This window comes from Budorcas taxicolor, chromosome 21, assembly GCF_023091745.1.
Source record: "Budorcas taxicolor isolate Tak-1 chromosome 21, Takin1.1, whole genome shotgun sequence".
Taxonomy (NCBI): domain Eukaryota; kingdom Metazoa; phylum Chordata; class Mammalia; order Artiodactyla; family Bovidae; genus Budorcas; species Budorcas taxicolor.
Window position 1 is genome coordinate 22,333,973 of NC_068930.1, and position 70,387 is coordinate 22,404,359.

The 70,387-nt window shown below is 50.1% G+C and overlaps 1 protein-coding gene and 1 pseudogene across 1 annotated transcript; one reads left to right on the top strand and one right to left on the bottom strand.

The window, feature by feature from the left end:
* Positions 1-8,021: 8,021 nt before the first annotated feature.
* LOC128066990 (liprin-alpha-1-like) lies at positions 8,022-29,803 on the top strand. The gene is made up of 16 exons (XM_052660116.1): positions 8,022-8,138; positions 9,233-9,334; positions 9,805-9,975; positions 10,534-10,549; positions 10,938-10,986; positions 11,698-11,800; positions 12,022-12,225; positions 14,126-14,272; positions 15,666-15,782; positions 16,990-17,103; positions 20,848-21,071; positions 22,851-23,082; positions 25,139-25,168; positions 27,795-27,937; positions 28,785-28,957; positions 29,775-29,803. Exons 1-16 carry the CDS (start codon positions 8,022-8,024, stop codon positions 29,801-29,803), a joined length of 1,971 nt encoding a protein of 656 aa, XP_052516076.1.
* A 19,159-nt stretch (positions 29,804-48,962) lies between these two features.
* On the bottom strand, positions 48,963-51,753 carry LOC128066588 (elongation factor 2-like; annotated as a pseudogene).
* Between the last annotated feature and the right edge of the window lie 18,634 nt (positions 51,754-70,387).

Genomic DNA, 70,387 nt, shown 5'->3' on the forward strand with positions numbered 1-70,387 from the left:
AGAGGGACCTCCCCTGGAGCCTCTGGAGGGAGCTGAGCCCTGCCCGCACCTTGATCACAGGTTTCTGACTCCAGAACTGGGGGCGAATGAGTTTGTGTTAAAGCTGTCCAGTCTGTGGCCAGTGGCTGCAGCCACCCCTGGACACTGAGAGTGAACTTGCCGGCTCCAAGGTGAGAACAGTGGCAGGACCGGCCCCTGCCCCCCACACACAGACACACAACCTTGTCGTGAGGTTAAATGAGTTAATACGCACAGATGCCTGAATCAGGGACTGACATTTGGACCTCCGCCCCCTTCACCTCTTCCTCCTCGTCGTCATCACTGTCATTGTTAGGGGCCCTCATCCACTCATTCAGTGGACCCACAGTGCTCCTGCACAGCCCTGATGTGAGCAGCAAGGCCAACGAGCTGGGAGGCTCCGCACAGGACTCACCCTGCCTGCTGGGGCCACACGGACAAGGCCTGTGCCGTGACACGGAGGCCCCGGGAGAGGCTGGATCCTCTGGTCGTGGGAGTCACGGGGGCCTCAGCATCAGAAGTGGAGGGGTGAGCCGGGTTAATCCAGGGGGGTGCAGCCCTTCATTCAAAGTGGGGGAAGAACGCCATGTGTCACCCTGTGTCCGGGAGGCTGCCCTTGCCCTGGTGGGCTGCGGGCACAGCCTTGGATGACCAGGAGTCTGCATCTCAGTAGGGGCCGAGGCTGGCGCTGAGTGAATCTCCAGTGAGGTTTTTTCCTTAAAAACCATCCTAAGTGACTTTGGCTCCATTGCTTTTTGCCAAAAACCCAGAATGATCCCAAGATCTTTGTACATTCCAAGGGTGGTGACTGGGTGTGGAGCCCAGCACAGGCCCGAGTCAGTCCTGCCCTGCGTCCCACACCATCCCCCTTCCATGGCCTGGCTTTCTTCTGCCAGGACCTTCAGAATGGTGGAAAGGCAAGTGTGGCCTCAAGCTGGGGGCCCCAGCGTGGGCTCCTAGCCCCTGGGGGTCCCCTTGGGACATCTGGGGGACCAGAGTCCCCACTGCCGTCGGGCAGCTCTGTCTCGGGAATGTCAAGTTTCTTTGCTTTTCTGTGTGATGCAGCACCCAGGGGTGATCGGGAAGTCTGCTGGTGTTACACGCTCCTGCCTTAAGTGGGGAAACATTCTTGCTGCATTGACGCTGCTCACTCAATGCTGGGAATCTGTTAAACACAAATGGCAAGGGGAACAGAGGAAAACAGAAAAAGAAAAATGGAGAGTGGCTTGGTTGCTTCAGGTCTCACCTGTGATTAAGAGAGTGTACAGCCTGCACATGAACCCGAGTTCCCACACCTGCCAGCTATAAGGTGCCAGGCCCTGATTTTAGAACCCTAGCTTCACTAAGCAGTCAGTGACAGAGACAGTTTTTGTTATTTCAGGTTTACACTGTGATGACTTGATGCCCATAGACATCATGGAATGATTGCTCAACATACACATCACCTCACACAGTGAACTCTGTGTGTGTGTGTGTGTGTGTGTGTGTGTGTGTGTGTATCTTTAATGTTCCTACAATCCATGGAGAAGGCAATGGCAACTGACTCCAGTACTCTTGCCGGGAAACTCCCATGGACGGAGGAGCCTGGTGGGCTGCACTCCATGGGATGGCTAAGAGTGTGACAGGACTGATCGACTTCCCTTTCACTTTTCACTTTCATGCATTGGAGATGGAAATGGCATCCCACTCCAGTGTTCTTGCCTGGAGAATCCCAGGGACAGGGGAGCCTGGTGGGCTGCCGTCTGTGGGGTCACACAGAGTCGGACACGACTGAAGTGACTTAGCAGCAGTAGCAGTATGCTAGTCTTCGAAAACAAGGTGGAGAGTGTTCCTTGTTTACCCTGAGAGTTCCTGTGAGATTGCTGTTTTCTTCCCTAGATTTTTGGAAGCATTGATTGACAAAACCAGTTGGTTTCATTGTGGGGAGGCTTTTAATTTCAGATTTAGTTTTTTTCATGCAAATAACATTTTCTGATTTTGTATGTCTTCCTGGGTATATTTAGGTAAGGCATTTCCCCTTTGCTAGGCCCATAGACTCTCCTATGAGTAAGGGAACTGTGGTTCACACTATCTTTCTTTTCTATAAGATGTGTTGTGCCCCGTTTTAAAGATCCTTGATACTGGTGATTTGTGCTGTGTCTCTTTCTCTAACCAGTCTCCCTAGGGGTTTATCAGGTTTATCGGGCCTTTCAAAGAGCCGACGTCCGGCTTGTTTAAACAATTCCCTGTTTGCCCTGTGTTCCCTCATTTCCTGCTCCTTTTCTCCCATCCACCTTGTGCTCCACTCGCTGTGGTTTCTGTCTGGATTTTTGGGAGGAGGCTCAGCTGATTTCGGCCTTCCTTCTTTTCCAGTATACGTGTTTAAGGCTTTAGGTTAGCATCTAAACACAGTTGGCTGGGTCCCACAAGTTTGAATAAGCCAAATTTTCATTATCTTGTATGTAAAAGTATTTTCTAATTTACATTGTGCTTTTTAAAATTATTATTCATGAAAGTCTACAAGAAGTCTGTGATTTATCTTCCCAATGTTTGGGGAGGTTTTTCTGGCGACCCTTTTTTGATCTCTGTTAATTCCATGAAGAGCCCCGTCTCGGTCTTTAGGGGCTACTGTTATGAATACCGTAGACCAGCTGATAAACAACAGAAAGTTGCTTCTTATAGTACCGGAGCCTGGGAAGTCCCAAGATCACCAGCAGGTGCCGCGTCTGGTGAGGCCTGTTTCCTGGTTCCTAGACTGCCTGCTTCTTCTCCCTGTCCTGGCAGCACGGGAGCCCATTCCCTCCTGACCTGAGCTCTCCCAGAGTCCCTGCCTCCTGGTATCATCACCACGTGCAGGGTGAAGTTTGAGGGCACATAAGCCATCAGCCCATTGCAATCTGTAAGTATACCCTGCATTATTTCAGTCCTCTGAAATAATGTGAGCTTTCCTAAGGGCTCAATATATATTCATTTTGTTATATGTTCCTTGGGCTCTTGAAAATAATATCTATCAGTGGGAATGCAGTGTTACGTGCGTATCAGTTAGATCAGAGTTGTCAATCATAATTCAGATTTCGGTAGCCACGTTGAGTAAAGCAGAAGTAGGTGAAGTTACCTGTAATATATTTTATTTTAACATTCCCAAAATATTGTCATTTCAGTGTGTAATCAACCTGATAAAACCTAATGAAATATTTTACATTCGTTTTCTCATGCTAAGTCTTTAAAATCCAGTGTGTGTTTCAGGCTTGCAGCACATCTCATTGTAGAGCCAGCCGCATTTCAGGTACTTCGTGGCTGCAGGTGACGACGTCCCAGGGAGCCCAGTTCCCCGAGAGATGTGTCTTTAACGTCTCCCACTGCCATTGTGAACTTGGCTGTGACTGCTCTTCTATTTCTGTCCGTTTGTATGTATTGATGTTTTGAGGTTATGTTATCAGGGACATTCAGATTTAGAATCCTCATCGTCTTGGCAGACTGGACTTGCGTGAGCAGGAGATGCTCCTCTTTATCGCTAGTGATGCTTCTTACCTTAGGCTCTCTCTGACAGTGATCTTGCCGCGTCAGGTTTCTGCCCTTGTTCACCTGGGCATCTTTGACTCTCACCTGTCTGTGGTCTTCCATCTTAACATGTGCCTCTGGGAACAGTGTGTGGCTCTAATCTTAATCAGGGTGACGCTTTTATCTTTTAATGAGGACATTTGCTCTGTTTATAACTTTGATGTTTCCGTCTGTAGATACCGTGTTGCTGTGTGTTTTCTGTTTGTCCCACCTGTTCCGTGTTCTTTTCTCTTGCCTTCTTTTAGAAGGATGAGGTGTTTCTCTAGTTCTGTGCTCCTCTGCCAGGTTGGTGGGTGCACATTCGCAGACACAGCCTGTGTTTTACATTGAAGTCTAACTTAGTACTTTTACTGCCTCCCTGACACGACTGTTTCCTCCTTGTCACTGTTATCCTTTAAAATTTTAGATATATTGTCGGCGTTATCATCACTGTAGCATTAATATTTACCCTGACAGTTACCTCATTGTTGGTCTTTACTTGTTTTTTATATTTCAGTCAGAGACGACTTTTCTTTCTCCCAAAGCACTGCCTTAATATTTTTTTAGTCATGTCTGTGGTTGATGAATTGTCTCATTTCCATTTGCCCTACAAGTCTTTATTTTGCTTGCACTTTCGAAGAGTGTTTTTGTTGGGTATCGAATTCCAGGTTGGTGGTTATTTGTTTTTCAGCATTTTACAGATGCCAGTCCATTATCTTCTGACTTCCTTTTACTTGAAAAGTCAGCTCTCAGTGTTGCTGTGCCATTAAAAGCCACAGCTTTTTTCCTCTGAGAGCTTGAACATTTTCTTCTTGCCTTAGGCACCTGCAGAGCTGCTGAAACCAATGTGTGGTTTTCATTTTTGAGTCAATGCTCTGATTCTTGAACCAACTCTTGCCACTGTCCCTGTCAGTCAGTTCAGTTGCTGAATGTCTGACCCACTGTGACCCCATGGACTGCAGCCCGCCAGGCTTCTCTGTCCATCACCGATTCCCGGAGCTTGCTCAAACTCATGTCCATCGAGTCGGTGATGCCATCCAAGCATCTCATCCTCTGTCTTCCCCTTCTCCTCCTGCCTTCAGTCTTCCCCAGCATCAGGTTCTTTTCCAAAGAGGCAGTTCTTCGCATCAGGCGGCCAAAGTATTGGAGCTTCAGCATCAGTCTTTCCAATGAATATTCAGGACTGATTTGCTTTAGGATTGACTGGTTGGATCTCCTTGCAGTCCACGGGGCTCTCAAGAGTCTTTTCCAACACCACAGGTCAGAAGCATCGATTCTTTGGCGTTCAGCCTTCTTCGTGCGCCAGCTCTCACATCCATACATGACTACTGGAAAAACCATAGCTTTGACTGAATGAACCTTTGTCAGCAAAGGAATGTCTCTGCTTTTTAATGTGCTGTCTAGGTTTGTCATAGCTTTCCTTCCAAGGAGCAAGCGTCTTTTCATTTCACCGTCTGCAGTTATTTTGGAGCCCAAGAAAATAAAGACTGTCACTGTTTCCGTTGTTTCCCCATTTATTTGCCATGAAGTGATGGGGCCGGCTGCCATGATCTTCATTGTTTGAATGTTGAGTTTTATGCCAGCCTTTTCACTCTCCTCTTTCACTTTCATTAAGAGGCTCTTTAGTTTCAGGCCCTGGAGGCATTTCTTATTCCCCTGACTGTCTTTTCTCCACCATGAGGGGCCCCATTTATAGTTTTTCACAATGTAGTTGAACAACGGGTTCCTTCGCTATATTCTATACTTTTTTCCCTCATATATATATTTTTTAACCGATCTATTCCTCAGTTCACTGATCCTCTCTTCAGCTACATCCAACTTGATGTGAAGCCCAGAGCCTGAGTTCTTCAATTCAGTCACTGTTATTTGAAAGTTCTAGAATCGGTTTTGAGTCTCAGAAAGTTTTCCTTTTGTCAAGTATATTTTTGAACTGGTGAAGTTTGCATCTGATTCCTCTAGCATACCTCTGATATGCTGATACACATCAGATACCTCTGGATCTGTTTCCGTTCTTTTTCTCTTGGTCTTATTTGTTGTTACACCCGTATTTGCTTTTTTGGTTGCATGGTGGACATTATCTATGGAAACCCCTAGAGTTTCTGGTGATGCTGTCTTCTCCAGAGGTTCCTCTGATGTAGACCTCTAGTGAGGACAGAGCTGTCTGTTCACTCAGGGTCTGAGTGACCTGAGGCTGGGGTGTCTTTGTAAGCTGAGTCTCAGCAGCCTTCACCCACCTTCCCCCCCTGACCCCAGGGAGGAGCCCTCCAGCATCTCCATCTGGAAGCTTGGGGTGCCTCCCATGGCCCCCTCCCTTCTCGGCCGGTCCTGAAGCCCACCGTCTGTCTCCCGAGCACCACAAGGTGATTGATACTCAGTGCTCAGCCGGTTTGGGCAGAGTGCTGGGTATGTTTTCTGTGCCTCCCGTTTCTTGGGGAGCTTAGTCTCTACCATCCGGACTGACTTGTCAGGCCTGTGGTTGGATTTTTGTCTTCCCAGCCCAAGGAAGTGTCCAGAGCTGTTAGCCAGTCCCCTCTGCTTGACTTTTTCCCTGCCTTTTCTTCCCAGAGTCAGCTTTGTTCTGATGCCCCGAGGGAAGGAGCGGCCCTCTCAGTCTCCAGCTCCCTCACTGGGCTTTTGTTTGAAATCTTGGATTGTGGCTGCCTAAGGACCTCTTTTGAAAAGTATTTAGCTTCTCTAGCTCTTGGTAGGCTGACCCACAAGCTGCTTGCTTCTATAACTGGTAGTGGGGAAGCCCCGGGTGTCTTCTCTCATCTGAAGCCACATGTAAAATTCACAGTAATTATATTGATCATCTTTGGTACTGGGGTAAACAAGAACCAGGGGCCCTTGCTCATTACCCACGGTTGTGTTTCTGATCAGAATCCCCTGCTTGCCTGGGCTGTTTCAGTGCCCCTTGAACTTGGGAAGAAGGTGGGGCAAGCGGCCCATGCGGCCTGGGGACAGAGGAGCCAGTCTGCCCTCTTCCCTTGCCCCTGCCGGCCCAGGGCAGGCCTTGTGATGACAGGCGGCTGGCAGTGGAGGACAAGGCTGAGGAGGAAGGGGCTGCGTGAACTGTATTCTGTGATGTGGTCAGGTGCGGGTTTTCTTTTTCAGTGTGAAAAAATGACTGCTTTGACTCTTCTCTCCAGTTTCACTTGAAGGTTGAAAATGAAGATTTTATCCTTAAAGTTGAGCACAGTGATTTTACAGTCTTTTTGAAAGCAACAGTTGAGGTTTTCGAATGACATCTCAGAGAACTCTCGCAGATAAAGCGAAAAAAAGAGAATGTGTTCAGGGTGAACTGCGGGCGGGAGCCCAAACCGTACTCTGTATATTGCAGAGTCTGTAACTGCTGAGATGGGTGGATATGGGGCCTCAAGCCCCCGGGGGACGGAGGTCCTCAAGTGACAGCAGAGGCCCCGGCTGAGCCAGGAGCCGTATGGCCTGTGCCCTGGCGAGTGGAGAGCCGCGAGGCTGGGAGTGGGGCCAGGAGAGGGGGTGGGAGACTCGGGCGTGGAGGGAGGGGCAGCACCTGGCGGGGTCTGGGAGGCGCTGGCTGTCGCGGCTCAAGGCAGGGACACCCCTGAACCTCCACCGTGCAGCCCCCACGGGGCAGAGTTGTCTGGCAGCCCAGGGTCAAAGTGAAGAGGGCGAGTTCGCAGCAGATTGACCGAAGCCCTGTACCCACTGTGAATTCATTTTAAGTGCCTAGAGCGAGGTTGGTCAAGCCCTTGCTGAGCTCGAGTGAGGGAGTCAGTCAGGGAGGACGGAGCTCAGGGTGAGCGAGGGGCAGCTAGTGCGGTGAGTCCTTGTCACCCGGGTGGGTTCCGGGGACACCCTTGAGTTCAGTGGTGCCCTTTCAGTAGCCTCCCTGGAGGCTTGTTTGGGTGCTAGAGGAAGCAGAAGCCCACTTAGAAGACGTGCTCATTCCTAGTGGTGGTGGTTTCTGAAGCAGTTGCTACTATTTGGTTCGACTGTGAACCAGTATCCTTGCAGGGTCATGTTTGGTGGTGGGCCTGAGCTGTGGGGCACAGCCTTCCTTCTCCTGCACCCCACACTCATCTGTCATCTTTTGGGCAGCCCCTCCCCCCTGTCTGCACCCTTGATGGTGGGCCTGAGCCCAGCCCCCCTGTTACCATGGAGCCCCTTATGACCCAGTGGGTTCCAGGTGCCAGGCTCCTGGGAGACGTGCTGGAGGCAGAGCCTTCGTGCCATTTCTTCTAGAGACAGCAGCGCTGATGGTCGTGGTGTGAGAGCGGTGGTCCTAGTGTGAGAGCAGTGTGTCTGAGAGTGGTGTGTGAGAGTGTCGTGTGTGAGAGTAGTGTGTGAGAGTGGTGTGTGAGAGCAGTGTGTGTGAGAGCGGTGGTCGTAGTGTGAATAGTGGTGGTCGTAGTGTGAGATCGGTGGTGATCGCTCGGGTGCTGAGGTATCTAGCCGTGAAACAGCAGTTGCCCCTGAGTGGGGGGCTGCCCCCATCCGCGAGGATGGGTCGCAGGAGGGCCCGCCTGTGGGCGCTTTTCCAGTGCTGCATCCCCAAGGCAAAGGCCAAGACAAGGAAGAACTTGGCCTCGGCCCAAGTCCTGGAAGCAGAGCGGCCTGAGGTGAGAGCAGCCGGGGGCTGGGCCCGTCGGATTGGCCTTCACGCGGCGAAGCGTTGGAGCTGTGTTTCATTTTGTTAGCATGGCTGTGGGCCCTGCCGGCCAGGGCGTTTTGGCCTTCTGGGCAAGATCGACCCCAGCAGGTTGACCTTGTAAGTGGTTGTGCAGGGGCTGCGTGGAGGACGGGCGGGGGCCCCACAAGAAGGGAAACACTGTCTGGAGGAGTCACTGGGGCACGTGGATTGAGCTATAGAGTCAGTCCTTGAAGCAGAAAGGCTAAGCCCCTGAACGTCTCCCATCTTACAAAGCACAGAACAGTGTGTCCAGTATCTTAATGACGGGTACCTGCTGCTTATGTGTAGAACATACACCCTCATAGCTTCACATGTCTACTACATGCCTCTTAACAAGTGTTGGGCAGTGTTCTAGGCGCTGAATACTCAGTATGTAGTAGGGGATATGTAGCCCAGGATTTTTTTATTTGTGTAAAGAAAACTAGAAGAATGAAAGACTCCATGTGGTTCAGTTTGAGCAAGTTCACCACGTGGACGGCACCGCGTGCGTGAAAATTGTGATAAAATACATAAAACATGACTTTAACATTTTCTCCAGTTTATTGAATGACTGGGTGACTTCAGTGGAGTCAGGCTAACAGATGGCCTTGGGGTGCCATCAGCCTTTTTCCCAGAGGAACACTCCAAAGCCTGATGGCCTTGTAGATCTTACCTTTCTTCCTCACTCTTCCCAGCGGTTCTAGGTCACTTGTCTGTGTGTCGTTTAAGAATCTCTTTATCCACTTTGTTGTTAGGTTTATGTTTAGGGAAGTTTCTCAGACGTCCCTGGGTCTTGAGAAGACAGGCTTGGATTCCGGGTTCTCCCCTGCCGCATGCCTGCCAGGTCGAGGTGGAGGCTGAAGGCCGGTCTGAGTTGTGGTGGTCTGTGTGGTCCTGGGGTCAGTGGACCCCCTCTTCTCTGGAGGGGCAGGGAGACCCTTTGTGTGGAGCCTGGAGAGACTTGACAGGGTCAGTCTTGAGAGTCTCGCTCTCTTTTTAATTTGTGTTTGCATTTAGTTACTTACTCATTTCACTGTTTTCTAGGAGTTGGCAACATCTACGGAAGAACTCAATATATGCCGGGAACAGCTTCTTGCAAGAGAAGAAGAAATAGCTCTGCTGAAAGCAGAGAGGAATAACATCATGGTCAGTAGGGGAATTCTCACATGTTGACATTTGCCCCGCGGGGTCACCGCTGGGCTCCGTGTTGCTGTCTTTAAACTCTGTCTGGTTTTCAAGTCATTTTTCACATCTTCCCACTGAGCAGACCAGGGTGGATCAGTTTGGAGTTCTCATACTTTGCTTCAAATTTATGATGAGAGCTACTATAATTTTCGTACATTTGAGGGGGGAGTTCTCTTAACCTACAATTTTGTCCATGCTACAGTTTGTGTGGGGTCTTAGTTCCCTGACCAGGGATTAAAACCCATGACCCCTGCAGAAGTGTGGAGTCTTAACTGCTGGGCCACTGGGGAAGTCCACTCTAACTTTAGACTGAAGTGGCGGGATTCCGACTTGCCTTAGCATGTTTCCGGCTGTAGCATGAGGCTGAGAGGGGTTGTCGGCCCTGAATTCAAGCATGAGGTTGACGGTGCTCCTTTGGCCCTGCCCTGCAGCTGCTGCTGGAGCACCTGGAGTGCCTGGTTTCCCAGTATATACCGTCCCTCCAGACGACGGCGGGCAAGTGGCAGGCGCAGTCCCCAGAGGGCATGACCAGCGAGCTGGAGGTGCTCCAGGCGCTGAAGTCACTCTTTGAGCACCACAAGGCCCTGGACAAGAAGGTACCAGCCACCCGGCCATCCTGGATTTGTACACTTGCAGCCTTGTTAGGTGGACGATGCACGTATTTATGTAACTAGTTGACTTTTGAGCTTCTTGAATTCTTGTAAATACTTTTCTTCTGTAAGAAGTCAGAGTTTTATATGGTTAAAAAGTGTTGCCTGCATACATGCTCAGTCATGTCCGAGTCTTTGCGACCCTGTGGACTGTAGCCCACCATGCTTCTCTTTTCTTGGGACTTCCCAGGCAAGAATACTGGAGTGGGTGGCCATCTTCTACTCCAGGGGATCTTCCCGACCCAAGGATTGAACCTGCCCTCTTGCATTGGCAGGTGGATTCTTTACCATTGGTCCACCTGGGAAGCCGCCAGTTAAAAAGTATTAGTTGGTATAAATGTCTCAAGATTTATTATATTCTGTATATCAATTTGCAATTAAAAACTAAGTAATAGAATTATTTTAGGAAACAGTTTTTTTCCTCTCAAACTTAGAATTTAAAGCTGTTAATAAGCAGATTTTTTGATGTTAAGATCAATGAGATACATTAAATGTATTCTGTTATAGTAGCCGCGTATTAGGGTGAGTATACAATGGCAACCCACTCCAGTACTCCTGCCTGGAAAATCCCATGGGTAGCCGCGTATTAGGGTGAGTATACAATGGCAACCCACTCCAGTACTCCTGCCTGGAAAATCCCATGGGTGGAGGAGCCTGGTAGGCTTCCGTCCATGGGGTCGCGAAGAGTCGGACACTGCTGAGCGACTTCACTTTCACTTGTCCCTTTCATGCACTGGAGAAGGAAATGGCAACCCACTCCACTGTTCTTGCCTGGAGAATCCCAGGGACAGGGAAGCCTGGTGGGCTGCCATCTATGGGGTCGCACAGAGTCAGACACGACTGGAGCGACTTAGCAGCAGCAGCATACACTAAGAAGTGCACTCACGTATATACACACATCAACACACGAGGAGCACTTGAAAGGTGTAGTTTGTTAGAAGAATTAGGTGCCACACATAACAAGGTAAGTTGGATCATTCATCGTGTAATTTCAGTTAGTTCAGTTCAGTTCAGTTCAGTTCAGTCACTCAGTCGTGTCCGACTCTTTGCGACCCCATGAATCGCAGCACGCCAGGCCTCCCTGTGCATCACCATCTCCCGGCGTTCACTCAAACTCACGTCCATCGAGTCGGTGATGCCATCCAGCCATCTCATCCTCGGTCGTCCCCTTCTCCTCCTGCCCCCAATCCCTCCCAGCATCAGTCTTTTCCAATGAGTCAACTCTTCGCATGAGGTGGCCAGAGTACTGGAGTTTCAGCTTTCACATCATTCCTTCCAAAGAAATCCCAGGCCTCATCTCCTTCAGAATGGACTGGTTGGATCTCCTTGCAGTCCAAGGGTTTGTCATTTGTATCCTTTCATTTTAAGAAAGTATGAAGGCTGTAGTGGTGGACATCAGATGTTCTTTATCTTTCTGATTGAGGACCAGCCCACCTGGGTTATTTTAATGACCAGTAAACTAGACTTGTGGCTCAGAGCTGCAGGATCTCTTAAGCACCCCTTTGTCCAGGAGGAGACAAATTCTGACTCGAATCACCTGGTTCTATTCGAGATGGATAGCGTCACCATGTATTTTCTTTTTATGCTGTATTTTCAGTTTTGAGTTGAGTTTTTCCAAATGGAGTTTTGCTGTCTTTCCTTATTTCTTTATTCTGATTCAATGTTTTGGTTTTCGCTGATGATTCTTAAAGAGAAGAATAACCCGAAAAAGATACTAATGGACAGAGTGCTTGATGTAAATCACAAGCAAGAAAACATGCCAAGCGCCAATGGAAAGGCATGTCCTCGGTCTCACTCTCTGTCTGGTTCTCGTCTTACTATCCAGTCTGTGCGGGGCTGTGGAGACCTTTCACCAATGCATCATGTAGGTCTGAGTGGCCGTAAGGGACGTGTGAGCTCCAGAGCGCAGAAGGCAGTTTTGACTTCACCGATTTCCCGGAAGTGCTGTGTTCCCTCCCTCCCAAAACCAGGCTGTCTAAGGTTTCCTTTCCCCCTTAGAGAACCCGCGACGAAGACCTGGCTCAGGTGACCGAGCTCCAGGAAATCATCGAGAAGAAGTCACGGGAGCAGAGAGAGATGAAGGACCGCCTGGCAGCCCTCTCTGCCCACGTAACAGAGCTGGAGAAGGACCTGGACACGGCCAGGAAGGACCTCCTCAAGTCTAAGGAAGTACACGTGAAATTACAGCAGGACGTCCGTGAAGTGAGTGACAGTGGACGTCTCTGTTGTCCTGAGGCGGAATGTGGGTCCCTTGTTCTCCCCGTGATCTCAGCCTTGGCATGGCTGTGTGAGCAAGAGCAGAGCACTGGCGAGACCGCCACTGGCTGCCTTCCCGCCTCTGCATCGAGGTCTCTGGGCTAGAAGAGGCCTGGTCCAGGCGGCCCGTTGGCAGTGGACCAACATGGCTGTGCTGCACCCTGGGTGTGGACTCCTCATTTCCACAAGTTCTAGGGGGCCTAGTGTGTTCCTTTTTAAAAAATTCATTCATCCACTCATTCATTTATTGGAGTATAGTTGCTTTACACTGCTGTGTCAATTTCTGCTGTACAGCAATGTGAACCAATCATATGTATATATACACACACACACACACAAATCTCCCTGGTTTTTAGGTTTCCTACCCATTAACTTCACCACAGAGCACTGATAGAGTGCCCTGTGCTGTTCAGTAGGTCCTCACTCGTTGCTGACTTGATGCATAGTATCAATAGTGTGTATATGTCAACCCCAGTCTCCCCGTTCATCCCCCTACCTGCCTGCTGAATATATTCCCGATGATGCTGAGATTTCCTTCTGATTCACTCAGGTGAGTCTGAACATCTGTGGAGCCCATTCTCCCGGAGAGATGGGAACATGCTGTGTGGGCTCTGCTGAGGCAGCTTGCCTGGCCATCTTCTCTAGTTTTCTGAGGTTCCGCTCCTTGAAAGGATGTGTGACAGTGATACCAGCGGTCAGACAAGTCGAGTGGCGTTTGCTCACCCTCAGATCCTCAGGCCCGTGCTGTGTAACCATGCAGAATCAGGATGTTTCTGGCGGTCGTGTCTGCTGGTGTCGTGATTTATGAGAAGCTCCCTAACGGTCACTGTGAAAACAGAAGAGAGCTCGGGGCTCAGGCCTCCTCCCGTGAGCCTCGCCTCTCCTCTCTGTGCAGACAGACAGTGCCCACCCTGCCCCACCCCTCCCCCATGAGACCGTCTCAGAGTGCACCCCTCCAACATGTGGTACAGCAGGTGTACTGGTTTAGTAGCTCGGTGTGAGTCATTCCGTGTGAGAACTCAAAACAGAAATATTTGCACGTTTGTATAACGTGTTCACACTACTCTTTGGCAACAGGAGGAGATTAGGTGGCAGAGATTAATACACAGAGAATTCTGGAAAAAGCGTTTTTAAGACCTTGCACTTTTAATGTTAGGACAACCTCGGTTACTTAGTGAGCACGGAGGGACCTGAAATGGATTTTGAGCCGGCGGACAGGAGTCGCATCGGCAGCAAGCTCTGCTCCTGGTTTGAGCGTTTCCTACATGTGGTGTAACTGCTTGAGAAGAACTAGGCTTGAGAAGGCTGCTCCCAGTTGTGTAACACTGTGACTTCTGTTTCTACTCATTAATATTCTTATTGAATTTTGAGGAAATTGCATGAGATTTTACCAACTTTCACCTGAGGAAATGAGCCTCGGAGCTCCCTGTAGGATCTGTTGAAGGTCCCTCCCTGTTCTGGGTCAAGCCCGCCTGTATAGTGTGGAGACAGAGATCCTCATTTCATGCCAGATACCTTCCCTCCTGGAATTCTTGCAATGACAGAGTAGTTTAGTGTACTTTTTGTTTGCTGGTTGGGTTTATGATGTAGACAAGAAGCTTGGTAAATCGAGTGGCCAGACAGACATTAAGACAGATGGGTGCCATCGTGGCAAATGTGACATTTGAGGTAGGCGCGTTTTTGCTCACATCTCAGAAAACTGCCATGTCTAGGACTTTAATTTTGAGGATGCTAATTTTATGTTTGATTTGAAACTTAGGATTTAGTCCAGCTTTTTTACTCTTAATTGTATCGCAGTATTCTATGATAATGACTTACCTTTTCTCCTCTGCAATGCCTGGTGTAGGCTATGGCCCAAAAGGAGGACATGGAGAAGAGAATAACTACACTTGAGAAACGCTACCTCGCTGCACAGCGCAAAGCCATCTCTGTGCACAACCTCCATGATAAACTTGAAAATGAAATCGCAAATAAGGATTCTATGCATCGACAGGTAATGGCTTTTCCTGAACTGTGTCTGACTTCTGTAGTAGTGAATACTGAGGAAGGAAGGTAAAGACCTTTTCATGTGACTCCCATGTTGGAAATGAAGTCCCAGTGTAAAGTTCTTATGACCCTAAAATACTGCGTTCAAAAGTGTGGATGTACATCATGATAAATCAGCTGTACTGAAAGGAAATACATTTTTTAAAAATTGAGGGTGACTGCAACTTAGAGGTTTGAATTATTTGGGATTTGGGTTGACCATTTTGTGGAATTCCACTCCTGACTCTTGTTTTACTTGACTTGAATCTGTTGGCTTGTTAGCATTTTTCCTGAAAGAGCAGAGAGCAGCAGGGAACTTCACAGCAGCTGGCTGCCTGTTGGGAAGTGGGGTCACTGTGACAAAAGGCAGGGTTAGAGCTCCAGTCTGATTAAGGTTTGTACTTCCTGTGGTTTGGTGAGCTTTACTTGTTCCTGTTCCTGTATGGTCTCACATAATCAGGACTTAATCAGGAAAACCAAATCTGGCTTCTCCAAAACAAAGTGAGTCAGTCTGGTGTGTGACAAAGTGTATCATTGGCCCCACTACAAAAATAAAATACTAGAAAGCCATTGAAATGTATGATGTGGAATGCTAATTAAGAGCATTCTGATATACAAAATAATGGCTGTAAAAGGCAGATCAGAAACTACTACGTACCATATGCTGTTGTTTTCTGAGGGTTTTAAAGCACATCTTATTGTTTATGTATCTACATAGAGTAATACACACATAGAAAAAATAAGAAAGCTGCTTAGAAATAAATGCTCACCTCTCAGGAACCCGAGCGTATAGATCATTTCATTTTTTTTCTTTTTCCAAAAAGAATCTGTCTAAATGTTCTACACTGAAAGTTTTCAGAGGAAGAAGATCTGTTAAAAGAATCATCATGCATTTACAAATATTAGTTGACTGGCATTTCCCCAGGCACACTCTGATCAGGTCTGTATTTCAGAGGAGATGAAAGCCATATTTTGGCTTACAAGCCCATGGCCGTCTGGGTTGGTAGGGTTCCCTTCAAATGATGATTCTGGTGATGTTTTAAGAAGGGTCAGTACTGACCCTTAACTTGTCAATAGGAATGCATAAGCTTCTACAGAAACCTGATCTTCTTTAATATATAAGAACTTTTTTTTTTTTAAAGACTTCTTTGGAGACGTTTAGGAAGAGCAAATACTCTGGCAGGAGGTGTTCTGCCCACTGAGACCAAGCCCAGGAACACTGAGAGAAAAATTACCGTGACGCGGCTTCCGAAACAGAACTAATCCTGTAGACACACGCATTTAGGTTTTGTCTCAGCTTACTAACAATGGCAGAGGCTGCACCACTTGGCCCATTTTGATGTTCTGCTCTCCCTTTGTAGGAGGAGGATAAAGACCGACAGCTGCAGCTGTGCCTGGAGCTGGCAGAGCAGAAGCTGCAGCAGATGCTGACAGAAGTGGTGGCTGAGCTGGCTCAGCGGGGAGCTGCACTCTCCAAGGTGCTGCTCTTGGTCCCCGGGGGACTGGCACGGGGAGGGCCTGTTCCCTTGTTGTCCCACCGTGCCCCTCCCCGAGCTGCTCAGTCCACAAAGGAGCGCAGACACGGGGGTCGTGCTGCCCGTCTGAGATGGGAGCGCTTCCTGAGTGTCGGACAGTCCCCGCTCCCGTGTCATCCCTAGGTTAATTTCCCTCCAGTTTTGTCCTGTGCTCTGTGTGTCCGCAGGATGCTTCAGCTCCGAGTCACTGCTGCTCAGAGTTCAGTCAGCAACTCAAAGCCTAGCAGGATAAAGAACGAGAAAAATCCCATTCTCGTTAAGAGATGGCCAAAATAGCTCTGTCATGAACACAGTTTTAAGTCTTTATTCATACATTGTTGAATAAGTCACAGCGGGGCACGGTGCAGACCCAGGGCCCCACTCCCAGCTTGCAGTCCCCGGGAGCCCACGGGTGAGAGGCCGCGTCCAGGAGCCGTGGCGCTGCTGGGGATATGGTGCCCAGAGCCAGCCGGCCACCCCGTCCTTCTGGTGGGAAAGGTGTTGCCTTGCACTGCTGGTGGGCACTGGCTGGGCATGGAGAGGCCGGCCGGGCCTGTGCTGGCCTGGCTGTCGGAGCATTGCCTGGAGCTCAAGGAGCGCCTGAGGGGCCGGCTGGTTTCCCGAGGCGGGTGGTGTCCTGTGCTCCCAAACCCTCCCCGAGCAGGGTCACGAACAGCCGCCAGGGGGCGCCCTTCTGCCTGTGATCTTCCCCTCAAGGGCTGGTTTCTTCTCTCCCCTGGCATCTTTGCTGTCTGTCCCCGGTCGGCCTTGTAGTCTGAACTTTTGTCTTCCGGAAGCTCTGCCACTAAGGAGGCGAAACTGTTCGAACTTACCTCCCAGCTTAGGAAGGAAGAACGTGTGCCCTCGTGTGTCCCGTGCTTGCCACTGCCTGCTGCCCGCGCTGGCTCGCCCCAGGCAGTCTGAGGAAGGGGCCTGGGGCCAGGGGGAGCACCTCTCCTCTCACGAGCCGGTCACCAGCACCCTCCGTCACCCACGTGTCACACACGAAGCCGCGCTGGCTGCGTGAGCAGGCGTGCGGGTGTGCCCCCCGCGAACCCGGGGCCAGTGGTCCGCACAGAGCATGGCCCGCTTGCCGTCCCTGCGGTCACAGCCCGCGTGCCGTCAGGACAGGGTCGTTGCGAGCGGAGCTGACGCTGTTCTTGGCCGACAGGCGGGAGAGAGACACAGCAGCATGGAGGAGAGGGGCGTGTGGGCCGGAGACGCGGCTGGGCGGGGCCGGCGCTGCCTTTCTCCGCCGCTCCTGTCTCTGCAGTCCAGTGTGCTTGTGTGGCCCTGTCTGCTGATCCAGGCACCCAACCTCGGGAGCAGGGCCAGATGTGGTCGCCCCTAGGTGGTGGGCAGGGGCCAAGGGATCCCCACACTCAAGGAGGACGCTTGTTGCTCTGACCATCCAGGCCGGGGAGCTGCTCAGCATAGAGTTGGACCTTACGAGTGGCCCTCAAACCTGAGGGAGCCAGCCCGAGGCCCGTGAAACGGAAGGCATGGTGCCCAGGTGTGGAGGTGCTTGCCTCGGACGTGGCGCTGGAGTCCCACATGCCAAACTGCTGGTCCAGACGTGGGGTGTGTGTGTAGGATGGCTGCTCCTAGGCAGGAGGAGAACCGAAGTTGCGCTGCGACAGAAGGCGCACCAGGAAAGGGCGATGGTGGAGGCTCGCATCAGAGAGCCCTGAGAGAGGTTTCCCGGAAGGGTTGGCCATACAGCGGTACCGACCATCCAGGAAATGGAGTGGGGATCCCAGGTCCAGCCTCAGGGGTCAGTACTGTCCCCACCATAGCTGTGTTCTTGGGCCTGGAGTGCAGAGCCTCACATGTGGGCTCCCAGGGGGCTGTGGTTCTGACTCCCATCATGAGACCTCGGTGAGGCTCCCTCTCTGCTTAAGCAGAGGGCTCAATGTCTCCCGATCAGGGGTGCACTTCCTTACTTTCAGAACTGCTGCTCAGAGGCTGTTGAGATTGGGATGCTGTTTATGACTAAGCCAATTCAAAGTAAACTTTTGTTTTGCTTTAAAAATATTTGAATGCTGATGCCTTATGCCTTCATGCTAGTCAATAAGCGTGACAGCATCCACAGGCAGTGTGTAAAGGAACAGACATAGATGTGTGCCCACAACCGTTCCAGAAAGCATCAGTGAGGCGGAATCACCAGTGGCCCCGATGTTACCAGCCGCTGTGCTAGAACATTCTTCTAGGTCCACGCTCACCCCTTCATTTCTTTCTTAGCAGTTTATTTCTGGGGCTTTGCTGGCATTCCAGTGGCTGGGAGCCTGCCTTGCAAGGTCAGGGACGCAGGTTCGATCCCTGGTTGGTGAGCTAAGATTCCACGTGCCACGTGGCAATCACATGAAAGGAATCGCACGTGATGCAGCTAAGGCCCGATGCAGCCAAATCAGTAAGTTTAGTTCAGGATCTTTTATATAATGTGATAGAAAAGATTGAAGTAAGTAAAAGCAAGCATTCTCATATTCCAACTCCAGCCATCTCTCTTTTTATTTGCTTTGGAAAATGTCTGAGAACCTCTATCAGAGCAGCTCAGTGGGCAACAGTCTGGTGGAGGTTCGGTGAACACCTGTCCCAGCTGCACCAGTGCCCTAAAGACGAGGCCCAGAACCTTCGCCGAGGTCGGCGCTTGGGTGACGCTTGTCTGAGAGAGACCCATGGTCACTACAAGTTCTGCGGCACATTTTTTCCCCCACAAAACCCAAGATGATACCCACACCTCACTAGAGAGCTCTCTTCACCCTGACCTGTGGGCTGGCCCTGAGGTGGGGATAGTTTTGTCTCAGGTTTGAATTTTACATGTGAAACCTGCTCCAGTTTCCTGAGTGACCACTGAACTGCAAAAGCTGAAAGCAAGTATAAAGCAGTTTCACTTACCCCAGGGACCTGGCCTCCTTGGATCTAGAAGATCAGTCAGGGAAGGAGGAGTTTTTCTGTGTACAAGTTAGTGTTAACAGTTGTCATCCGGCTTCGTGCCGACACTTCCCTCTGGGCGCGAGGTCCGCCCCTCATCCCGAGGTGCTTTATGCTTTCAGACAGGAGAGTAGCCATTCCGCAGTCCACGCAACGTCTGTTAAGAATTGACTCTCAAGCACTGTATGTATCTTTTTCAGAATTCTCTCCTATGGGAAGTTGAAAATGCAAAAAAGCGTTGAGAAGAAATGCAAAACGACAAGGTCCTTAAATCTCTAAATCCTTAGAAATGTGTTAAGAGCTGAACTGAGCCGGGTTCACTGTTACAGTTACTGCAGATGCTTCGCGGAAGTGGAGTTACATTTTCCTTATGGCTAGTCCACTGCTGTAACGTGTATAGCATTTCTGGTTTTGAACATTGAATGTGATTTGCATTATAGGTGGATTTAGAGCGTGTGGCCGTTGTGTGTGGTTCCGAATTCTAAGTAGTCCTTTCTGGGTTCACCCGAAAGCTGAGACAAAGCATGAGCCTGTCACGTGGACAGTGCTGTCCGTCAGAAAGACAATACGAGCCACATACACAGTCTAAAATTCCCTAAAAATGAGCGGGCTGCTTCTCGTGCTTTCTTCACTGCGAGTCTTGAAATCTGTGTGATTTCCACATCGAGCTTTGCACCGGCCTGCGTCACATCCTCAGTGTGCTGCACAAGGCGAGTGACTGCCGTGGCCGACAGCACAGAGCTGCCAGGTTGAGTCGAGTGACTCGGAAACTTGGCCCGTTTGACTTGTTTTACCCCGTGAGGAAGTGAAGTGGGGTGTAGAGGAATGAATGTGAGCAATGCCCAGGAATGAATGTGAGGTCCATGGAGACAGTCTAAAGCAATGAGAGGAGCGAGGGCAATAGAGTGAGTCCTGTCCCCCACCACCCGAACCCCGACCCCAAGTCCAGCTTCTCTCTATAGACTTCGTTGTCGTCAATGGCTTGCCATGTTTCCTCCAGAAGCTTTTCTACGCCTGAGATGTGACTTCTTATTCATTATGGTTTATAAGGGTTAGTATTGTTCTGAGTGTTTCTATTTGCTGTGGAACACTTAGAGTACAATTTCTCAGAATGAAAATGTTCAAAAATGTGTGATTTTAAGGCGAGAGAATGGAGAGGATGTGCTGATCGGGCTGATGGGGGTGAACCCATAGGCATCTAGTTCGCCAGAGCGGAGCAGGAATGATGGCAGGTGGTCCTGGAGCCAGGAAAAGGGGTGGCCCAGCCCTGGCGGGGGTGGGGGGGGGGGGTCGTGACGAAGACAGAAAGCGAAGGTACTGGCCACGGGGGACAGGGAGCCGGCAAGCCAGCATCTCGAGGCTGCCCCTCTGTTGCTTTGACGTCATGTCTGGGAAAACAAGGCAGGACCTGGGTGAGAGTGGGGCAGGGGGGAGATTTGCGGAGAGCAGGGTGTGAGGTGTGAGAGCGGGAGGGCGGCACGGGGCCCAGCAGGCACTCTTGCATGCGTCTCAGATGACAGAGGCGCCCTTGCGGTGTGCGGGGCCATCCCCAGAACAGCCCGAGGGCCTGTGCCCTGAGAGGAGAGCCACGGGAGGCTGGCCCTCCCGGCCCCTGGCTGCCCCTGCTCACTCCTGTCTGTGCGTGTTCAGACCAGCCTGGAAAACGGAGGGCTGGGAACCCGCGAGGACGGCACTCCTCGGCGGACTAGTACCAGTGATGACCGGTGGGGTGGACCCAGCGGCTGTGGAGCTGAAGGGTTTTTTTTTTTTTCTAATTTTCCTTCAGCCTGGCTGATGGAAGCAAGGATATATTTTTGTAATTTTCGGTTTTTGTCTCTGACTCCATCAGCCCACCCTTGTGAATAACCTCATAGGATTGCCTTCCGTCCACGCTGAGACCTGAATGTCACCAGGCCATCTAGGAACTGGATTCTCCTCCTGCCGTTTCTTCAGTACTGCTCGCTTAAGAGATGGCAGTGTCTCATAAGCAGGGCCCATTTGTCCAAAGTCAGGGCTTCCACGTAAAATTGTGTTCAGTTCCTGATAGACTTGAGGTGCCAAGAATGTTGCTGACGAGAAATGGTCCTCTCGTGCCCAGGTGCAGCTCCTGAAAGATCAGGACCGGGAGCGCGGGCAGCCAGCCAGCGTGCTGGCCAACGTGGGCCAGGTGTTCAAGAGTGACGAGGGCGTGTCAGACGGTGAGGGCGATGGGGTCACCCTCTTCAGCTCGCCTGCTCTGCTGTCGCCCAGCCGCCAGGCCGATGCCGAGACTCTGGCCATGAGGATTCAGGAGCAGCTGGACAAGATCAACGAAGAAATCTGGTGGGTGCGCCTGAGCCCAGCTCTCCGTAGACTCAGCTTCTCTGAGGAGCTGTTTTCTGCTTAGAGAAGTCTGAGTGTTCCGTAGTAAGAAAACTGACGTTCAGTTCTGAGATTGCCCTTGATTATAGAGCTCAGTCAGCCAGGGCATTCTGTCCACAGTGTGGTGTCAGCACTCTGTGGGGGGGCGTTGTGGGGTGTCCCCCACTCAGCTCTGGGCCCCAAGGTGGGTGAGGTGCCAAGGCGGTGTCCCCTGTGGCCCGTGCACCCTCCAGCACTGAGGGTTCGCCCTCGTGTGTCCCTCGGAGCCTTCTACGTTCTGGTGAAAAGCCACCTGGAACAGAAAAGCTGGGGTTCTGGGCTTGGCAAATTCCCACTCAGATCTGCATTTCCCTTTGTAACTTAATACATTGTGAAGATTGGCTTGGTGTAAGACAGTGATCCAAGGACATGTGTTTGAGTTTTTCTCATCTCATCAGTATATTTAAAATGTTTTCTTTAGACCCAGTCTTGGCAGTTAGAACAGTTTACAAAACAGGATAGAACCCAAAGGCCCGCCTCGTGGTGAGCAGGGGGCCCTGGGTCTGGGTGCAGCCGGGTGGCTGGGGCCCCGAGGCCTGCCTGGTGCCACACCCGCACAGCTGTGCCTCCTGTCCCGAGTCCACGTTCAGAGTGGCCGCAGGCCGGTGACCCTGCACAGGACCGGGCAGAGCTGCTGCTCAGATTGTTCTCATCCCGTCACCCCTGGCGAGGTGCGCGTTCCTGCCGGTCGAGTGCAGGGGGCTCGGGGAAAAGGCAGGGGTGAATGGCACAACCAGCAAACGCAGATGGTGCCGCCTGTACTTTTGACGCTGAGACAGACTGCTTTGTGGGCCGTGTTTGAGCACAGACAAGCTCAGAAAGATTGTCTTTCCTCATCCCCGTAGGAAATTGGGAACACTTCTGTATTAATATTTTTATTTTTAGAGCAAGTTGTCAGGTAAAAATGATTTTTCCTTATGCAATAAGTTGACTTGATGTAAATGGTAAATTCTGTCCATCAACTTGTCAACAGTGAAAAACTTTCAAGATGTATAAGTAGAAGTGAAACTGGAGAGTTTACTACCTGTAAGGATCTTGTATTTTAATTGGAAAATCATTTTATTTGCATAATCATGCATTTAATCTGTATATAAAATCATCCATGACATATTAGGGGAGAAGAGCAGTAACTGTGAATTCTAGGTTAAGGCAGCTCATTGACCTGAATCCAGAAACTCACACAAAGCTGGTGGAGAACTTCATCAAGTGATGCGTTTGCACATACACAAGCTTAAAACAAAATGAAAAGTGCAACTCAGCACTTCAGCTGGTCTGGAGACGTGTTTAGAAACTCCAGCTTGCTCGTGAATCGCTGTTTTGGTTATACGGAGTTCCGGATTCCCAGTGGAAAAGATCTGAGGCACTGACGTGCATCTCTGCCCTGAGAGCAGGGAAGGTAAAGGTGGTCAGCTTCAGGTATCTCCTCACAGGGAGAGTCAGCACCCAGGCCCCATCAGAATGTTAGAGTAAATAAGTCAAATCAAACGTGAATGATGAGGGGCCACTTTGTAAGACTCAATGATAAGTTATTGTAAGTTTGAGACTATTCCAAAGAGGGAAAGCTGAACCTTTTTGCTGAGATGTTAATTGAGCAAGTCTTCCTGGAATTTGCTGATCGTGACACAGAATGCAAGCCCAAATTCGCTGTCCAGACATGTTCCTCTGCTGACAAAGGCAGGTGATGATTTTATTCTGTTTTAGGTTGAAACAAAAAGACAAGGAGAACACGGATCAGCGGGCGGAGGGGATTGAGAGCAGGGTGGGCAGTGGGAGCTTCAGCAACCTTCGGCGCTTTCAATCCTCGGACTCCCTCAACCTGGATTTCGCCTCCTCGCATGCCGACTCCTTCCCGCCCAGCAGAGGGCGCTCCATGCCCGAAAGGAGGCAGCCCAGCCCTGAGCGAGAAGAAGACAAGCTGGGCTTCATGACTCTGGTATGTGTCTGCCTCCTCCCTGCCGCGTCCCTCCCCGAGCACACTGGTTTTCTTTTGTTTGTTTGTTTTTTCTCTTTTTACCCAGAAGAAAATCAGGTACGTTTGCTACGCTCAGAGGTCTAAGATTTTTAAAACGGCCTAGTCTTGAATCGGGCTTCCCTAGTGCCTCAGACGGTAAAGCGTCTGTGTGCAATGCAGGAGAGCCGGGTTCGATCCCTGGGTTGGGAAGATCCTCTGGAGAAGGAAATGGCAGCCCACTCCAGTATTCTTGCCTGGAAAATCCCATGGACCGCGAAGCCTGGTCGGCCACTGTCCATGGGGCCACAAAGAGTCGGACGCGACTGAGCGAAATCATTCCATAATCACACAGCGACAAATGAGTCTTGATATTTGGACCCCTGGCTTAGGAATCTCAACTGGTCTGCTGGCTGATGCGCCTGGCCGCACGCTCAGGCCAGCTCTGCGTGTGAAACCAGGTTCAAAGCCCGGTGCCCCAGGGCTCTAGTTGAAGAAGTCTGGCTTCCTCACTCTTCCGAGTCTGAAAACGGGATGACGACCTAGGGCTTTCGGTGACAGAGTGTGCGGCTCTAAAGCACATGTTCCAGCTTTCTTCCATGTTGAGCTTAGGTTTTGCGAGTGCATTGCTGTTTACCCCATGAACTCATGTTTACAACACTCTGCTTTGTAACTGCACTTGTATTTTCACTTTTTTTTGGTTACCACCCGTTTCATGTTAGCTGCATTGTTAGTCGGCATATAATTAAATTAACTGTGAATCATTTAGCGGCATGTGAAGTGGTAACTAGTCCATTTTGTGGTCTTTGGAGACACTGTTTTTATAATTTGCTTCGTTGGCTTAATTAGTTGATATTTAAAATTCTTTGACGATTTCTCTGTAGTTTCACGATTGATTTCTTTCCGAGTGTTTGTAAAAGAACAGTTCTGTATATTTTGTCCTGCTGTTGGAGTTCTCTGACGGTGTGTCTGCTTTCATCATTGGTTTTCATTTCCTGGTTCTTCCTGTTGTCTGCTCAGCGGTTGTCAATCCAGACCCCAGCTTCCCACCACTGCCCCGCCTCGCCCCCGAGGCTGCCGTTGACCCATCCATCTCCCCTTCCCCGTCCTCCCACCTGCTCTGGTCATAGCAGTGCTGTGGTCCACAGCAGGCGTCCCCTTAGTTGGGTTTGTGCTTTGTCTTCATGTCTCATCAAATGGTGTTTTCCCCCCATAGCAGTAAGTTTGAATTAGCATATCACTATGCAGTTACAAGCATAATGTAGATGGATCCTAAACCACATATCATGTGTCATTCATAGATGAGATTATCCTTACCTAAAGAAATGATCTTCTTAAGTGTAGAATTAATGGACTTTTGACACAATATCCTGTCTGTGTTGGTGCTTGTTTTTAAGACTATAAATCTCATCAGCTTTTGCACAGTGAATGTCTCTACTAGACTCTTTAAAAAGCATCTTCTACGGTTAATAAAATGTAAAGACTGCACCTGCTATTATGCTAGCTTTCTTTCTTACATATTTTCACTGGGAACCTGCTTTAATACATTTATTTTGAGAACTTTTAAATCAAATTCTAGGTAAGCATTTTATGTTCATGTCCAATAGATGGTTCGATTTGTTCAGTGTTCAAATAGGTATTATGGTAACTTCCTCATCAGTTAAATTACTATTTTAAAGTATAACATGTTTTTTATGAAGAGAAACTAACTTATAGAGAAGTTTGGCTGAGAATAGACAACTGGTAGGGGCCTTTATTGTACAGAATGCTGTGCTTTAATAGATCATGATGTTGTAATAGAACTGTATCTTCCTGAGTAATAATTTATAGTGTTTCTCTAGTAAATCTTGAATAGCTTATTTAATTTCTGTGGTCAAAAGAAATGTTCTGTTTCCAGTTACATGTTCTCTAAATGTTCATCTCACTTATATGTTTGCCATCATTTTTGCTATACTGTGTTTGTCTATATTGATTCTTGAATTTTTAGCTTCAAAGTCGCAAGAAATCTGGTTTCTCTTCATTTCTTTGCATCATCTATCAGCCTAGTGATTTAAGGAAGCATTGTCGAAAGGTAAACTATTTAGTAATTTAGCATGCCTCTGTTTCTCTGTGAAGTATTAGAGAGTCCTTATCATTTTACATGAATGAACACTGTGTGGTTGTGTACTGGTGAATAATTGACATTTTAATGGATGTAATGAAACTCACCCACCACTTAAAGTATGCTGATGGTTCTGTTGGAAATAGGTCATTTGTTGGGACAATTGTAACAGTTTGCCCATCTCCCACTTGTTTGCCTTCTAATCATCTCATGCTTATTTATAATAGACATAGTATTATTTATTATTTTAAAATTTTTCTTTACTTATTTTTTTGGCCAGGCTGCACAGCTTATAGGATCTTAGTTCTGCAACCAGGGATCATACCAGTGTCCTGGCAGTGAAAGTGGCAAGTCCTACCGTCTGGACCACCGTGGAATTTCCGCTTAGAGTTTTTTTAAACAAATGACTGAATCAGAGCCATAGAAGTTAGATTTGGGGGAAGTCAATTTAATGACGGTGGGTAGCAGTGTGCAGGAGACTCTGTGCGCCAGGCACCGTGTCGAGTGCTTTTTGAGTCTGTCATCTAATCCCGCAGACGCCCAGGTGAGGTCCAGGCTGCTGTTATCCCCATTCAGCAGACAGGGACACTGAGGCTTAGAGAGGCCGAGCACCGTGCCCAGGCCCCCACACCCAGCAGTGTGGTTCGGACTGGTCTGATCAGAGCCTGGACACTTCCTGTGGTGCCGTCCAGCCCGCTTTGCTCCAGAGGCTCTCGTGTCCATCACGGCATCCCTGATGGAGGGAGCATCAGGAGGGAGCTCGCTGCCTCTCCCGTTTGGTCACTTGGTTGAGCCCCTGTTGTTGGAGTCCAGTGCCCCGAGGGCTGGCTTTCCTTGTCCCTCTCCCACTCCCAGCCCGCCGATGGAGCACTCCTGGGGCCTTCCTGCAGGACTCGGGCAGCCGTGCTCCAGTTCAGGCAACTCAGTGCCCGGGAGCCCTTCTGCTGGGCACAGCAGAGCAGCGCCATCACCCTGGGGTTTGTGACCTGGGTGTGCCGCTCGCCCGCTCTGTGGCCTGCTTTGCCCTCCTGGTAAGTGAGGACACGGCACTGCCCATCCTAGTCACGTGGGCACCAGTGGGGCGGCTCCCATCCTGGGAGAGGGCGGCCAGGCTGCGGACCCAGAGCCTTCCTTAGGAGGAGGCCCGGGGGAAGGGGCTGGCCGTGGTCCCTGACTCTAAGGCAGGTGTTTGTCTCCACTGAGTCCATAGTCAACCCAGGTGTGTCACTTCCCTGCTCTGTTCTTTGTTGTTTTCTGATTTTTATAAGTGCTTATTTTAACTTGAATTTGAGATTGATCCCTGTTCAGTTCCATGTGGATAATTTCTAGCCTTTGTAGCCTTCTGTTGTCTGAGGTTTCTTGGTAGAGGTCAGGGGAGGGTGCCCAGTTTATCCAGCTGCTGTTAAATGAGTTCAGCTGTATTTTGCACTAAGTCACTTTGTCGTCACCAAGCTCCTGTGGGGCTGCACGGGACCAGTATTCTTTACAGAATCCCATTAAAAAAGGACTGGTTAGTTGGTTAAAACAACACACTCATTGTTTATAAAAATACTTGCCATGCATGTTTCCTCAAACCTCCCCTGCTTGACCACATACCCAAATGTATAAGTGAGACCTGTCTGGACCCCGAGGGGTTCATCTGTTCCCCACACTGTTGCCACCAGTGTCTTTCCTATCTTCAGACCCAGGACTAGCGGAAGAGCTGGGAGTCCAGGCGAGATCATCTTTTTCTTGTTTTTAGTTTATTTTTTAATGGAAGGATAATTGCTTTATAGAATTTTGTTCTTTTCTGTCAAACCTCAACATGAACCATCCATAGGTACACATACATCCCTTCCCTTTCGAACCTCCCTCCCATCTCCCTCTCCATCCCACCCCTTCTAGGTTGATACAAGAATTTTTCTTAGTGAAGACCTAGGAGAGCTTTATGTAAACCACAGTGAGCAAATGACACTCAAACTGGGTGTAAGCACTTCAGTGTGTAGCCCCCGGTCTGTATGTTACTGAGAGATACAAGCCAGACACATGGTGTTCGCATGGAGGGCTTAGGTACCTTTTTTGTGTTTCACTTGTTGTCATGGGTTCAGTAACCTGCATCATCACTACAAAAGATCTTGGGTGGTGGTACAAGCTGTTTCCTTTCCTCCTTCAAATCGAAAGGTCTGGACGGCTTTGCTGAGAGGTTTCTTACTCTTGCTAGTGGTGCTTCTGAGAGCATCTGGCGATGAGCACAGTCCTTTCATCAGGGCAGTTCATGCCATGCAGGGTTGACGGTGCTGGCGTGGCTCTGCTGTCCTGCCTGGCAGGGCCATCTGTTCACTGGATTTCAGGGAGTGCAGAGCCCGGCTGCAGGGAGGCTCCCGTCCGGGGTCTCTGCAGTCAGTGGGGTGCTCTCGCTGCTCCACGGCCCCGCTTCTCTTGAACAAACAGTCCTTTAAGATGGCATTAAGTTAGAACAAGGATTTTTTTGTATTTGGCGGATAGCATAGCTAATATATTTTCAAGTAAGTTTCTGGTTATAATGTAAAGCCTGTGTGATTGCCTTTTTCGACACAGTCTATTGTTAGCCAATTTTACACTTACCTCACTCCCTCAGCTGCCAGCCATACAGGAAGAGGTAGAAGATGACACCATCAAATGTGAAACCTCGACCTCCGCCTCGCTGCGGTCCTTTCGGCTGGACCGGATCACGGGCTCACTGCGCACAGCCAACGACGAGGACATCAGGGACGCCGGCAAGTAAGGGGCCTGCTCGCCTCGTCGTCAGTTTCAGGAGCCCTGTGCCTCTTGTCTTGAAAGAGTTGCAAGGATGGTTGTAAAGGAATCTCACTGGATTCGGTGCCTGTGTTTAGTGGTGAACTTCCGGTGCTAGGGTGGAAGAGCTCAGTGACCTCAGTGATTTTAGAAAACATCTGTTTCTACGTATTGACTCCTGTGGAAGGTCACTTCCTGCTCTTGCTAGAGGTCTGCCAGGCAGGGGCGCGTTCCTGATGGTTACAGCTGCGTGCCTCTCGGCTTTGCTCTTGAGGGTCCCTCCCTTTTCCTCAGGGGTCTCCTCTCAGGAGACTGTCTGTCCCCTCCTGTGACTGACACTGTCCTCATTCAGACCCCCACCTGCTGAGCTCCCGTCGTGAGCCAGGCAGCACTCGATGGAGGGCACATGCGGTCACCTGCCCAGCAGCCCTGCACAGTGACCGTCGCTCTCCTGCCACGGCCGAGGACGGTCACCCTGCAGGAGGCGGGGGGAACTGCCCAGAACTGGGGAGCTCGCCTTCTCTGGGAGCATCGTCACCTGCCCAGCAGAGACCCTGAGGGAGGGTCGGGGCGCCCTCTGCACCAGCTCGTCTGGAGTGAAGCCCTCCTTGGGGGAGAGCTCCAGTCAGAGAATCTCAGCTTCCTGGGGCCGTTGTTTGTGGCCAGAAGCCTGCATCACTCGTGTGGAGTGTGGTTGGTGAAGGAAACTCCACTGTCTGCTGTGAGGTTGAGGCGTGGGTGTTGCTGGGTGGCCGATTCTATCAGTAGGTCTTATGGAGGGGTGTGTGTTTGCACAAGGGTGCCAGTTAAAGGTCGTTTTCTCTCCCCGAAGCATGACAGGCTCTCAGGACGGTCCCGGGGGCAACCCCAGCAGCAGCAACAGCAGCCAGGACTCGCTGCAGAAAGCCCCAAAGAAGAAGGGCATCAAGTCCTCCATCGGTCGTTGGTTTGGCAAGAAGGGAAAGGGCTGGCCTGGACACACCAGCAAGGAGGCGTTAGGACCAGGTGGGTGCTTCACCATTCAGAGGGAGGAGGGTCTGCATGTATGTCCCTTCTGTGTCTCCCCCACTGTCCCCACGAGGCTCCTCTCACTCACGCTGGGTGTCCTCCTGGGAGGAGCAGAGGAGTCGTCTGTCTTCTCTAGGGTCCGAGATGATCAGGTCAGTTGATGAGTGGATGGGTGGACGGGTGGATGAACAGATGGCTCGCTGGATGGGTGGGTGAACGGAGCATGGAATGAGTCAAGCAGATGCTTATACTCCGATGAGAAACGTATTCTCCGAAACCGGTTGAGTAGGAGCCGGGCAATGACTGTTTTCTCCAGAACAGTGACAAGTGTTTGGAAACGGCCTAAGTGCTCATCAGAGAGGAGTGAGGTACAATCTGTGGGCACCCCACAAGGAACAGCATCCCCTCCTTCCTGCCACTTTCCCCATCCCCAGGGGCTCATGAGGGATTCTGCCCATGCCCTCCACCCCAGCCCACAGCCACGCAGGTCCTCCTGGGGTCTCCTCATCACACAGTGTTATCATCAGGCCCCCGTCTCGCTCGGCTTCATCTCCTTAAGGACAGGGTATGTTCCTGCCTCTTCAGCCAGATATTTGTTGAGTGTCTTCTTTTTGCTGGGTGTGGGATTTACAGGGTGAGTAAAACAGATGTGGTCTGGAGCACAGTGAAGGGAGAAGAGAGAAAAAGAAGCAGATTATTCAGTGCTATCCCTCTTGTTAGTGAATACAACACTGAGCTGGATGGTGCATTGATTGTATACCAGATGCTGTGTGTGCCCCTTACCCAGCAGGTGCTGCCACCTCCCGATTTACAGGGGAGCAGACAGTGATGGTCACGCGGTGAGGCAGTGGTGAGGGCAGGTTCACATCCACGCAGTAGGACCATGCACTTTGCCGAGCCCCAGCCACCTCTCTGGTGGATGCAGCAGGAATGAGATGGTTCTATGGCATCACTGATTCGATGGACATGAGTTTGAGCACACTCCAGGAGACTGAATTACAGCAAAGCCTGGAGTGCTGCAGTCCACGGAGCGGCAAAGAGTTGGACACAACTGAGTGACTGAACTAAAAGCTGAGTGTGTGCTCAACTGCTTCAGTCGTGTCTGACTCTTTGTGACCCCAGGGACTGTAGCCCAGTAGCTCCTCTGTCCGTGGGATTCTCCAGGCAAGAATACTGGAGTGGGTTGCCATGCCCTTCTCCAGGGCATCTTCTCAACCCAGGGATCGACCCCACATGTCTCGTTATCTCTTGCAGTGGCAGGCAGGATGTTTACCGCTAGCGCCACCTGGAAAGCCCCAGGGAACGCTGACAACTAGGAAATGCAGAAAATCAGGGGGCTGCTCCTAAGTTAAACTGGAAGAGCAGCAACACAGGATGAGAAGAGGAAAACACACGAAGAGCGACAACAGTGCCGACAGAGACAAGCCGGGATGTGTTCACCCACAAAGAAAATATCTGTGCCATTCGGAGAAGGAGCCCGCCAGCCCTTGGAGGGACAGTCGGAACTGGAATGAAAACCGAGGCCATGGTCAGCAGTGCCCACCCACACGGCCAGAGTGGCGTGGTGTCACTCACCGGCTTCCTGTGTCCCCAGAGCTGCTGGGGTGACATCTGAGTGCTGAGGCCAGGCAACGTCCCCAAGTGAGCTAAGGCATCCCTGCTCTCCTTCCAGTGCTGCTGTGGGGCTCTCTGTGGGCGGCCACCCACATCGCCTGCTCTGCCACCTGCTGGGGCCCGGCTGTCCCCCTGGGATCCTTTCAGTCCTTGAGCTTGGATGTTGCCAGCCCTCTGCCACGCCGGACTGGGACGCAACTCAGGACTTGGGCTTGAGATATCAAGGAGACCGTGAATCTGGAAGGACACAGCCCTGGGGCCCTGGAGTGAGCATGTGAGAAGAGCAGGAGAGCAAAGCCCCCTCGGGGAGGCAGCAGAGCTGGGGAACGTGCCCACACCCACCGCTGCCTCCGGCAGAAGTGCCTCTTCTTTGCCTCTCCTTGGCCTGAAACAGACCCCAGCTGCTGCTGCTCCGCAGGTGATTCCTAAAGATGCACATCCTGCAAGAGCTATGGTCCTGCTGCTCTGGGGCTGCCTAAGTGTGCTCAGGAGCGTCAGACAAGTGGGGCTGCCACGCCTGATGCTGGGGGAGGGCCTGATGCTGGACTAGGGTCTGATGCTGGGGGAAGGTCTGATGCTGGACTAAGGCCTGATGATGAAGGAGGGCCTGACGCTGGGGTAGGGCCTGATGCTGGAGGAGGGCCCTGATGCTGGACTAAGGCCTGATGCTGGGGGAGGGTCTGATGCTGGATGAGGGCCTCATGCTGGGGGAGGGCCTGATGCTGTGGGAGGGCCTTATGCTGGTGGAGGGCTTGATGCTGGGGGAAGGCTTGATGCTGGGGGAGGGCTTGTTGCTGGGGGAGGGCTTGATGCTGGGGGAGGGCCTGTTGCTGAGGGAGGGCCTGATGCTGGAGGAGGGCCTTATGCTGGGGGAGGCCCTGATGCTGGGGGTGGAACATCTGATGCTGGGGGAGGTCCTGATGCTGGACTAAGGCCTGATGCTGGAGGAGGGCCTTATGCTGGGGGAGGGCCCTGATGCTGGGGCGGGAATATCTGATGCTGGACTAGGGTCTGAGCTGGGGGAGGTCCTGATGCTCGACTAAGGCCTGATGCTGGGGGTTAGACGTCTGATGCTGGTGGGAAGGTCTGATGGTGGTGGGCAGCCTGCTCCCAGATGTACACAGAGTTGTGATTATAAATCTCTATGAGAAATCTTTTTTCCATACTTTCCTGACCACCTTGCTATGTTCTTTCTTTCTGAAGCATAACTGCTGTGCAGTATCGGTTTGATTTCTGCCGTACAGCAACATGCATTCGCCATAGGTGTGCGTGTGTCCCCTCCCTCTTGAATCTCCCTCCCACCTCCCCCTGCTACATTCTTGTTTCTGTGGATATATGAATAACAAAGACTGTTGACCAAAATAACATGAAAAGCTCCCACACACAAGCGTGCACACGTACACTCCCTAGTGCATCATTCGGGTCCACGTCAGGGTTGCCCTCGGCCACCCCACCCTGGGATCCACGGTGAGCCTCGACACCTGCACTTTGTTCCCACCCTCGGCCTGCTGCCCACGCCTCAGCAGCTGAGGGGCCCCGTCCCCACAGGTGCTGAAGTGATGGAGTCCCTTGTCTCCAGATCCAAGGACATGAATTCCAGGTCGGTTGTCCTTTGGGGACACCTATACTTCCGCCTTCTAGCCTTTCCATTGTATCCATCCGTTTCTCTTAACAGAATGTCCGTGTGATGACACGGGCTCCCATTACCAGCTGTGGTCTGTTCTCATTGAGAATACAGCTTACCCTCGGCACTCTTTATTGGCAGTGGGAAATTTTGCTTCAGTACTTTATTGAAAGAAAGCAATAAATAATACTGTGATAAAAAATAGTTCAAAAGTAGACTGTACATACTTTGTCACATATTCAGGAAGTTCACAAAAGATAGAAAATTAGAATGTTAACAATGAATTGTACAAGGAAAGGCAGAACACACATGTAAAGAGACATGCCGTCTGTGTCTGCTGAGATATCAGCTGCATAATAAGGCACCATGACCTGAATGCATCTCTTGCTGCCTGCTTTAATGTGCTGCTGAAAAAGTAAAAGTTACATTTGCTACTTATACTATCCAAAATGGTTATGTCATCAAAATCTAAAAATGTATGCCTAGGTCCATTCTTTAAACATGTTTACAAACAGATGTAAAAAGATGATTTACATCAGAAAAATAAGGTCTTTGTCAGAGCTGCACTGTGCTGTCTGTCTGTCAGGGATGTGGCGTCCTCACTGTCCAGCTCGATGGCTCCACAGCGGGTGCAGGGCATCGCGATTGGTCCTCGAAGAGTCTCACCAGAGAGGAGGGATCTGGGTCCACAGAGACTGGGTTACAGGAGAGATTTTCATAGTCGTCTCCTAGTTATCCTTTCAGCCCAAATTTCATTAGAAGCTCACAGTTAACACCCAGTACTTTTAAATGGCTTCACGCTGCAGACAAAAAGCAGTTCTTCCCAGAAACAAAGTACAGTTTAGGTCAGTCGTTAAAATACAACAATTGGTTGAAATTCAGTTTGCTCATTTCAGAGTGATTGTTGGAGAGCTTGGTTACATTCTGGAAGGATAATGCACACCGTGTCATGATGATTTTACAATCGCAGTAAAACCCCTTCTCTCATGGCTTAACATTTAAAAATTAAACAAGAATAATGACAATAAATGCATCATTTGCAAAAGCCCTATATTTGTTCATAGGATTTATACAGACAAGTATTACAGTACAATCATTTGAAAGACTAAAATCAGGTATCAGAACATGAACTGATCTGAAAGGATATTCATAGCCTGGATAGACAAGAACAAGGAAGTATATAATGAAGTCATAAGTTTACATAAATATAAGAAACATTAAATTTTAAAATATTTTCTCTATGGTATTCATGAATTTTTCCCTAATGAAAAACTCTAATAAAATATCTTATGGTCCATATAACAAGTATTGACAGATTAAAGATTGCATCAAGTTCAAAATGTAGCCTTTGTCGTCTTCTGGACGCTGTATAATCACCTACAGAAGTAGTGCGGGTAAACTGGAAACAAACACATAGACGAGTCAGTCCTGGGACGGCAGCTGGTGCCCGAGCCCCTCCTCTCCAGACACCCCGCCCCTCCCCATTCTGGGCTTCAGCTGCTTTGAGAATTCAGAGAAATGTGAAGGACCAAGCAGATCAAGGAGAGAACTCTGTGGCTGACTTTATTCTGACATATAGCTAAAAGCTGCTGGTAAAAAAACTTAAAACCCAATCCAGCTTTCTAGCTGAGACGTGAACAGGACAGAGCAGACAGCCTCCTGCTCTCAGAGTGGCTCGAGCAGGGCTGGGCTCCCGGGCTGGACCCACCAGAGGACCGCCCAGAGCCTGCACGGGAGGGTGGCCCCTCAGCGGTGGCTGACCCCCAGATGCCAGGGCACTTCTGTGTTAAACACTGGCCTCTGGATGAAGAGGCCCAGGGCAGGGCAGCCCTGTGAACCCTGATGCTCTGGGCCCTGTTCCCTCCGAGAACGTGCACGCAGGGCATGGCCAGCAGCACTGCTGCTGTGGGAGGGACACCCGTGTGCACGGACGCCAGGGAGACTCGGGCCATGTTTTACAGGATAGGTAAGAGCACGTATTAGTGGAAATTACCCTAAAACTTGGTGTTTTAAAACTACAGCCTTATTCTTGTTGTCCAGTCACTCAGTCGTGTCTGACTCTTGGTGACCCCGTGGACGGCAGCATGCCAGACCTCCCTGTCCTTCCCCCTCTCTCAGAGTCTGCTCTAACTCACGTCCACTGAGTCGGTGATGCCATCCAACCATCTCATCCTGTCGACCACTTCTTTTCATGCCTTCAATCTTTCAAGCATCAGAGTCTTTTCAAGTGAGTCGGCTCTTCCCATCAGGTGGCCAAAGTATTGGAGCTTCAGCTTCAGCATCAGTCCTTCCCATGAATACTCAGGGTTGATTTGCTTCAAGATTGACTGGTTTGCTCTCCTTGCTATCCAAGGGACTCTCACGAGTCTTCTCCAGCACCACAGTTAAACAAAGCATCAGTTCCTCGGTGCTCAGCCTTCTTTATGGTCCTACTTTCACATCCGTACTTGACTACTGGAAATACTATGGCGTTGACCAGACGGATCTTTGTCAGCAAAGTGATGTCTCAGTTTCTAATACGGCATCTAGGTGTGTCACAGCCTTTATTACATCACCATTTCTCATGGTTCAGTGTAGATTGGTTCTCTGATACTGAGTCTCACCAGACTGGGGCTGTGGTCCCTTCAAGGCCTGAATGGAAAGGACGTGCTTCCAAGCGTACACATGAGGTGGGGGCTGGATTCAGTTCTTGGGGGCAGTTGGCAGGAGGCTGTCCTTTGTCCTTGTGACGTGGGCCTCTCCGTTTATTGTTTATTGTGATGTGGGCCTCTCCATTTATTGTTTGTTAGTCACTCAGTCACGTCAGACTCTTTGCAACCCCATGGACTGTAGCCTACCAGGCCCCTATGTCCGTGGAGTTCTCCAGGCAAGAATACTGGAGTGGGTTGCTATTTCCTTCTCCAGGAGATCTTCCCAACCCAGGGATCAAAGCCAAGTCTCCTGCATTAGCGGGCGGAGTCTTCACGGCGGAGCCACCAGGGAAGCCCAGTCCTCTCCATATGTGTGTATGTACATGCTAAGTCGCCTCAGCTGTGTCCGACCCTTGGCAACCCTGTGCGAGGCTCCCTCTCTCCATGGGATTCTCCAGGCAAGAATATTGGAGTGGATTGCCATGCCTTCCTCCAGGGGATCTTTCCAATTCGGGGACTGAACTTGCCTCTCTTGGGTCTCTAGCAATGGCAAGCAGGTTCTTTACCCCCAGTGCCACCAGGGAAGCCCGGGCCTCTCCATAGGGCTGCACAAAACATGGCAGCTTGTTTCATCAGAGCAAGTGAGCGACTGGAGGTGGGGGAAGTCACCATCCTTTTACCCTGATCTTGAGACATCCCACTGCTTCTGTTGATCCATTTCTCGGTATTTTGTCTGAAATTCTGACAGGTCTGAGATCCTACTTCTGAGTTAACGAGTTACCTTACCACAGTTATTTATATGAGTCTTTATGAGTGTGCACGTATACCTGGGTGGCATGTATTTATACCAGTATGCAAGTGTATATGTATGCATACAAACATACATGCTAGCCAACTGTATACACACCAGCCCATCATGAGATCTCTGGATCAAGCATCAGACTGTTTCATTGCCGAATAAACTTAGCCCTGGTTCCCCCCAGGGGGAGAGGGTAGAGGCATGTGTACCTGTGTGTGCAATGGGGTTTATGCATAAATTCCAGGTTATGAAACTCAGAGCTTAAATAGATGGCTGACGCATCTGCTCCTGCTCTCCTCCTCAGTAGGAAAGATCCTGTATTTTCTTCTGGAATAGAAACAAAGCCTCTTTCGGAGGAAAGAAGCCTAGAATGTGAGTACATGGCCCTGATCGGCAGGGGACAACCTCTAGCCCCTACAAGGCAGTAGCCAACCTCTCCCTTCTAAGGCGTGTCAACCATTTGTGCTTGTTGCATGCTAAGTCGCTTCAGTCATGTCTAACTCTTTGCAACCTATGGACCTTAGCCCACCAGGCTTCTTTGTTCATGGGATTCGCCAGGCAAGAATACTGGAGTGGGTTGCCATGCTCTCTTACAGAGGCTCTTCTTGGCCCGGAGATGCAACCAGCATCTCTTAGGTCCCCTACATTGACAGGGAGGGTTCTTTACCACTAGCACCACCTGAAAAGTCCTGTTAACCCTTCAAACAGCCTTTAAGCAAAGTTGGCCACAGTCTTTGCTCAAAGAACTTAAACTTTAAGCAAATCTGAAAAATGTCATGTCCATTTTATAAATTGAAAAGAATAGGATTAAAGGCCAGAAATTTGTCCCCAGTAGTAAAGATAAGCAGGGTGCACACAGTCTCTCTGCCTGGATATTAAACATTCACTCTATAGAATTTCATTAAATACATATAAACTTTTAAAGATTCTTTGACATCCCCCAATAGTTTGAGTTGGACAAATAGAAAATACAAAACTCAGTGTTTGGAATAGATGCCACAAAATCGTGAAGTGACTTTTCACCCATCCCTTTCCTGGGTCCTGAGTCATCTTGGCCTTTTTTTTTCTTGACTCCTCAGACTCGGGTTCTACCGTGTCTCAGCACTTGAGTGTCTTCCTCTGGATTCTTTTGTCTGTTCTGTCCTCTTGGGCACACCTCATGCTCTCCCTGCTGAATCACAGCGAAAGGTCTCTGGCTTTGACAGCTGTTTCTGTCCTCCATTATGCTACCATCCCACAGGAGTCTGGAATCTTCCTGATGCAAACCACTTCCCAGGATTTCCACCTCTCCCTCCCTGGAGAGTGTCCAGACAGTGTCTTATGAAGCACTTGGCTTTTGCTCCATTCTCTGAGTTGCTGAAACCATTTCCACACAAACGATCATTTTAGTCTACCTCTTAGCCTTGTTCAATAATCATGGATTTGAGAGACATTTGGGCTTCCTCGGTGGCTCAGATGATGAGGAATCTGCCTGCAATGCAGGAGACCTGGGTTCAACCCCTGGGTTGGGAAGATCCCGTGGAGAAGGGAATGGCAACCCATTCCATTGTTCTTGTCTGGAGAATCCCCTGGACAGAGGAGCCTGGCAGGCTACAGTTCGTGGGTGGCAAAGAGTTGGACACAACTGAGTGACTAACACGCATATAGACATTTATGTGACAAAATGTTTTTGTAGTATTATTCAAATGTCAAAAACTTCAAAATAATCAAAATGTTCCCAGTGGGATTCTGGTTAAGTTACTGGTGTTAGACCCATACAGTATGTTAGGGAGTTATCAAAAGTAACATTGTAGCAAAATAATTAGTGAAATGAAAAAATGTTTAAAAAAAGGTGTTTAAGAATGTTTAGAGGGAAAAGCAGGATTATTAATAGTAGTTACCTGTGGTGGTTTCAAGGCAGGTGCGCAAATTCTTTGATCTTTTTCTTTCAAGATACATAGCTGAACATGGGGTGCAATTAGTGACCCATCTGTAATCATGAGGACATGGCAGAGGTGGCTATCCATGAGCAGCTGCTAAAACTAGGATCTTTCTTCCAGATCGAAGGGCCAGCAACAAGCCATCACAGCAAACAGTTCCTCAGGACAGTGCGGTAACCGTCTTTTAGGGCACGCAGCCATGTCAAAGGGGTCCCTGTCCACGTAGGGCATTAGGCCCAGAGTCAAAAGCTAGCTCCCACAGCCCCCCTCTGAAGGCGCACAGGTCACTGGCACTGGAGAACTCGTTATTAACCAGACTTTCAAGGGCCATCCACCAAACCCGCCTGTTCTCATTGTCCCCCAGGCAATGACAGAGTCCATGGGGAACACGTCTCTGCAGACAGCATTGTCTGCGATCTTCACTTGAAGTGTGTCCTCAGCGACACGGTTCCTAACAGCCACATCTTGGTGGATGACTTCCCTGCTGGACAGATGGCTCATTCCTCAGGCAATCTGAACAGTCATGTGAACCAAGTCTTGTTGAGACACCGCCCATGGATTATGGGCCTCTACTAATTGGCGCTGCCATAAAAACAATCTAAGATTCCCCCAGTTCATGTAAGCCAATATCCCCAAGGGCTTTTCTCCTTCTATACACACCCTGCTGACAGGAAGAAGATTTCTGTGATGAAGACCGCACAGCTTACAGCTCTCAGTGAGCATCATTGTCACCCGAATTTCAGAAGCTTGATCTTTATCCGTCTTTACAAATACTTTCTTTTCTTTATCTGGATCTTTTCCTTTTTTTCCTTTAGCCACAGACTTTATTGCTTGAATATTTGCAACTATTATTCTATACACTTTTAATTTCTTCCAAAACTCTATGCTCCATATTTGCTAGGTCACTTCACTCTCTGTTTTATTCTACATTTCCATCAAGCAGCGTTTCCCCAAATCACAATCTGCCTGGTTGTGTATTGTTGCTGTTCAGTTGCTAAGCTGTGTCTGTCTCTTTGTGATGCCATGGACTGTAGGCCACCAGGCTCCTCTGTCCCAGGCAAGAATTTCCCAGGCAAGAACACTGGAGTGGGTGCCATCCCTTCTCCATATTTGGATCTTTTTCATCTACTAAGATCCCATGGAAAATATGCTCAAAATACCTTATTGAAGTCCATCTTTTAGAATTATCCTCTCCCTGAATATTGCAATATCCTTCACCTGAGCGCTGGCCTCCGAAAGAGTGACACTTCTCAGGTCGTTCTTCTGTCTTCTACCCAGCTTGAGTGAAAATAAACACAAAACACCAAACTCTGTCGCTCTGTCAGATACGATATCGTCAACACGGTTCAGAAGTGACAATGCAAAACAATTTTTTAAACAAAAGCATGTTCATTATGCAATCTGAGACAAAGTGCAATCAGGAGGGAGCCTGATTATACTTTAAAAGAAAATGCAGTCAGGAGTGAGTCTGGAATCAGAAGCAGCTTTGGTATTTGTTGGACTGTGATCCTCAGCCACTTTTGCCTAAACACACAGAATGGATGGGTCTGGTGCCCTGTGTGCTGGGCTGCAGGCCCAATTTCTTCACACAGGTCAGATGAACTGGGCCCACCACCCCTGTGCTCAGTGGGCAAAGCGGAGTCGCTCTCTTGTGCTCATGGGGCTAGCGGGAGGGACTGACTGAAGACAAAGTGCCATGGGTTACACTGCGGAGGGGTGTGATGCAGGAGAAGGGTGCCGATTTTATTGATGGCAGCCCCATCCACTTCTTCTTCCATCTTCCTGGCTTCCTCCAATTCTCCTGGATTTAACACCAATTAACCTCAACTTCAACCCCTTACCTAGATTTCTCAAGAATTTCATCTGTGTATAAATAGGAGGAGGAAAAAAAAATAAAACAATGAACCTTTTTTGCTGTGCTCAAAGACTCAGCATAAAAATCCTGTTTTTAAAACAGAGTATAGCACCAGAACACTACACCTTATTCCCTTTCATTTCCTTTTATAATAGTTGAAAATAACACGAGGCGCTTTGACCGAAAGTCAAGCTTGTTCTAGACCTGTTCAGTTCAGTTTAGTCGCTCAGTCGTGTCCGACTCTTTGCGACCCCATGAATCGCAGCACGCCAGGCCTCCCTGTCCATCACCATCTCCCGGAGTTCACTCAGACTCACATCCATCGAGTCCGTGATGCCATCCAGCCATCTCATCCTCTGTCGTCCCCTTCTCCTCCTGCCCCCAATCCCCCCCAGCATCAGGGTCTTTTCCAATGAGTCAACTCTTCTCATAAGGTGGTCAAAATACTGGAGCTTCAGCTTTAGCATCATTCCTTCCAAAGAACACCCAGGGCTGATCTCCTTTAGAATGGACTAGTTGGATCTCCTTGCAGTCCAAGGGACTCTCAAGAGTCTTCTCCAACACCACAGCTCAAAAGCATCAGTTCTTCAAGGCTCAGCTTTCCTCAAGGTCCAATTCTCACAGCCATACATGACTACTGCAAAAACCATAGCCTTGACTAGATGGACCTTTGTTGGCTAAGTAATGTCTCTGCTTTTGAATATGATGTCTACGTTGCTCATAAATTTTCTTCCAAGGAGTTAGCATCTTTTAATTTCATGTCTGCAGTCACCACTTGCAGTGATTTTGGAACCCCCCAAAATAAAGTCTGACACTGTTTCCACTGTTTCTCCATCTATGTGCCATGAAGTGATGGCACCAGATGCCACGATCTTAGCTTTCTGAATGTTGACCTTTAAGCCAACTTTTTCACTCTCCTCTTTCACTTTCATCAAGAGGCTTTCTAGTTCCTCTTCACTTTCTGCCATAAGGGTGGTGTCATCTGCATATCTGAGTTATTGATATTTCTCCCGGAAATCTTGATTCCAGCTTGTGCCTCTTCCAGCCCAGCGTTTCTCATGATGTACTCTGCATAGAAGGTAAATAAGCAGGGTGACGATACACAGCCTTGACGTACTCCTTTTCCTATTTGGAACCAGTCTGTTGTTCCATGTCCTGTTACTTCCTGACCTGCATATAGGTTTCTCAAGAGGCAGGTCAGGTGGTCTGGGATTCCCATCTCTTTCAGAATTTTCCACAGTTTATTGTGGTCCACACAGTCAAAGGCTTTGGCATAGTCAATACAGCCGAAATAGATGGGTTTTTTTGGAACTCTCTTGCTTTTTCCATGATCCAGAGGATGTTGGCAATTTGATCTCTGGTTCCTCTGCCTTTTCTAAAGCCAGCTTGAACATCTGGAACTTCATGGTTCACATAGTGCTGAAGCCTGGCTTGGAGAATTTAAGCATTACTTTACTAGCGTGTGAGATGAGTGCAATTGTGCGGTAGTTTGAGTATTCTTTTCCTTGTCTTTCTTTGGGATTGGAATCAAACTAACCTATTCCAGTCCTGTGGCCACTGCTGAGTTTTCCAAATTTGCTGGCAAATTGAGTGCAGCACTTTCACAGCATTGTCTTTCAGGATTTGAGATAGCTCAACTGGAATTCCATCACCTCCGCTAGCTTTGTTCGTAGTGATGCTTTCTAAGGCCCACTTGACTTCACATTCCAGGATGTCTGGCTCTAGGTGAGTGATCACACCATCGTTTTTATCTTGGTCGTGAAGCTCTTTTTTGTACAGTTCTTCTGTGTATTGTTGCCACCTCTTCTTAATATCTTCTGCTTCTGTTAGGTCCATACCATTTCTGTCCTTTATTGAGCCCATCTTTGCATGAAATATTCCCTTGGTATCTTTAATTTTCTTGAAGAGACCTCTAGTCTTTCCCATTTTATTGCTTTCCTTTATTTATTTGCATGAATCACTGAGGAAGGCTTTCTTATCTCTCTTTGCTCTTCTTTGGAACTCTGCATTCAGATGCTTATATCTTTCCTTGCGGATGGTGATTGCAGACATGAAATGAAAAGATGCTTACTCCTTGGAAGGAAAGTTATGACCAACCTAGACAGCATATTCAAAAGCAGAGACATTGCTTTGTCAACAAAGTCTGTCTAGTCAAGGCTAAGATTTTTCTAGTAGTCATGTATGGATGTAAGAGTCAGACTATAAAAACAGCTGAGCAGAGAATTGATGCTTTTGAACTGTGGTGTTGGAAAAGACTCTTGAGAGTCCCCTGGACTGCAAGAGATTCAACCAGTCCATCCTAAAGGAAATCAGTCCTGGGTGTCCGTTGGAAGGACTGATGTTGAAGCTGAAACTCCAATATTTTGGCCACATGATGATGAAGAGCTGACTGATTTGAACAGACCCTGATGTTGGGAAAGATTGAAGGCAGGAGGAGAAGAGGATGACAGAGGATGAGAAGGGGATGACAGAGGATGAGATGGTTAGGTGGCATCACCGACTCAATGCACATGAGTTTGGGTAAACCCCGGGAGTTAGTGATGGACAGGGAGGCCTGGTGTGCTAGGGTTCATGGGGTTGTAAAGAGTCAGACACGACTGAGCCACTGAACTGAACTGAATAGATGCACAGATGTAGAGGAAGGACTTGTGAACTCAGCTGGAGAAGAGGGGGGGACAAATTGAGAGAGTAGCATTGAAACATAGCCACTACCATATGCAAACTAGCTAGCTAGTGGGAAGTTGCTATATAACATAGGGAGCCCAGCAGGGAGCTCTGTGACGACCTAGAGGGTGGGATGGTGGGAAGTGGGAGGCAGGCTCACCAAAGAGTGGATAATATACTTAGGGCTTACTTGTGTTGTTGTATGAGGAAAACCAACCAAGCATTGTAAAGCAGTTATTCTTCAATTAAAAATAAATAAATACAGTCTGAAAACTATCATTCAACACATATGCAATGTCATTAAACCTACATGGGATCATCTTCTCTTCCTAGTTGTTTTTCCACTATAAGTACTTGTAAATGTCATTAAAGGTTTTGAAAATATGATTTTAATATCCACACAGTATTGCTTAATACATATACATAAATAATGAAATTTCAGTCTCGACATAGAAACATAATACCAAAAAAAGTTTCCATTCTAAACTAAAGCTTGCATTTTAATTCAGCTTAATGAGAATTCCTCTGAAGATCTAAAATTCTTATGAAAAGTAAATTATGTGGAGTCCTTTTTGCTTTCATCTGTTATACCTTATTGTCATTTATTTCTAAGGACTCTTTGACTTTTGACATTTTGTATTTGACTGTAATTTTTGACTGAGAGAAAATCTTAAATTTAGATATTAAGAATGTCAAGAAGTAGTCTTGTAAGTGTGAATCGTTCAGTCATGTCCAGTTATTTGTGACCCATGGACTGTAGCCCACCAGGTCCTCTGTCCAGAGAATTTTCCAGGCAAGAATATTGGAGTGGGTAGCCATTCCTTTCTCGAGGGGATCTTCCTGACCTAGGGGTCAAACCTAGATCTCCTGGGTTGCAGGCAGATTCTTTACCATATGAACCACCAGAGAACCCTGACTCTGCTGCACATGGATGTAAAAATCCTTAAAAGTATATTAGCAAACCAAATTGATGAATACATTAAAAGAATCATACACTGTGACCAAATGTAAGTTATTCTGTGCCTGCAAGCATGATTTATGATCTGCACATCAATCACTGTGATACACAATATGAGCAAAATTAAGAATAAAATCACATGATCTTCTCAATAATTGCAGAAAAAGCTTTCGACAAAGGGTAACATCAATTTGGATACAATCTCTCAGTACAGTGGCTGTACATGGAACATACTAAAGGGTATATAAGACAAGCCCACGGCTAACATCCAACTCAGTGGTAAAGAGGTAAAAAGTGACAGTGAAGTCTGTCGGTTGTGCCCGACTCTTGCCGACTCCGTGGACTGTAGCCTACCAGGCTCCTCCGTCTATGGGATTTTCCAGGCAAGCGTACTGGAGTGGGTTCCCATTTCCTTCTCCAGGGGATCTTCCCAGCCCAGGGATCCAACCTGGGTCTCCCACACTGTAGGCAGATGCTTTACCATCTGAGCCACCAGAGGTTTTCCTGAAAGATCAGGAAAGAACAAGGATGTCCAATCTCACCTACCTTGCTCATCATAGCAGTGGAAGTGTCCTTCCCAGAGTAACTAGGCAAGAAAAGGAAATTAAAGGCATCCCCATCAGAACAGATGAAGTTACACTGTCACTATTCGATTACAACAGGATTTATATGTAACCTTAAAAACTCCACCAAGTAACAACTATTAAAACTAATAAACTCAGCAACATAGCAAGATATGAACCATCAGAAAGAGAACAGAACAGTCCCATATACAAATGCATCCAAACAACAAAAAAAAAAAACAAACAAAAAAAACAAACCCTGAAATAAATTTAACTGAGGGGCAGAAATACCTGTACAGTCACGGGCTCCAAGACCTAGAGTCTGGGTTCAAATCCCAGCTCACCCACTGACCTGCAGAGTGACCCAGGGCAAATCACACAATGATCTGAGGCTCAACATATTCAACTGTAAAGTGAACACAAAACCAGTGTCTCCTCCCAGGGCTGTGAAACTCCAAGGAAATGCTTATTTAGGCCGAGGGGTTGGAGTGTCTCCAGGAGCCTCTCCTTGTATGAAACTCCTCTAGAACTGGGCTCTCCTGATCCTGTGGGCGAGGGTCAAGGGTAGAGCCTGGGAGCGGAACGGGACTGGACAAGGACGAGGACAAACAAATACTAGTTCTGTGTCAATGAGGGAAGCCACCTCCTTTCCAGATCTCAGAGTGGGGCCTGCACTGAGGGCCATGCACAATCAGAAGTGATAACTCCGAACCCCCCACAGCAGGGATGGAGCCTTCCTGGCAAGAACCTTCTCTCTGGTCCAGGCTCCAGTGTGATGTAGTGTTGCTCCCTGAGTTCTCCATGTCTCCACCAGGCAAAGAGCTCTTGGGAGCTGGAGGTCTATTAAACCACAGGGGCCTGAGGGTCAGAATGACACAAGGACGGACAACATTGAAAACTAGCTAAATTTTTAAAAAATGACAGAAGTACAGGCGAGGCAGGGGATGAGAAGCAGAAAGACTGACGACCTCTCAAGCTTTTAGCAGAAATATCTCCACACCAGCTCAGCAGAGCCTACAGGAGGAAAATATAATGGAAAAGCAGGCTATGGATATATCTCTACACTGCTGGACCCAGAGATCCAAGTCCCAATCCACCGACATCGTTCTGCATATCCAGACACCGAGAGGACGAAACACAGACCTTGCCTTAGGAGGTCTCAGCCAGACTTAATATTGGGGTTGTTGAGCATGGTCACATGGTCACTATGGACTCAGACCCTCCTCCATGCTCACATCCTCTGTTCTCACAGAAACATACACGATTCACTACAGAGAACCCTCTGAGGGTACTTGTGTATACCAGAAAATGGCAATGGTGAAATGCAAAGAAAAGACACAGAAATGGAAACATGCCTCTGGGGAGCTCTACAAATTAGAAAAGACCTGAAGCGCTTGATACTTGGCATTTTTAAAAAAGCTTTTTAATATGCAAACCCAGAAAGGACATTTCCAGGAGAAAGGACAAAAGAATCATCCCATTGGGGCAATTTGGTATCCATATGGGAAAGTAAGTTGGATCCCTACCTCACAAAACACCACCAAACCAATTAGAAACATACTAACAACCAAATAGATTTAAGGGACTAGATCTGATAGATAGAGTGCCTGATGAACTCTGGACTGAGGTTCGTGACATTGTACAGGAGACAGGGCTCAAGACCATCCCCATGGAAAAGAAGTGCAAAAAAGCAAAATGGCTGTCTGGGGAGGACTTAGAAATAGCTGTGAAAAGAAGAGGAGTGAAAAGCAAAGGAGAAAAGGAAAGATATAATCATCTGAATGCAGAGTTCCAAAGAATAGCAAAAAGAGATAAGAAAGTCTTCCTCAGTGATCAATGCAAAGAAATAGAGGAAAACAACAGAATGGGAAAGACTAGAGATCTCTTCAAAAAAATTAGAGACACCAAGGGAATATTTCATGCAAAGATGGGCTCGAAAAACGACAGAAATGGTATGGACCTAACGGAAGCAGAAGATATTAAGAAGAGGTGGCAGGAATACACAGAAGAAGTGTACAAAAAAGAGCTTCACGACCAAGATAATCACGATGGTGTGATCACTCACCTAGAGCCAAACATCCTGGAATGAAGTCAAGTGGGCCTTAGAAAGCATCATTATGAACAAAGCTAGTGGAGGCGATGGAATTCCAGTTGAGCTATCTCAAATCCTGAAAGACAATGCTGTGAAAGTGCTGCACTCAAGTTGCCAGCAAATTTGGAAAACTCAGCAGTGGCCACAGGACTGGAAAAGGTTAGTTTTCATTCCAGTCCCAAAGAAAGGCAAGGAAAAGAATGCTCAAACTACCACACAATTGCACTCATCTCACACACAACTTAAGCAATGCTCAAAATTCTCCAAGCCAGGCGTCAGCACTACGTGAACCGTGAACTTCCAGATGTTCAAGTTGGTTTTAGAAAAGGCAGAGGAACCAGAGATCAAATTGCCAACATCTGCTGAATCTTCAAAAAAGAAGAGTTCCAAAATAACCCATCTATTTCTGCTTTATTGACTATGCCAAAGCCTTTGACTGTGTGGACCAGAATAAACCATGGAAAATTCTTCAAGAGATGAGAATCCCAGACCACCTGACCTGCCTCTTGAGAAACTTATATGCAGGTCAGGAAGCAACAGACTGGACAGGGACAACACACTGGTTCCAAATAGGAAAAGGAGACCGTCAAGTCTGTATATTGACACCCTGCTTATTTGACTTCTATGCAGAGTACATCATGAGAAACGCTGGGCTGGAAGAAGCACAAGCTGGAATCAAGATTGCTGGGAGAAATATCATAACCTCAGATATGCAGAGGACACCACCCTTATGGCAGAAAGTGAAGAGGAACTAGAAAGCCTCTTGATGAAAGTGAAAGAGGAGAGTGAAAAAGTTGGCTTAAAGCTCAACATTCAGAAAACAAAGATCATGGCATCTTGTCCCATCACTTCATGGGAAATAGATGGGGAAACAGTTTCAGACTTAATTTTTCGGGTTCCAAAATCACTGCAGATGTTGACTGCAGCCATGAAATTAAAAGACGCTTACTCCCTGGAAGAAAATTTATGAGCAACGTAGATATCATATTCAAAAGCAGAGACATTACTTAGCCATAAAGGTCGGTCTAGTCAAGGCTATTGTTTTTCCAGTAGTCATGTATGGGTGAGAGAGTTGGACTGTAAAGAAAGCTGAGCACTGAAGAATTGATGCTTTTGAACTGTGGTGTTGGAGAAGACTCTTGAGAGTCCCTTGGACTGCAAGGAGATCCAACTAGCCCATTCCAAAGGAGATCAGCCCTGGGTGTTCTTTGGAAGGAATGATGCTAAAGCTGAAGCTCCAGTATTTTGGCCACCTCATGCAAAGAGTTGATTCTTTGGAAAAGACCCTTATACTGGGAGGGATTGGGGGCAGGAGGAGAAGGGGACGACGGAGGATGAGATGGCTGGATGGCATCACCGACTAGATGGATGTGAGTTTGAGTGAACTCCGGGAGATGGTGATGGACAGGGAGGCCTGGCGTGCTGCAGTTCATGGGGTCGCAGAGTTGGACAAGACTGAGCGACTGAACTGAAACGAACTGAAATGAACTGAACTGAATTGAACTGAAGAACCAACGACTGAAAGAAAAACTTTACAGAATTTCGAACAATTTTGGATGAAGGAATATCTTTTAAGTTCAGGTATTGTTAATTTACAATAATTAGTTTGTTTAAGGTGTATAGCAAAGTGATTCAGTGATTCAGCCTCTCAGGTGCTTCCTTGGACAAAATTCATTCCCTTTGGGAGGCCCGTGGGCCATGCCCTCAACTCAGAACAGCTAAGAATCCTGAATACGCAAAGCTGCATGTGGTGGTGCTTGTGGGGGTTTTTAGACCGAATAAATTATTCTAACATGATACAAGTACCAAGCCCAGAGGTCAAGAGAGGATCTCATAACCTATCTTCAAACAGAAGGCCCTGCTCCCTTGAATGTGGGTGCGTGAAACAGCGCTTGGGAAGGAAAGAGGTGTGTCATGAATATTTTGCCTGCAGAGGACAAAGTGGTGTGTAGAGAGGATGCGCAGGCACGTCCCAGGACACTGAGCACACGGACACAGTGACTGGACTCTCAGCCCTGCTCTTGGGCATCGCACTGTCTCCACCGCTGACACAGGGGGAGCAACTCACCCGTGTCCTGGAGAGTATGGTCACATGACCTGAACCTGGCCGATCGGTGTGTTCTATCCCTCCTGGCCACCGTGATTGGCTCAGGACTGGTGCGGTGACCAATCGGGGCCCAGGGCCGGGCCTCTCGCTGGAAGCAAGGGAAGAGGAGCTCGCCTTCTGCCAGAAGGGGTGGGGCTGGGTGAGGTCAGGCTCCAGCAGTGGGAGGGGCGTGAGGTCAGCCTGGGGCAGTTGGTGACCTTCCTGAGCCCATGAGGGCAGAGCTGCTGGCCTGAGAATGAGGCCGTTGCTGAGCCCAGGGGTTGAGAGCGCCGGTTCCTGCTGTGGTCCCGGAGCTCCACCTGAAACCGGAGGGAAGCGGTCTGCCTGTGAGTCCTCTCCTGCTTGCCTGTCAGCTTGTTTGAACCATGTTGGGTTTTCTGTCCAGCTGGCTAAGTGGAGACCCTGGAAATGCAGCTGTGTGGGTTTTGGCTGGCTTCAGGGAAGAAATGCCAGATGACACTTGGAGACGCCAGTTTAATCTGGATTCAGGTCGTATCTCTTGAAAATGAAGTGAAAGTCCCTCATTCGTGTATGATTCTTGCGACCCCATAGGCTATACAGTTCATGGAATTCTCCAGGCCAGAATACTGGAGTGGGTAGCCTTTCCCTTCTCCAGGGGATCTTCCCAGTCCAGGGATTGAACCCAGGTCTCCTGCATTGCAGGCAGATTCTTTACCAGCTGAGCCGCAAGAGAAGCCCATGACTACTGGAGTGGGTAGCCTGTCCCTTCTGCAGTGGATCAGGATTCCCAACCCAGGAATCAGACCTGGGACTCCTGCATGGCAAGAGGATTCTTTACCAGCTGAGCTATCAGGGAAGCCCAGTATCTCTCTCTTTTTTTCTTTTTTTTTTTTCCCACCATGTTGAGTTTATTATTCCAATGGCACTAATACAGCTGGAGGTGCTCAGTGACACTGTGCAGGCGGGGTTTCCTGCCTTCTAGCTTCTGTCCAAAGAGAACATCTACCCGCTTGTTTCTTGCCCCTTCTGGAGGAAAATCCACTAGGGGCCATTTACCCAAATAAACCTCTTAATGCGTTTATTTTTAACTTTTTGACATTAAGTTTCCCTCTCAACAAAAAAGTATTGGTTGTCCCATCCCCTCCCGCATTCCCACCGGCCAGATAAGTCCCTGCTCCGAGGGCACTTGTTGCCCCTAAAATCTGGAAAGAAATATCGAAAGAAACAGCATCAAGTGTTCATGTTGAGTGATGGCACGAAGTGGGCCCCAGAAACCTGTCAGGCAGAGCATTACTGGGTCTGGACAGCCTCGAGGTGTTGTGGAGAATGTGGGGGCTTGTTGCTGTGGTCACTTGTCCCTGGGCGCAGGGGCCGCGCCAAGTCCCACCCAGTGGCAGGCTAAGCAGAGGCCGCCTACAACTTGTCCAGGAAGTTGTCCAAGGCTGGGATCCCTTCCTTCAGGCCTTTGCGCTTGCGTGTCTCCGCCACCACCTGACTGGGGCGGCTGGTGTTGTCAAAGGGGTCACCGGGCAGGATCTGCCAGTGGTCGAACACACACTGGGGGAAGGCCTGGCCACCCGTGTTGGACCTCAGGTCAGCCTGAGGTCAGTCCTTTGGTGAAGCCAAAGGACTCATTGACAGGGAGGTAGGCCTTCACAACAAACATGGGAGTGCCGGCCACCTGGGTCTCCTCAAAGACGTGGTCCCGCTTTCTGTTCAGGACACCGTAGATACCACCAACCACTTGTTCCGGACACTGGATCTCCACAAGATAGATGGGCTCCATGAGCCGGGGCTGGGCAGTCAGCACACTGGCATACAGGCAGTGCCAAGCTGTGGGGATGATCTGGCCACCCCCACGGTGGATGGCATCAGCGTGCAAGCGTCACATCATGGATGTCAAAGTGCACGCCCCGCATATTCTCCTCGCACAGCGCCCCCTCCTTGGTGGCCCACTGGAAGCCAGCCACCACACTGTCCTTGATTTCGTTGAGGTACTGTACACCCTTGGTGATGTCCGTGAGGATGTTGGGGCCCGTGCCATCAGGGCCGAAGCACCAGATCTTACGGGCCTCAGCCACGTCCCACTCGTACTTCTCAGCCAGGTAGCGGGCCCGCTGCTTGAGCTCCTGGCGTGCGGACACCTCGCCCTTGTCGATGTCCTCAGCCTGGCCATCAGGGAAGGGCCGCGCCTTCATGTAAAGCCTATTGTGCTTGTTGGGGGACTTGGACAGGCAGAGCACGTTCGACTCCTCACTGACAGTCTCCCGGTACGAGACAACTGGGTCAGATTTCTTGATGGGGATGCAAGCAGGATCCTCCTCCAGGTCCTTGAGGCAGATCTCCAAGTGCAGCTCCCCAGCCCCCGCGATAATGTGCTCCCCGGACTCCTCGATGATGCACTGCACCATGGGGTCCGACTTGGTCAGCCGCTTCAGACCTTCCACCAGCTTAGGCAGGTCGGCCGGGTTCTTGGCCTCCACAGCGACCCTGACAACAGGGCTCATGCTGAACTTCATCACCCGCATGTTGTGGGCATGCTCGAAGGTGGTGATGGTGCCAGTCTTCACCAGGAACTGGTCCACGCCCACCAGACCCACAGTGTTGCCACAAGGCACATCCTCGATGGGCTCCACGTAACGGCCCATCATCAGGATTGTCCTCTGGATCGGCTTCAGGTACAGGTCCTCCTTCTTCCCAGGAGTATAGTTGGGTCCCATGATGCGGACCTTCAGGCCAGTAGACACAAGCCCTGAGAAGACCCGGCCGAAGGCGTAGAACCGACCTTTGTCAGAGGTCGGCACCATTTTGGAAATGTCCATCATGAGAGGGCCTTTGGGATCACAGCTTTTAATGCCCATGGCTGCCTCATCGTCTGGGGGACCCTCATACAGGAGCTCACAGCGGTACTTCTGGGCTGTCACAGGGGAAGGCAGGTGGATGGTGATCATCTGCAGCAGGGCGTCCCCAGCAGGCAGCCAGCGGCGCATCACAGCCTTCAGAAGTGGTTTGCCCTCCTTGTCCTTATCTTCACTGTCCAACTTGATGTCCAGTTTTTCAATTAGTTTTGCCGTCTCCTCTTTCTTGAAGTTCATGACTGCATCAAACACCTTGAAGACTGGGTCCAGGATGAGCTGGCAGAACGTCCGTGGCAGCTTCTTGCCATCAGGGCTATTGGCTGACTTGCTGAACTTGCTAGTGGCTGGATCAAAGCACCGGTCTCCCCACAGCTTTTTCATCATGTCCTCCACCTTCTTGGCCCGCTCAGCAGGCCCTAGCTGTCCCTCGCCCTTGGCGGCAAACTTGGCCACATACATCTCTGCAAACTGCTTCAGGGTAAAGGCCCAACCATGGAGACCAGATCCAAAGCCAACAGTACCAAGGACGGGGTCAATCCTGGTGTTGCCCATGGGGCCGCTCTCGCCCTCGCCGTAGGTAGAGATAATGACGTTGACATTCTCCACGATACGCTGGAAGGTTTGGTAGAGCTCCTCAGGCTCCAGCTGCAGCTCAAGCAGGGCCCGGTCCATCTTGTTCATCATCAGCACTGGCTTGATGTGCTCAGCGATGGCCTGGCGCAGCACCGTCTCTGTCTGCACACACACACCAGACACACAGTCCACCACCACCAAGGCACCGTCAGTGACACGGAGTGCGGCTGTCACCTCTGAGGAAAAGTCGACGTGCCCAGGGGAATCAATGAGGTTGATGAGGAAGCCAGAGCCATCCTTGCTCTGCTTGACGAAATTCAAGTCGTTCTCTGAAAGCTCGTAGAAAAGGGAGATGGCCGTTGACTTGACGGTGATGCAACGCTCCTGCTCGTCCTTCCGGGTGTCAGTGAAGCGGGTCTCCCCAGCCCGGGCAGAGGCGATGATACCCGCCTTACACACCAGGGAGTCTGTCAGAGTGGACTTGCCATGGTCCACGTGGGCGATGACAGACATGTTCCGGACGTTGGTCTTCTTGTCCATGATGGCCCGGATCTGGTCTACTGTGAAGTTCACCATGGTGGCAGATGGCGGTGGATTCTCCCAAGCAGATCCGAGCGAGCTGGGTCGCGCCGAGCAGCCCAGTATCTCTTAAGGCCAGCTATTCATTGATATCTCTTAAGGCCAGCTATTAATTGTAGCATTCCCCTAATTAGTCTTCACAGGATTAAGGTAGCAACCTGCTAAGGTAGCAATCGATGTCTTTTTTCTAGAGGACAAAACTGGGGCTCAGAGAAGCGGGTAACAGGTGACACAGCTATAGCAAGGAAGTGTGCACCTAGACAAACTCCCCAGATCCTGCTGTTAGAACCCAGGGAAGCCATATGGTGTGGCTTGTCCATGTGACAGGGGCTAAGGCACCCAGCCCACACTGGATACTGTGGGGACCTGACTTGGTAACTGCCGTCTGGAAGCTCTGAGACTCACAAAAGCAATTTGCACTGAAGAGAGGAAGGACACCTCCCTTCATCCGCCCCACCACACCCTCCGGGTTCTCCCATACCCTGCCCCCTTTCTCTTGCTTTGTGAGGGAATAAGAGTCACACTCATGTGACCACATTGGCTGTCCACTGTTCACGAGCTACCAAGTGGAGCTGCTACAGGAGAGGCTATGAGCCTTTGCCCCTGAGTACCTCTCTTTCCTTTGCACCGTGGGAGCCCTCCTCCACACCTGCACACCAGAGGCCTTTTCTGAGACACGTAGGGACCCTCCCTCAGTTTGCAACAGGTTGCCTCCATCGCTGTCCTTTCAATGCCTCCCTTGATACTCAGCTCATGAGCTCCTTTGTCTGCATCGCGGCCCACCTGGCTGCCACGGGAGGGACAGAGCTGACAATGAATCCAAAGCTCGAATCTCACAGCCAGGAATCTGTGTATAAAGGACCTGATTATTCACGCTGTAGAGGCTGTAGTAGGTTGCAGGGATCCGTAACCAGGGCTTAGGCCAAAGTGACTCCACAGCTGTTTTAATGCCTGGGGAGGGTTCTGGCTATAGTGTGGGTGGGGTGAGTCTCCTGAGGTTCTGAAGGCCCCCTGTGTGCAGGTTCATGGTGCAGAGAGAAGAGAAGGTGGAGTCCTTCCCTGGAGGTGGTCACAGCTCATGGACGAGCCAGACAGGCAGGCAGGGCTCGATAGCACCTGAGCTGCCTTCATGAGTGAATGGTGTGGGGGCAGAGGAAGAGAATCAGGTCTGCTCCCTTATGTGGTGCCCAGGGCAGGTTGTCACCAGACTAAACACTTACTATGGTGATGACCATCACTGCCGTCTGCAGAGGGTTTACATTGGTGTGTGTCTACATCTGAGCAGTCAGGCCGTTGCTAAACCACACTGGCCATGGGCATTGCCTCTCCTTAGAACTTGATATGTTTCGTCTCTTCCTTACTGGACATTCGTTGCCAAGAGGGTTTTGGGGCCACACGGATGTTGGCTTTTTCTCTAGCTTTGTCTCATGAGGGATGAGTTTCTGATTGTTGGTGTGGTTTGTTTTTCCAGCTCCCTTGCTTGGCTTATTTTGTGAATTTGTTTCTGCCAGAGGAAGGGCTTAGGATCTGGCTTCTGGCTGAGATGTGACACTTACCACAGCAATGCCGACCTGGAGATCATGACCACATTTGCCAAAAGGGCTTTGTTTTGCAGAATACATCTCGAAAGTACCTACACTGTCCTTTCAGATACGCAAAGGCTATTTGAAATGAAATAAAAAACAAGAATTCTCAAGTTGACTCTTACAATATGCGGGGAATCAGAAAAATCCCCTGGAGAAGGGAAACACTACCCACTCCAGTATTCTGGCCTAGACAATTCCTTGGAGTGTATAGTCCATGGGGTCAGAGAGAATCAGACAAAATCGGATGACTGAACAACAACAGCAATGATGTCTCACCATTTGTCAAACAGAGAAACCAGCAGTATTTGCACGACTGTGTGCATGTTCAGGTGCTCATTCGTGTCCAACTCTTTGCAGCCCTGTGGCCTGTAGCACCCAAGATCCTCTATCCGTGGAATTTTTCAGGCAAGAATACGGAAATGGATTGCCATTTCCACCTCCAGGGGATCTTCCCCACCCAGGGACTGAACCCAGGTCTCCTGCATTTCACAATCTACACTGGCTGGTGGGTTCTTTTCTGCTGAACCGTCTGGGAAACAACTCATTACATCACTGGGTTATTCTAAAGTACTTCACTTAGAGTCTGGCACTCGGGAAGTTCTCACTGGTGATGTGAATATTCAGTCATGTATCATTATTGCTCATATGATAATGGAATGGCCACGCTCACAAAGGAGAAAGAAGAGCCTTTCCAAGTCCAGTTAAATCCTTCACCACACATATCTTCTTTAAATCTTCTGACTTTGAAATAAACATCAGGCATAAAGACATTGGTTATGGCCACCAGGAAAGATCGAGTTCTACTAGTAAGTGACGAGGCTTCTTCCAGTTCCAACATGCATGTGTTGTTTCCCCGGCATCACCCAGCACTTCTGTGACAGCAGCTGGGGGTCCTGCAACCTAACTCAGTGTGGACCCTGCCTATCTGGGGGTAGTTCCAGACCCCACAGGTTAAAGGCCCAGCCCTACAAGACTCTCCCCCGACTCCAGCCATCATTTGCAAGCCCAGATTGTCACCTGCGCTCTGACCCGCTGGCTACCCGTTCCGAGGTTCTAATGACTTTGGGTTCTATTAATTTTTGGAGTGGTCACGGAACTCAGAGAAACATGTTGCCTAGTAGATCACAGCCTTATTGTAAAAGGTAATAAACTCAGGAACAGCAGATGGAGGGGGATACATAGGACAGGGTGTGTGTGGGGGAGGCATGGAACTTCACCCTCTCTGAGCCTCACTTTCCCCAAATCTGCATGTGTTCCTCAACCCAGAAGCTGTCCAGACCCTGTTTGGGGATTTTTATGGAGGAGTCATCACACAAGCACAATTGATTAAATCAGTGGCTGTTGGTGATTGCTTCAACCAGAAGCCCTTTTGGCTTTCCCAGACATGGTCAGGGGAGGAGTGGGGCAGAGGAGGGACAGGAAATTCCAATCCTTAACCATGTGCTTAGTTGCCCTGGCAAGCAGCGCCCCCCCTTTGGAAAGGAGGCACTCTCCGAAAAGCCACGTCATTCACCTAACAAGAGACACCTTGACTGCTCTCCCCACTTCGGTAATTGCCAGAGTTTTAGGAGCTCTGTGCCAGGACCGGGGGCAAAGACCAAAAATGTATTTCTTATTATTAATACAAATCACAAGGTCACAGTGACCCCAAACATCAGTGATAATTTGGTTCTATAGCCTTAAAAGTTTTTCAGCAGTTGAGTGGGCTTTTTTAAACAAAATTTGGGGGCCACACCTCGAGGCATGCGGTGATCTTAGTTCCCCAACCAGGGACTGAACCCACTGTCCCTGCATTGGAAGGCAGAGTGTTAACCGCTGGACCACCAGGGAAGTCTCTGATTGGGCCCTTTTTAGGTGAAACTGTTATTGGCATAAACTAAATGGTTCAAGATTTCAAAAAGCTGGAGCTGAGCATGAGCCATCTTCCCGTGGTATCTTCAGATCATTACCGACTTTTCCATGGCCCCTGCAACCCTCAGCTTTCCCCTGAGATGAATCAGTCCCCAGGAATTCTGTTACCTGCCCCTGCTCGAGACCAGAGTCTATTCAGCGGCCACTGGGCACAGGCAGCGTGCAGGGTGTGTGCGGGTCCACACCAACCTGAGTAGTGGAGAGATGTCAGGGAAGACTCATTCCCGGGTGTGCTCTGATTACAAGAAGTGAGAAGGTTTGGGGAACAAAATAGCCTCGGAGAGAGCCCAGTCACACTACCTTGCCCACTGTGAAACAAAATTGGGGCTTCTGCATGCTTCCCCAGGGAGAAAGAAATCCATAGACTCCATTGGATACTCAAACAATGACCTCCAAAAGATGAAGAGTCTTAAAGTGGGATTTCTCAGCCTTGGTGTTGTTGGCATTTAATATCTTGCAGCATTCATAAATGCAACTGAAAATGTCCCCAGATGTCACCAGTGTCCCCCGGGCCCAAACATGAGGGCCAGCTGGACAGGCTGGACCAGGAGCAAGGATGAAGGAAATGAAAGTCGCTCAGTCATGTCTAACTCTTGGCGACCCCACGGGCTATACAGTCGATGAAATTCTCCAGGCCAGAACACTGGACTGGGTAGCCTTTCCCAGGAGACCGAACCCAGGTCTCCTGCATCGCAGGCAGATTCTTTACCCGCTGAGCTCCAAGGGAGGCCCAAGGGAAGCCCAGAAGCAGGGGTGGGGGGATGCAAAAGGACAGGGAAGCAAGAGCAGTGGGGGCAGATAAGCAAGTCTGCCCTCCTGAAATGTCTGCTGGCCCGGTCGTCTGCAGTTATGACTGGGCGGGGTGTGGAGGGCACAGGGGCTCAGAGGTGTGTGACCCCCTTTGCTCCCCCTGGGCCAGCAGGTGTGTGAGGCTGAGCCGCTCTGAGGCAACATGGGCTTTGAGCCCCACACAGATGGGGCCCCTGTGTGCAGCGTGAGCCTTTCTCCCGAGTCAGGAGGTTTATTGTTGAGAAGACATCCCGTGATGACCGGGGGAAGACTGGCCTGGCTGAGGTAGCGGTCGATTGGTGGATCTTAGGGACACAGAACATTGAGTGTCCCAGGTGGGGCTTCTGATACCGACGACCATAAACTGGGGTGGTGGGGAGGCTTAAAACAATACTAATCGACAATCTCCCAGTTCTGGGGGCCAGAAGTCTAAAGTCAAGGGTCAGCAGGACCAGGCCCCCCGACCTGGGCTCTGGAGGAGCGTCACTCCCAGCTCTTCCAGTTTCTGGGGCTCCAGGTGTTCCTGGGTTTGTGGCCACATCCCCTCAGCCTCGGCTTCCTCCTCACATGGCCTCCTCCTCTCTGTGTGTCTCTCCTCTTCTTATAAAGACACCCATCATTCTGCATAAGGCCCACCTAATCCACTGTAACCTTATCTAACTTGATTTCCTCTGCAATGACCCGATTTACGAATAAAGGCCCCCTGGCAAATATGGGGAGTTGGGATGTGGGTGTCTCTTTTGGAGGGCACCATTCACCCCGCTACAAAGCTGAGTCTTTACACACAAGCAGTTATCCCAGGAATGGGGGGAGCTCACGCAGGACCCCTCGAGTACAGCCATGGATGGGTGTGGTTGGAGAGCTGAGCAGGGCAGGTGGTCTGGTGGGGACCAAGCCTCGGCCTGGCTGCCTCGGTGCAGGGTCCCGGGGTGTGCACGGAAGCCCCTGAGGTCGTCAAGATGCAGGTTCTGACTTTTAGCAGGTCTAGGAGTGCCCCACAGTGCACCTCTCACCTGCTCCCAGGGTGTATAAACTGCTGACCCTGGTCCATGCTTAGAGGTGCGAGGAGCGTGCAGGCCTGTTTCCCAGGAACTGTCAGAAACTTCCCCAAGGAAGGCCCCCCCCTCCAGTGTCTATGCAAGTCCCCAATCCCCTGTCCAGTGCCCCAGATGTACCCTAGACAGAGACCCATACACAGCACTGGGTGCCTGGGTCAGGAACCCAGTGGAGGGGGAAGTGGTGGGTCTGGAAGAAACATGCTCATAACTTTGCGTATAGGATGGATGGAGCCTGAGCCTGGCCAACTGGCTGTGACCACAGGTGACCCACTTGCCCCCCGACCCTCCGCCAGGCACCGTGGGCCCAGAGGACCTCAGCTTAAAAATTGCTTCCCCAGCCACCCACGAGAGGGGCCCTCATTGTCAAATCAGGATCTGACCCCTTAATCCAGAGACGACCCCCGAAGTCAGTTTCACACATGAGGGTCCAGGAGGGATGTCATGTCAGAGACCCCTGGGACAGCAGACAGGATGGAAATGGTAGGGAAAGGTCCTGGAGGCAGGTGGCCCAGGCCTGCCTTCTGCAGGAGCGCCTCTTCCGCCCATTCCCCACTGCTCTGTCCCTCCGATGGCTGTGGGGTTAGCGGCCAGGGTTCCCAGGAAATGGACAAGAGCAGCTTGTGGGCCAACATGTTTCCTTGTAACTGAAACCCATCAGCATTTTTCAAGGGCAGACTCAAAGCCAGGGCATTATGTATGTCCACTGGTAACTGCTGAAAAGCCACACAGGAAAATCCCGACTATGCACTGGGGGTGACCGAGGCCCACACCTCCCTGATGTTGAACTTGACTCCGGATTCGGCCAATTGTTAAGGCCGCAGACATGTGAACCCTACGAGGTCAGTTTGCTTTCAAGCTGCCGTTCAGGGCTCGCCACCGCACCCCACGGCTGGCAGGCTGTAGTTTCTCCTCATTCCTTCCCGGAGTTGGTGTGGGCCGTGGCGGTATCTGTTTCCCGTCTTGTGGATATTGCTTTTTTGAAAAGCAAGCGAGCAACTGCCTACTGGAGGACGGGAGCCACCTCCACACCAGACTCCAGGATGGCTGGTCAGGCGGTAAGGGTACCTGAGCTCCCAGAGGGGCTCAGACCCCACACAGCCCGTGTGGCCATGTGTGCAGGTCCAGACCCAGCCCGGCCACTTCCTGAAGGCTGAGCAGCCTCAGGCAAGTGGCTTCCCCACTCGGGACCTTGGTTTTTCCACCTTAGAATGGAGGGGCTTTCACCTGCTGGGGGGTGGGCAGGGTTGCCATGGACACGGGACAGGGGAGAGGGGCATGTTTCTTGCAGTTTCCAGCTGAGGCTTTGTGGGCATGAGCTGGTGTCTGAGACAGTTCCCAGACTTGGCTAAGTGTGGTGATGAGCATGGAGTTGGGAGTGGGGGTCCGTCCCCATAGCCTGGACATTGGAGTGGGGGTTCTCGACTTAGGGGCACCTCAGGTCTAATTTCAACACCTCCGTATGTAAGGATAATGCAGCAACAGATGTTCTCAGGGACTTGTCAGCCTGGATGCAAAGCCCCATCCCCACCCCACCTTCTGTGGGCATCCTGACCTGGCTTGTGGTAAAAGGGTCAGATCCCTTTACCACAGGAAGGAACTGAGGCTCTGAGAGGTGGGGCAAGGAGATCAAGGCCACTGGGCCCGACAGGGGCAGTTGAACGTGGGTGCTGGGTTCTCACGTCAGACTCTTGGCCCTGAACCGTGAGAACTGGACTGTCGGGAGGGCTGAGTGCCAAAGAATTGCTGCTTTGGAACTGTGGAGTTGGAGAAGACTCTTCAGAGTCCCTTGGACTGCAAGGACATCAAAGCAGTCAATCCTAAAGGAAATCAACCCTGAATATTCATTGGAAGGACTGATGCTGAAGCTGAAGCTCCAATACTTTGGCCAACCCGTGTGAAGAGCTGACTCATTGGAAAAGACCCTGATGCTGGGAAAGATTGAGAGCAGGAGGAAAAGGGGGCATCAGAGGATGAGATGGTTTGATGGCATCACGGAGTCAATAGACATGAGTCTGAGTAAGCTCTGGGAGGTGGTGAAGGACAGGGAAGCCTGGTGTGTTGCAGTCCATGGGATCTCAAAGAGTCGGACGTGACTTAGTGACTGAACAACAACAAAATGTGGTCTTCAGCCTCCATCTCACTCCTACCCCCAGGCTTAGTGCCTGTGCCATGAGCCTCTCCTACAGTGAGGTGTCAGGGGCCATTGTCTAGTCCCGAAGCTATTCATATCTCTATTCATAATTCCACCATTACACATTCATTTCTTTGGCTGTAAAGTTTTTATGTCTCTTGAGTCTTAAGTGCTGAGGCTTTTCTACACCCCACCTGGCTCCCTCTGGGCCTCTCCTGGTTTTGTGGAAGCGTACTTGTTCTAAAGTGGAGAAGGAAATGGCAAAGTTATCAAGTGAATTCTGGACATGTTTTAAGAGTCTTGTCTTTAAAGTTCCCCAAGGACGACTCTTCCCTGGTCCTAGGTAGTCGGGCTGAAATCTGTGCCCCTCTGGTTGCGGTTTTGATGTCCTCCCATGTCTCTAGGCCGGTTGTGTGCCAGAGTCGGCTCTCTCTGGCTCATCGGGAATTCTGCCAGCCGGGTGTTAACCCTTTGGTACATGAAACAGGCCACAGCGGGAGAATTTACACCACGGAAATTGGCAAATGATGCAGCTGCAGATCAGGGTTCCTTCCTGGAGAGCAGGGGGTTGGGCAGGGGGCTGCATACATTATCAGCATGCCCCTGCTGAGTGGCCACGTGTCTCCTTTTCCTGAAGAGGCCAAGTGTCTTCAAACGCGTCTATTGTATTTTCACTTCTCGTTATGACACCTTTTTATTTCTGCTCGTTCTGTTTGGTTCTTTTCCAAGGTGGCTGTGTCATTTTCTTTAATGGTTTCCTGTCCTTGGCAGGACCTTTCTATCTTGAGGTTCATTTCTCTAAATGAGATGAGCTTAGCTGATTTATTAGATGTATTATCCATCAAATCCTCTCAGAATCCCAAAGCTGAGGGGGTCACTTCTGCTGGTTCTCCTCCAGCTGTCTTTCATCCTGGTGTGCCTGGCGCTCTTCCATAACAGCCACCACTCTTCCATAACCCGTGAGGCAGTTCCCAAGCCTGGGAAGAAGGTGTCCTTATCTGGAAAGACTTGGCACTTGCATTCTCCACTCATCTGAGGGTGTTATGGATAGGGTTACCTTGAACCAAGGTCACGGGCTGACATGCCTGGACCCACTGGGGTCCTCACCTGCTCCTTCTCCTGCTCGGCACCAGAACCACCTTCCTTGTCATTCCCGAGGCTGGAGGAGGGAGGTCCTTTCTGGGTCACCTGAAAGTGTCGTCTCCTGGGAGTCCAGCTCCATGGGGGGGGTGGGGGGGGGGAGGAGTCTTCTGTTGGACTCCTCCTCTTGGGCAGTTGCTCCTCTGGGTCTTCTCAGGTCTTCACTAACTTTAAGGCGTGACACTTTTTGATTGTTTTTGTTTTCCATGAGAGGGTGGATCTGAGTAACCTACCCACCAATCATCAAAGCAGAACTGTGAATGAATACATGTCTTTTATTCCTTCAAGAAGCCAGGCCTCAGGAACCAGACCCTATGCCGAAGCTGAGGGGTAAATCTGCCCCAGCCGGTCCTGCAGCCCCAGCTCCCTGAGAGACTGCATTCTGGGTCCTGGCTCACTGGAGACAGTCAAGGGTACCATGTCCAGGATGTGGAGAAAGCATGCTTATGCCAGCACCCCATGTGACCACTCCTCCTGGGCGGTGCTGACGTGGTCAGCAGGAACCACAGAGCAGAAATGCCTCCCTGCAGACCCTTTCCCAGGGACTGAGCACTTTGCTGTCCGCTTCGGGAGCCGTCCAGGTAGAGGGCAGGCGTGAGCAAGTCAGGGTCAGCCCCCAGGACAGTCCCAGCCTGCCTCCTCATCCACGAGTATTAAAATGAACCCAAGGATGCTGCCAGAGGTTGGGGAAGGACCTCAGGAGCATTCTCGGCCTGCACACGGTAGGAACTCAGCAGGACTGTGCCCCCGGCCCCATGGATCACTCAGCAAATATCCTCAACCAAGGCTCCTGTGAGATGACACGTTCAGGTGACCCAGAAAGGGCCCCTGTCTTCCAACTCCGGGAACTGGAAGGAGGGTGGTCCTGGCGCTGATCAGAAGGAAGGGATGAGGCCCACCCCATGCCAGACGCTCTCCCTCCCGGGGGGCACGTCTGTCACCTAAGCAGAGAGACTCAGCCTGGAACCAGCCTTTCAGCTCACACCCACGTGGGACCCCGGTGCCAACAGGAAGAGCAGGCAGGACCCAGGGCTGCCAAGAATGCACCCGGTCGTTAGGGACAGACCAGCCATCACGTGCCTTGAACACATTCGAGGAGAACACGGCCTCTCCCACAGAGTGGCCCTGGCATCAGAGGCCCTCCGAGTGGTGGTATTATCCTTAGAGCTGAGGAAGCCGAGGGCACAGCGGGGAGGTTGACCAGTCCCCTGTGGTGGTCAGAAGTCCGACCCAGGCTTCCCACCGGGGCTCTGCGGCTTCCTGGCCCGGCGGTGCTCGGAAGCCGTCCTGTGTGTCCCTGCCATGTACACACGCTCCCCACAGCTCCTGCTGGACCGTGAGCCAGTTGGGGTTCACACACAAGATGGCGTGGAAGCGCGCCCACCACCCTCAGGCCTGAGACGTGGCACCCCTAATTCCTTGATGGCAGTGACGGGGCCCTCTGGGGTGGGTGGCAGCTGTGGGGTCAGGGTGGGTTGGGGAGGTGTGCTGCCCGGGAGCCCTCTGGGGGGAGCTAAGGACCCCAACCTTCCAACAAGCTAGGAGGCTGCCCTTCAGCGAAGATGGGTGGCTGTGACATATAACACAGCGGCTCAGGCAGCCGTGGGGACGAATAGGGGCCCTTGGCATCCTCGACCACAAGGAATCCCCACGGGGACGTTTTTGCTTGTTCTGTGATTCCCTTCTTCCTTCTAAAAGGAAAGTGCCGGGAACAACTATGGTGAGGTCGCTGTTCCTGTGAGTTGAGCCGGGAGTGGAGGTTTAAACCAGTCCAGTCTGTGCTGGGCGAGCCTCCCCTTCCCCTCCCACACCTCGGACGGCACAGACCTGGTCACTCTCCTGGGCCTTCTTGGCTCTTTAGGAACTTTAAAGTATGACATTTGTTATTTCTTGTCTTTGTCCAGCATTTGGCGGCAGTCCACTGCAAGGGCCCTGACCCTGTCCTCTCCCCGAGCCCCTTGGCCCTTCCCATGCCCACGCCAAGGCTCAAGGCCCCTGCAGTTCTGTGGCCTCCAGACTCCCCACCCGAGGGGCCAGTCCGGCCAGAAGCCACCGCTCTGGGGTGTCCTGCTGGCGGAGGGGACCGGCATCTTATGGTTTCTTCCTGCCGGGAGCAGACTGCTGTCAGGCCAGGCACCAGGGTTTAAAACATCCTATATGTGTAAGAACGAGGACATCCCACACGTCCACCGAGTCCCACGACCCTTTCCCAATCCTGCCAAATGTTTTTCCTGGAGGGACCCTGTCGCTTACATAAACAGCTGAGCGTGTTTTCCCAGGGATGTGGCCCGGGCACTGCTTCTTGACCAGCATCGAGAGAAATCTCCATGGACTCGGAGGAATATATTTTGGGTCTTTGCATGTGGCTGAACAGAACGCATAGAAATAAACGGGAGCTGTAACAGGAAAGACGGGGTTGGCCGTATGGGGCCATCCGTGGTCATTCCCGCTGCCCCATGTGGTCAACCCCGCACCCGGGAGCCCCCAGGCTAGAGGCGTTGCTGCCTCTTGGGTCTCGGTGCCTCACGGCTTCCTATGGTAGGGGAAGCGGCTTCCAGCTTCTTTGCAAAGAGAGTCTGTGCAGGGGTGGACTTAGCGGCTTCAAGGTCGTGGAGATATGGCATAGCCCCAGCCACGGGGTTGGGCGGGGATGCTGAGAGCACCAAGATCTCCCCTCAACTGTGAAGCAAGTCACATATGGCAAAGATTTGCAGAGGAGCAATAGATGGTCTCAGAGAGGCTGAGTCACTCGCCAGAGACAACCCAGCAGCAGACCGGGACTGCGACCCCTGTCGTTTAAACCGCGGCTCCCTCCAGTGCCCATCTGACCTGCCCCTTGAGGGCAGCGGGAAGATCTGGGCTTCCCCGGCCTGAGCGCCCATGCCTGCCTCCCCTCGTCTGTGCTGGGATGTGTCCATTCCCAAACCCATGCGCTACGTCCCCTGGCCCTGGGCTGTCATGTCAGGCTCCAGGTTCCCTGCAGGAGAGCCCCACGCCCACCAGCACACCTTGGGGCCCTGCTCACCTGTTCCCTGTGCCCAAATGTCCTGATCCTAACTGTCTTCTTGAGGCAGCCTTAGGACTGAAGTCCTGGAGCCCTGCTTCTTCGAAGCTCCCTGCACCAAGCCCAGGGAGGCTCTGCCCGGCGGCCTCATGACCAGGATGGTGGTTTGAGTGGTGGCCCCGAAAGCCATCCATCCTTCCACAGCCTGCAAATGTGACCTTATTCCTATGAATGGTCTCGGCAGATGGAAATAATTTACTGACCTCTGCACCAAATCACCCGGGATGCATGTGGACCCTAAATCCAATGGCAGGTGTGCTTGGAAGAGAAGAGGGAGTGATCTGAAGCGCAGAGCCACCCAGGGGAGAAGGTTTGGCACATGGACGCAGAGATCGGGGTGATGTGGCCACAAGCCCAGGGAGGCCTGGGGTCCCCCAAGAGCTGGACCAGGCCAGAGGGACCCTCCCCTGGAGCCTCTGGAGGGAGCTGAGCCCTGCCCGCACCTTGATCACAGGTTTCTGACTCCAGAACTGGGGGCGAATGAGTTTGTGTTAAAGCTGTCCAGTCTGTGGCCAGTGGCTGCAGCCACCCCTGGACACTGAGAGTGAACTTGCCGGCTCCAAGGTGAGAACAGTGGCAGGACCGGCCCCTGCCCCCCACACACAGACACACAACCTTGTCGTGAGGTTAAATGAGTTAATACGCACAGATGCCTGAATCAGGGACTGACACTTGGACCTCCGCCCCCTTCACCTCTTCCTCCTCGTCGTCATCACTGTCATTGTTAGGGGCCCTCATCCACTCATTCAGTGGACCCACAGTGCTCCTGCACAGCCCTGATGTGAGCAGCAAGGCCAACGAGCTGGGAGGCTCCGCACACGACTCACCCTGCCTGCTGGGGCCACATGGACAAGGCCTGTGCCGTGACACGGAGGCCCCGGGAGAGGCTGGATCCTCTGGTCGTGGGAGTCACGGGGGCCTCAGCATCAGAAGTGGAGGGGTGAGCCGGGTTCATCCAGGGGGGTGCAGCCCTTCATTCAAAGTGGGGGAAGAACGCCATGTGTCACCCTGTGTCCGGGAGGCTGCCCTTGCCCTGGTGGGCTGCGGGCACAGCCTTGGTGACCAGGAGTCTGCATCTCAGTAGGGGCCGAGGCTGGCGCTGAGTGAATCTCCAGTGAGGTTTTTTCCTTAAAAACCACGCCAAGTGACTTTGGCTCCATTGCTTTTTGCCAGATACCCAGAATGACCCCAAGAACTTTGTACACTCCAAGGGTAGTGACTGGGTGTGGAGCCCAGCACAGACCCGAGTCAGTCCTGCCCTGCGTCCCACACTATCCCCCTTCCATGGCCTGGCTTTCTTCTGCCAGGACCTTCAGAATGGTGGAAAGGCAAGTGTGGCCTCAAGCTGGGCGCCCCAGCGTGGGCTCCAAGCCCCTGGGGGTCCCCTTGGGACACCTGGGGGACCAGAGTCCCCACTGCCGTCGGACAGCTCTGTCTCGGGAACGTCGAGTTTCTTTGCTTTTCTGTGTGATGCAGCACCCAGGGGTGATTGGGAAGTCTGCTGGTGTTACACGCTCCTGCCTTAAACGGGGAAACATTCTTGCTGCATTGACGCTGCTCACTCAATGCTGGGAATCTGTTAAACACAAATGGCAAGGGGAACAGAGGAAAACAGAAAAAGAAAAATGGAGAGTGGCTTGGTTGCTTCAGGTCTCACATGTGATTAAGAGAGTGTACAGCCTGCACATGAACCCGAGTTCCCACACCTGCCAGCTATAAGGTGCCAGGCCCTGATTTTAGAACCCTAGCTTCACTAAGCAGTCAGTGACAGAGACAGTTTTTGTGTATTTCAGGTCTACACTGTGATGACTTGATGCCCATAGACATCATGGAATGATTGCTCAACATACGCATCACCTCACACAGTGAACTCTGTGTGTGTGTGTGTGTGTGTATCTTTAATGTTCCTATAATCCATGGAGAAGGCAATGGCAACCGACTCCAGTACTCTTGCCGGGAAACTCCCATGGACGGAGGAGCCTGGTGGGCTGCACTCCATGGGATGGCTAAGAGTGTGACAGGACTGATCGACTTCCCTTTCACTTTTCACTTTCATGCATTGGAGATGGAAATGGCATCCCACTCCAGTGTTCTTGCCTGGAGAATCCCAGGGACAGGGGAGCCTGGTGGGCTGCCGTCTGTGGGGTCACACAGAGTCGGACACGACTGAAGTGACTTAGCAGCAGTAGCAGTATGCCAGTCTTCGAAAACAAGGTGGAGAGTGTTCCTTGTTTACCCTGAGAGTTCCTGTGAGATTGCTGTTTTCTTCCCTAGATTTTTGGATGCATTGATTGACAAAACCAGTTGGTTTCATTGTGGGGAGGCTTTTAATTTCAGATTTAGTTTTTTTCATGCAAATAACATTTTCTGATTTTGTATGTCTTCCTGGGTATGTTTAGGTAAGGCATTTCCCCTTTGCTAGGCCCGTAGACTCTCCTATGAGTAAGGGAACTGTGGTTCACACTATCTTTCTTTTCTGTAAGATGTGTTGTGCCCCGTTTTAAAGATCCTTGATACTGGTGATTTGTGCTCTGTCTCTTTCTCTAACCAGTCTCCCTAGGGGTTTATCAGGTTTATCGGTCCTTTCAAAGAGCCGACGTCTGGCTTGTTTAAACAATTCCCTGTTTGCCCTGTGTTCCCTCATTTCCTGCTCCTTTTCTCCCATCCACCTTGTGCTCCACTCGCTGTGCTTTCTGTCTGGATTTTTGGGAGGAGGCTCAGCTGATTTCGGCCTTCCTTCTTTTCCAGTATATGTGTTAAAGGCTTTAGGTTAGCATCTAAACACAGTTGGCTGGGTCCCACAAGTTTGAATAAGCCAAATTTTCATTATCTTGTATGTAAAAGTATTTTCTAATTTACATTGTGCTTTTTAAAATTCTTATTCATGAAAGTCTACAAGAAGTCTGTGATTTATCTTCCCAATGTTTGGGGAGGTTTTTCTGGCGACCCTTTTCTGATCTCTGTTAATTCCATGAAGAGCCCCGTCTCGGTCTTTAGGGGCTACTGTTATGAAAACCGTAGACCAGCTGATAAACAACAGAAAGTTGCTTCTTATAGTACCGGAGCCTGGGAAGTCCCAAGATCACCAGCAGGTGCCGCGTCTGGTGAGGCCTGTTTCCTGGTTCCTAGACTGCCTGCTTCTTCTCCCTGTCCTGGCAGCACGGCAGCCCATTCCCTCCTGACCTGAGCCCTCCCAGAGTCCCTGCCTCCTGGTATCATCACCACGTGCAGGGTGAAGTTTGAGGGCACATAAGCCATCAGCCCATTGCAATCCGTAAGTATACCCTGCATTATCTCAGTCCTCTGAAATAATGTGAGCTTTCCTAAGGGCTCAATATATATTCATTTTGTTATATGTTCCTTGGGCTCTTGAAAATAATATCTATCAGTGGGAATGCAGTGTTACGTGCGTATCAGTTAGATCAGATTTGTCAATCATAATTCAGATTTCGGTAGCCACGTTGAGTAAAGCAGAAGTAGGTGAAGTTACCTGTAATGTATTTTATTTTAACATTCCCAAAATATTGTCATTTCAGTGTGTAATCAACCTGATAAAACGTAATGAAATATTTTACATTCGTTTTCTCATGCTAAGTCTTTAAAATCCAGTGTGTGTTTCAGGCTTGCAGCACATCTCATTGTAGAGCCAGCCGCATTTCAGGTACTTCGTGGCTGCAGGTGACGACGTCCCAGGGAGCCCAGTTCCCCGAGAGATGTGTCTTTAACGTCTCCCACTGCCATTGTGAACTTGGCTGTGACTGCTCTTCTATTTCTGTCCGTTTGTATGTATTGATGTTTTGAGGTTATGTTATCAGGGACATTCAGATTTAGAATCCTCATCGTCTTGGCAGACTGGACTTGCGTGAGCAGGAGATGCTCCTCTTTATCGCTAGTGATGCTTCTTACCTTAGGCTCTCTCTGACAGTGATGTTGCCGCATCAGGTTTCTGCCCTTGTTCGCCTGGGCATCTTTGACTCTCACCTGTCTGTGGTCTTCCGTCTTAACATGTGCCTCTGGGAACAGTGTGTGGCTCTAATCTTAATCAGGGTGACGCTTTTATCTTTTAATGAGGACATTTGCTCTGTTTATAACTTTGATGTTTCCGTCTGTAGATACCGTGTTGCTGTGTGTTTTCTGTTTGTCCCACCTGTTCCGTGTTCTTTTCTCTTGCCTTCTTTTAGAAGGATGAGGTGTTTCTCTAGTTCTGTGCTCCTCTGCCAGGTTGGTGGGTGCACATTCGCAGACACAGCCTGTGTTTTACATTGAAGTCTAACTTAGTACTTTTACTGCCTCCCTGACACGACTGTTTCCTCCTTGTCACTGTTATCCTTTAAAATTTTAGATATATTGTCGGCGTTATCATCACTGTAGCATTAATATTTACCCTGACAGTTACCTCATTGTTGGTCTTTACTTGTTTTTTATATTTCAGTCAGAGACGACTTTTCTTTCTCCCAAAGCACTGCCTTAATATTTTTTTAGTCATGTCTGTGGTTGATGAATTGTCTCATTTCCATTTGCCCTACAAGTCTTTATTTTGCTTGCACTTTCGAAGAGTGTTTTTGTTGGGTATCGAATTCCAGGTTGGTGGTTATTTGTTTTTCAGCATTTTACAGATGCCAGTCCATTATCTTCTGACTTCCTTTTACTTGAAAAGTCAGCTCTCAGTGTTGCTGTGCCATTAAAAGCCACAGCTTTTTTCCTCTGAGAGCTTGAACATTTTCTTCTTGCCTTAGGCACCTGCAGAGCTGCTGAAACCAATGTGTGGTTTTCATTTTTGAGTCAATGCTCTGATTCTTGAACCAACTCTTGCCACTGTCCCTGTCAGTCAGTTCAGTTGCTGAATGTCTGACCCACTGCGACCCCATGGACTGCAGCCCGCCAGGCTTCTCTGTCCATCACCGATTCCCGGAGCTTGCTCAAACTCATGTCCATCGAGTCGGTGATGCCATCCAAGCATCTCATCCTCTGTCTTCCCCTTCTCCTCCTGCCTTCAGTCTTCCCCAGCATCAGGTTCTTTTCCAAAGAGGCAGTTCTTCGCATCAGGCGGCCAAAGTATTGGAGCTTCAGCATCAGTCTTTCCAATGAATATTCAGGACTGATTTGCTTTAGGATTGACTGGTTGGATCTCCTTGCAGTCCACGGGGCTCTCAAGAGTCTTTTCCAACACCACAGGTCAGAAGCATCGATTCTTTGGCGTTCAGCCTTCTTCGTGCGCCAGCTCTCACATCCATACATGACTACTGGAAAAACCATAGCTTTGACTGAATGAACCTTTGTCAGCAAAGGAATGTCTCTGCTTTTTAATGTGCTGTCTAGGTTTGTCATAGCTTTCCTTCCAAGGAGCAAGCGTCTTTTCATTTCACCGTCTGCAGTTATTTTGGAGCCCAAGAAAATAAAGACTGTCACTGTTTCCGTTGTTTCCCCATTTATTTGCCATGAAGTGATGGGGCGGGCTGCCATGATCTTCATTGTTTGAATGTTGAGTTTTATGCCAGCCTTTTCACTCTCCTCTTTCACTTTCATTAAGAGGCTCTTTAGTTTCAGGCCCTGGAGGCATTTCTTATTCCCCTGACTGTCTTTTCTCCACCATGAGGGGCCCCATTTATAGTTTTTCACAATGTAGTTGAACAACGGGTTCCTTCGCTATATTCTATACTTTTTTCCCTCATATATATATATTTTAACCGATCTATTCCTCAGTTCACTGATCCTCTCTTCAGCTACATCCAACTTGATGTGAAGCCCAGAGCCTGAGTTCTTCAATTCAGTCACTGTTATTTGAAAGTTCTAGAATCGGTTTTGAGTCTCAGAAAGTTTTCCTTTTGTCAAGTATATTTTTGAACTGGTGAAGTTTGCATCTGATTCCTCTAGCATACCTCTGATATCCTGATACACATCAGATACCTCTGGATCTGTTTCCGTTCTTTTTCTCTTGGTCTTATTTGTTGTTACACCCGTATTTGCTTTTTTGGTTGCATGGTGGACATTATCTATGGAAACCCCTAGAGTTTCTGGTGATGCTGTCTTCTCCAGAGGTTCCTCTGATGTAGACCTCTAGTGAGGACAGAGCTGTCTGTTCACTCAGGGTCTGAGTGACCTGAGGCTGGGGTGTCTTTGTAAGCTGAGTCTCAGCAGCCTTCACCCACCTTCCCCCCCTGACCCCAGGGAGGAGCCCTCCAGCATCTCCATCTGGAAGCTTGGGGTGCCTCCCATGGCCCCCTCCCTTCTCGGCCGGTCCTGAAGCCCACCGTCTGTCTCCCGAGCACCACAAGGTGATTGATACTCAGTGCTCAGCCGGTTTGGGCAGAGTGCTGGGTATGTTTTCTGTGCCTCCCGTTTCTTGAGGAGCTTAGTCTCTACCATCCGGACTGACTTGTCAGGCCTGTGGTTGGATTTTTGTCTTCCCAGCCCAAGGAAGTGTCCAGAGCTGTTAGCCAGGCCCCTCTGCTTGACTTTTTCCCTGCCTTTTCTTCCCAGAGTCAGCTTTGTTCTGATGCCCCGAGGGAAGGAGCGGCCCTCTCAGTCTCCAGCTCCCTCACTGGGCTTTTGTTTGAAATCTTGGATTGTGGCTGCCTAAGGACCTCTTTTGAAAAGTATTTAGCTTCTCTAGCTCTTGGTAGGCTGACCCACAAGCTGCTTGCATCTATAACTGGTAGTGGGGAAGCCCCGGGTGTCTTCTCTCATCTGAAGCCACATGTAAAATTCACAGTAATTATATTGATCATCTTTGGTACTGGGGTAAACAAGAACCAGGGGCCCTTGCTCATTACCCACGGTTGTGTTTCTGATCAGAATCCCCTGCTTGCCTGGGCTGTTTCAGTGCCCCTTGAACTTGGGAAGAAGGTGGGGCAAGCGGCCCATGCGGCCTGGGGACAGAGGAGCCAGTCTGCCCTCTTCCCTTGCCCCTGCCGGCCCAGGGCAGGCTTTGTGATGACAGGCGGCTGGCAGT

Coding starts and splice junctions, on each gene's coding strand:
- LOC128066990 (XM_052660116.1), top strand. CDS start 8,022: ATGGGTCGCAGGAGGGCCCGCCTGTGGGCGCTTTTCCAGTGCTGCATC. Junction 8,139..9,232: donor TGGAAGCAGAGCGGCCTGAG/GTGAGAGCAGCC, acceptor ACTGTTTTCTAG/GAGTTGGCAACATCTACGGA. Junction 11,801..12,021: donor TGCCAAGCGCCAATGGAAAG/GCATGTCCTCGG, acceptor TTTCCCCCTTAG/AGAACCCGCGACGAAGACCT.